The sequence below is a fragment of the Nicotiana tabacum genome, chromosome 17 (genome assembly GCF_000715075.1).
Source record: "Nicotiana tabacum cultivar K326 chromosome 17, ASM71507v2, whole genome shotgun sequence".
Classification (NCBI taxonomy): domain Eukaryota; kingdom Viridiplantae; phylum Streptophyta; class Magnoliopsida; order Solanales; family Solanaceae; genus Nicotiana; species Nicotiana tabacum.
In genome coordinates, this window is record NC_134096.1 from 48,334,490 (window position 1) to 48,406,578 (window position 72,089).

Here is a 72,089-nt window from a genome sequence, read left to right on the forward strand (position 1 = left end):
AGTAAAGTAATCCTGAAGAAATCAAAATAGAACCATCAAAAAAGCAGCACAAAGTATTTGTCCAGAAACCTATCACCTCATGAATTGGTTAATGTTAGTAACTATTTTCTTTTCCTGTTATTGACATGAAACATTGAATAGCACTTGCTTCTTGTTGAGTCCCACATTGCTGGGATTTGAGTTTCTTGGTATCCTTATATGGTCTTGGGTAATCCAACTAGCTTTTGGGGTTGAGTTAGGCCAAAAGTCTATTTTTCATGATATCAAAGCCACGCCCATCCCAATTTATTGTTACCAATGTTGGCCCCCATCTATATTGTCCATGCTCCAGTTTGCAGGTCTGATGTGAGGGGCGTGTTGAGTCCCACATCAGGGGGACTTGGGTTTCTTGGTCTTCTTATATGACCTAGGCAATACTCACCTCATGAGCTAGTTTTTGGGGTTGAGTTAGGCCCAAGATTCAATTGTCACTACTGTCTAAATTTTTGTTGTTGAAACTTCATCAGCTTTCAATCAAATTCTTAGTAGGAGGACGTAAAGATAAAGCTATGTCCTTTCTTCGGTAGGTCTCTCACTAAATAAAAGCAATCCTCACCGGCTCATTTCTTTCTTTCTTCACTGTAGTATCCCGCATTTTAATGTATGTCTTACAGACTCCCTCTTGCGAAGTATCCCGAGTATGTTTGAGCTTTGCTTGTTATTGGCCAGACACTCTTGCAATATGGTTCTTTACCAGAAGCTACTGAATACTTGGAATGTGCTATTGCTTAGGTCCGAGTCTGAAGTCCTGCATTTCAATTTGAATTTACTGATCTTTTTGAGCGAAGAAATATCAGTTTGCTTTTTGTGGACTAAGAATTTTTTGAAAATCTTATTTTTAGTCCCTAAAATGATGTCTAAATTCTGGTAAAAGTCAAAATATGGTTTTCTATATATTGTAACCTTCTAAAGGTTATGTAGTATGCAGTATACTCTACAATAGACCTTGATCTGGCTGCTAGAATCCAGCAAACTTGATTTGTTGCTAACCATAGTCTATTTCTGCAAGTTCAGCTTCAACTAAAGGAGAATCTAATGGACATTGAGGATGTTGATCTCCTGATTCTATCATCCCAATGGGCAGGTGTTGCCTGTATACGGTAGGTAATTTTTTTTAAAATAAATAAATTGGCTTGATGATTGACCTAAAATACTTGACACGACACTAAGAATTCTAGTACAGGTAATTGAGTATCTTGCACTATTAACATGATTCCGTGTGACGTGGCAGAATGGTGGCATTAGAGAAACCATGTATGTAGGGGATTTTTTCTTGTTTCTACTTGTAGTGGATTGGATTAGTGAAACTCTATTCTGAGATAATTTTCAAATGTATTTTCAGCTTAGAGAAGGCTCCTATACAAAATTTTCCTTTTCTTTTTTTTCCTGGCACTGTAGATGCTAGAGTTTTCATCTTAGTACTCTTTTTCTATTCAATTGTATGTTAAAACCAACTTGTGTTCTATTCTGGTGTTTTGAGCTTGACTTGCCATATTTTTGGGCTAAGTCAAAGTCAGATCTGTCTCACAACTTCTCTTTCTTGAGTGAAGCCTGAGCTGTTGGATAATGTGACCAGTACAACTTGTTTGTGAAGACATGTCTAAGTTATATACCATGGCAGTAGGTTTCTCACTTGTTTGTGAAGACATGTCTAAGTTCTATTCTAAGTTATATACCATGGCAGTAGTTATATACCATGGGGCAGGGACTTGTACACCTGGAACGAATAGCTGCTTTGAATGAGCCAGAGGACCCAAAGAGCAAGGCTCATTACTATGACAGATTAGTACTCTGATGTCAAGGTAAAGGTTTTCTTTTAATTCTTGATACGTGATTTATGATCTCCAATTAGTTCCACCTAGAAAAGCAAGTTCTAAAAGAGCTTTATGTTTATTTCAACTCTTGAATTAATTAAACTGGTACATGATTTTATAGTGGGCTAGTCCATGTTGGTCGCAAGAATGATGCAATTAAGCATCTGCAAATGGCTACTGCTTATGATGAGTCTTACATGGAACTTCTGCAGCAATGCGAAAATGAAGAGGATGATATCACTGGTGATCCTATAACTAGTAGGAGAGGAGATTATTGTTGAGTTTTGTGAACGCATTTTGTGCCTTTCCCCCCTTTGTGTTTCCTATTGACGTGTTTGGAGATTCAAAGCTTGACTAGACTATTAGCTAAATTGTTGAGTCGACAAATCACATGCGGTTCATCTTTTAATGCTAATATTGGGCGAGATTGATCCCTATAAATTCAAGATCCATAACTCAGTCACCAAAATCTAAAATTCACACAAAGTTAGCATGATGAAAACTAAGCCAAGCATATGGCTGATCCAAAAGAGATCCTACCCTATAGACTAACTCAGTTATCTAGGCTCAATTTTTGTTAGATCTCAACATTTTCTATCTCGAACTTGTGTGTAATTTCGATCTACTGTTTTGAGTGCCAAAGTGTATTGCATTTTCATGCTTTACACTAGAACGCTAAGGGTTTCTTTAAAAGACGTAAGACATGAGCAAGTAATTAAACATTAAAACAGAAAGTAAGCAACAATTTAGTAAACTTGTAACTCATCAACTCAAGGACCAATTCAAAAAATTATTACATTCTCAATAAATTAAGTAGTACTACATACCTTCCCAACTTCCCAAGTTCAAAATGCTGGTAACATGAAATGCAAGTTTGAAGAATATAACTCTAGTAACATCAAGAAAAGGAACTTTCAGGTGTTAACGTCTATAAACATTTCCAATAAGTTCGAGGAAACAAAAGCTTTACATTATTTTTGAAAAATAATTTAAAGATATACTCATAATTAATTTTTGCAAAAACCTATGTTGGTTATTTTAATACGTATGTAAAAACTACTTAATTATTTTATAAGATTCAATGAGGGTTTTTATGACTGCGCCAAGCATGGTCGAGTTTCACTGGTTTGAGGTAAAAGAAAGGGGAGGAAAAAATATAGAAACCCTTTGGTCAAACTTTTAAAATCAGTTTATTTTGAGAAGTATTTTTCAAAAAGATACTTTTGACGTGATGCAATTTGTGTTTGGTTAATTAATTTGAAAATCACTTTTGAACAGTAATTAATGTTTGACCAAACTTTTAAAAATTACTTCTAATTATATTTTTCTCAAAAGTAATTATCAGAAAAGTACTTTTAAAAAAAAAATATTTTTTTATGCTTCTGAAAAAAAATACCGTAAAAGCCAAACAACTTAACCAAAAGCACTTAAAAAAAAAAACGTTTTGGCCCAAAATAATGCTAGCCAAACGGCCTATAAAAAAAGAAAAGAGGCGCAGTAGTTGGCAAAAAGCAAAAAAAAAAAAAAAAAAAGCGCAGCTATCTCCTTCTTCTCCGAACAAAAATGCAGTAGCTTTCTCCACCATTGTTTCATCCGTAAAAGCTCCACCAAACCACCAAAATAAGCAAATGTAAAAGACCACCTTCTTCCCCTGTTAAACCAGCCCCAACACTATCCCCCCTCCACCCTCCCAAAAACGGCCTCAAATCACCCCCCCAAAACCAGCTCCCTTCCACCTTAAAAGAACCCCCAAAACGCAGCAAAACCAGCTGCGAAATCAGACCAAAATCGAGCTGAAAAGGGGACCAAAATCCAACCCAAAGAGCAGCAAAACCAGCTGCGAAACTGCTGAAAAACAGCCCCAAAACTCAGCAAAATCAGCCACAAAAATCAACCAAAAACCAGCTATAAACCAACCCGAAAATACCACAAGAAAGAACCACAAACGGGCATAATCTATTTTTCTGTTCTTCGCTAGCTCGATCGTTCGCGATTCCTTTTGGGTTTGGCGTGTTAGCTTTCGTTTGAGGTCGCCGTCATTGGTTTTCAGGCGTGGTCCTTATCCTCGGCTCGATTATTGAGTTATAGAAGTTTAAAGTTTGGATTCAGCCAATGTAAAGGTTCGTTTTCTAATCCTAGCATTTTAATCTTATTTTGTGCATTGCTCAAATGAATTCATGTTATTCTTCGTGAGATGATTCTGTTGAATATATTTTTGGATGTTCTTTGTTTTGTTTAGTACATGTTAACGAATTAATGCGTTGCTGTAAAATTCTAAGTCTTTTCTCTTTTCTTTGTAGAAATTTTATTTGAGGAGATTTACACTTTTGATTGTTGCTTGACTATTGATTTCTTTGTAGAAATTTTATTTGAGGAGATTTACTCTTTTGATTGTTGCTCGGGTACTGTTGAGTTGAAATCATGTTGCAATAAGTTTACTGGTTAGACTAGATCTTTGATATCCTGCAGTAGGCTTCATTGAGGTGAATGCTTATGCTTTAAGAGTAATATTATAGTGCTCAATGGATTTTGGGCGTAAGTTAGTATAGTAATGGGGGCTGCTTGAAATAATTTTCAACAGAAGATAAAGAAAATTTGGCCCACTTCCTTAAATAGAATAAGCACAAGCAGGCTCACTTCTTTCATATTGAATGATGCCAGTCACCTCCATATCTTGGCCCATTAGCTTAATAATTAAGTCACATCATTTCTCCACAACAACTTCCATGATTTATGACCTTACAACAATCTCAAATTAGTTTAGAAAAATAACTCATAATCACTAGCATGCTTTTAGGCACGTAAAATAATCAATCATCATGGTTATGGGTACGGTTCTCGTAGCATAACTGCGATACTTAATTCCAAAATTCAAGTGCGCATTTATGCGACTTGATCTTTCAATTTCAAATAACAATAAACAGGTCATTAAATCATGGGTATGTACGCGTGGCATGATTTTCGACGCGTACAAACAACAAGTGCGCGACAACGTGACTTGATCAAAAGAAATTCCATAATTCATTAAAATATGTAATTAAAGGCGGTATAAGGTGGAAATGAAAATGCAATTCCATAAAAACATGTAATAATCTGGATGAACTATGCCACGTATAATTGTTAAACGGTCGTGCTAAAATCACGGAATCCGAGAGTGCCTTAGACCTTCTCCCGGGTTAATAGAATTCCTTACCCGATCTTCACTTGGAACACCGGAAATAAATAATTTCAAGTGGCGACCCCTTAAAATCAATAAATCAATCCCTTTTTAAATAATGTCACAATGGTAATCCCTTCCTCCCTCAACCAATTTCAACAAGAAACTGCTCAAAATAATTCAACAACCCCACCTACTACCACCTAATGTCACATGCATGGCCTATCTCCAGCTCCATAACCTAATTAAACCTATAACAGTTGTACAAAGGTTTTAGGACAAGGTCTTATCCGGGTAGATGATGGTCTAGTGAATGATTCCCTTGAATCTTCAAGACTGGGGCAGGGATTAATGATCAATGCACTTGGGCTCCTTCCTCTCTCTCTCTAAAGTACTCCTCTCTCTCTAAAATATGTGTTTAACCCGGCCAAAATAACCCCAAAGTAGGGGTGGGCATAATACCGGCCGAACCGAAAAAATCGGTCGAACCGTGAATTTCGATTTTTCGGTTTAAACGGTTATTCGGTCGGTGTGCGGTTTTTAAATTATTAAATTCCGGTTTTCGGTGCGGTTTACGATTTTGGTGTTTTGATTTTCGGTTAAACCGAAAAACTGAAATTTTGGACTCATACCCAAACAGGCTAGTGAAGTTCGAACCTCATACCTCAAGGATTGATGTGTGGTAACAACTCTAGTGAGAAACTACAGTTAACATAATTTAATATAGCAACCATTTTTTAATTTAGTCTGTTTACTGGTGACAGTTTACTTGGACGATCAAAAGGATCTCGGTTTGCACGGGTATTTTGTACTTTGTCATATAATATAAGTCAATTGGGCATATATAGTTCTGCTCTCTGCGTAAATGCACTACAATTTGCTGCTATTCAGATGTTTTCTTATATATCATGCTTTCTATTATGAATTTGAACCCGTCAGTTCTGCTATTAATCCAATTTCGCCTGAATAAACATTGTAACGATTCCTCGTATATCGTATGTGCTATCATTATCATGATAGTACATTTTCATAAAGTTGTTCCATTGAGTGGTAACAACCCCAATTTCTGGTTTTAACCTGTACTGAAAACTCCATCAGAAAAGCAACCAACATGTTTCAGCAACTTGCTGTATTAATCAAAATCTTGAACCATTAATAACCGAAAAACTAAATCGGAAATAACCGAGCCGAACCTTGAAAAAACTGCACTGAACCGTAAATACTTTGGTTTGATTTGGTTATTAATATTACAAAACCGAAAACCGATAAACCGAACCGTACTTTCATAATAACCGACCAAACCGACCGACGCCCATCCCTACCCCAAAGTCGTTTTATAAGAAATGGGTCGGGTTATAAAAATAGAAAATGGACCCTCCGAACTCAACTCTGCGATCGCACAATGGATCGCAGAACAAGTATGTGGCCCGCAAAAACAATCCCAAAAACTAGGTTGGTCTGGACAGGTCTGTGGTCCGAGACCAGTTATGCGGCCGCGAAATGGACCGTAGAATCACTCTTCGAAATTCTTCATGCTAAATTTGCGACGGAAGTGCGAACTGCGAAACGGATTTGCGATCGCATAATGGACCACAAAATGACCTTCAAAATTCAACAAATGTTTTGCTCAACTCCGCGATAAATATGCAGTCGCGAAACAGACCGCATAATTGCCTTATTCTGCCAAAATTTTCACAAACTCCTCAATGCATTCTTCAACCCAAAAAGCTTGTGTCGTAGTCTACCTTGGCACCACAAAACCTTAAATTCCTTGGCGAAATTTTACGGGGCCTTACAAAAATCGAAGAAGAAACAAACTTTACTTGATTTGGTTTGATTGTATATGCACACAAATAATGTAATAGTTGGTTTACTTTCATTCTAAGAAAAAACCAAAGCAAATATACTATGAATGACCTTGAACTATTTATTTATTTATCTATTTGAAACACCCGTATGGCATGACTTAGTTTTGGATATATTCCTATATTTTAAAATCAAACACTTATCCCCTATATTATGAAATTCTTACATATGCACCCCTTATGAGGTACATCTATACCTAAGTATACAACAACAATAATAATATACCCAATATATACTTACAAATGGGGTCAGGGAAGGTTAGTGTGTACGCACACCTTACTACTATCTTGTACAGATAGAGAATCTGTTTCCTATAGACCCTTAGCTTAGGTAAGCACAATATCAGCAGTTAAGAAATGCACTATAAAAAATGAACAAGTCATGGAAAGGAAACATAAGTAATAGCAGGATATTAACAACCGAAACAAAAGCAATATCATGTAATTATATGAATCCAAGAATAAGCCACAACTAGAGTAATACTAAAGCTACCAGTATATAAGGGAAATATGCTTTACTACCTACTAACCTTCTACCCTAATCTTCGACCTCCACAACCTCCTATTAAGGGTCATGTCATCAGTAATCTAAAAATGTATCATATCATGCCTAATCACCTCTCATTAATACTTCTTAGGCCTTTCTCTTCCCCTCGATGGACTCACCATGTGCAACCTCACGCACCTCCTTACTAGGGCATCCGGGCATCTCTTCCTCACATGCCCCTACCATCTCAGCCTCACTTCTCGCAGCTTATCCTCCACGAGAGCTACCCTACCTTGTCCCGAATATTTTTATTCATGATCCTGTCTCCCCTAGTATGCCCACACATCCACCTCAATATTCTCATTTGCACTACTTTCAACTTCTAGACATGATAGTTCTTAATTGGCCAACACTCCATCGCATACAACATAAGCAGTCTAAATATCACTCTGAAGAATTTACTTTAAGTCTTGGTGGCACCTTTTCCATATTATGTGTTTGCTGAAAAGAATGACATCTTTTATATCTAGAAATAATTAATGTAAAATTATTTTACCTTAACAAGAAGCTTTTATAGACACCCAAGTATTTTGGCATATTTAAAACTACAAGTGGCAAAAATTTTCCTTTCTTAAATTTCGTGTCAAGCAAACTATGCCATACATTGATAAAAGTGTCAACAGAGGGAGTACTAAAGGTAATAGTCTTAACTTGGCTCTTTAAGTTGAATTCATTTCGGGTAGCATATTTATGTTGACAGAGGAGGATTTTAAAATCTTCTTATTATAAGACTATAGTTGAATTACAATATACTAATAAAATTAAGGATGTAATTTCCATCTCCTAAAGACAGTGCAGATACTGAGATACATATAAATGCTGGAAATATAAAAGAAACAGAGCAGAAAAAGAAAATTTAGCTACACTAATACATCCACTTCCCCTACCCACACCACCATTCCCCCAACCCCACAACCCATTTACACCTACCTACCCGTTTCAGTCACATGACAGCTCCTCAAGAAAGGGATTACCAAAGTCCACAAGAGGAGAGAATCAAGGGAAGAAGAAGCGCAAGTGCAACTGACCTTGAACCCAACGAACAAATGTCGTTACGTCGCAGCTATACAAGAAGGAGAAGAACTAGCACGCTTATAGTTACAGTTAGCCGACTCAATAGAAGAATGAAATAGGTGGGATCTCTGAAGTGACATCCAACTTGGGAAGCTCGGTACCACTAGTAAGAGGAGTGGCCAAAGGACGAGAATCAAGCATGTCTGCACGAGGCAATAGATCTAGGGCATATTTCTGTGCTATCTTTCACTTTGGCCAGATCAAGTATCCGTCTGTTAGAGACGGGACAGCCCGAAAAGCATTACATAAATAAATAGAGTTTTAATTACACTAAATACTTCTGTAGTTTCAGACACACTCCCTGTATTTCAAAATCAGACACTTCCCCTATACTATGAAAATCCTATACAATATACCAAATGAAATAATTCCCACATTACAATATAATTATTATAAATATGAAGTATATCCCATATTAAAATATAATTATTATAAGATAAATTAAAACTATAAATGAAAAGTTATTATGTATTTGTTTTTATGAATTTTAAAAAAGAGTATAATTATTTTTGTTGAAATCTATATTCAAACCTTTGATTAAAAAAGAGAATAAATATCTTTGAAGTATATATCTTATGAAACTCTTAAATAGGAAATGAACACTAATTATTTAGTGAGATGACTAAAAATTTTACGTATTTGACACAATATTTTTATTTTTCGAAACTCACAAATATAATAGTGCTATCCCTATTTTTTCTAAAAATATTTACCCCTCTTAAGACGCTGGAAGTAGTACAAGCAGACAACTATATGGTTTTCCTAGTAGGTCATATCCAGTTTGCACCCTCTCAGCACAGTATAGTTCTCACTAACGCAGTAAAGCCAAGATGCCTGAGAAAAATTGCTAGTGACATTAATTAGCATTGATATTAACAAGAAAATGACATTTGGTTGGTTTCTTTCAATTTGGTGGAATTCTATTAGTTTAATCTGCTTCTATTCTTCTTCTTTTTATTAAGCATAATTAATATTTGACTAAGTGCTCCTTGTTTTGTCTTCACTTCAGATTGACTTTTGGAGGGAAAAAAAAGGCTATAGAACAAAATCTTTTCTTTCACTTGGGAAGTTCCAGCCTTTCAGGTTATTTCGCGGTTGAGTGGTCAGTCATCTGATTGTACTACTTCCAGCGTCTGGCAACTCCATATCCAGAATTTGTCTAAGCACTCCAAAGAAAGGTGAGGAGGAGCAATCGGACTTGAAAATAAGCCTTAGATCTTTTCCATATTGATGAGAGCTCTTTAAGGGCCTTTGTTTCATTCTGGATTTTGGACCTTAGTTTCTTTAATCTGTTTTTCAGATGGTAGAATCTTCTACATTTATATACAAGATTTAAGCGTAACTTGAGTGGACAAGAGAAAGATAGCCTTTACTGAAATGCTGAGGAGGGTAGAAGAAGGTTGCATTGTCTCGATATTGAATTACCATCAGAAGCGTACTCTTGTGAATGTAAAGCTAAAATGGGTTAAAGATAGTGTCTTGGACAGTGTAGTAGCTGGAGGCAGAGAACTAAAGGCGGGATCTACGCTAGTTTCCATCATTGCCTCACAATCCAGTTCTGGTCTTCCTATTTACCATCTCACAACCAAGCGTGGGCAGCTTGGGCTCCCTCATGAATTGAAAATCTCCACTTTCCTTAGGCGATACCCAAATATTTTTGAGGAATTTTCTTGTCGTGATAGTGCTGGCACTCCTGTTCCGTGGTTCAAATTAACTCCTGAGACCCTAGAGTTTCATCATGAAGAAGTTAATGTTCTCCGCGAGTGCAGCACGGATATTGTTAGTAGGCTGAGAAAGCTTTTGATGATGACCAAGAAGAGGATGCTTCCTCTTCAGACAGTTGATCAACTAAAATGGGATTTAGGCTTGCCACATGATTGTGGTAGTTCATTGGTTATAAAACATCCTGAGCTGTTTAATTTGGTGGACCTTCCCGATGGTCGTGTTGGTCTGAAGCTTTTAGCATGGGATCACAAATTAGCTGTTTCCCATTTGGAGGCAAATTCTACAAGGGGAAATGGGACCTTGATGTTTCCTATTCGATTCACCCGGGGTTTCGGGTTAAAGAGAAAATGCATGGAATGGTTGGAGGAATGGCAAAAGCTGCCTTATACTTCTCCTTATATGGATGCCTCTCATTTGGACCCAAGGACAGATGTGTCAGAGAAGAGGATTGTTGGAGTGTTTCACGAGCTTCTGCACCTCATCTTACAAAAGAAAACAGAGAGGAGAAACGTCAGCAATCTCCGCAAGCCATTTGAATTGCCTCAGAAGTTCACAAAGGTCTTTGAGCGGCATCCTGGGATTTTTTACATTTCTATGAAGGGTGACACTCAGACTGTCGTCCTTAGAGAGGCTTATAATCGCGATCAACTGATTGAGAAGCATCCCCTTGTTCACATAAGGGAGAAATTTGCGAACATGATGAAGCAAGGTTTTCTAGATCGTAGTAGGGGGTTATATAGAGATACTAACCAAGGCGTAGAAGAGGAGTCACTGACAAGTAGTTTTGTTGGTGAAACCTGTGGAACTAGATATAACTCTGGTATAGTCTCAGATTCTGATATGCTTTTAGAACATGAAGCAAAGTAGATTAAGGTCCTTCAAGAATTTAATGTTATAAGCTGAGATGTGATTGGCACACTATTTGAAGTTCTCAGAAACCTGTGGAACTGTATTGGATATGCTTTCAGAATACGAATAGATCAGATAGAGGTCTTTTAAGTTCTGTAATTACAAGCTGAGAGGTGATTACGTGTAACTTTGCGATTCTCATTTTCTGATCTGAATTTGCGAAGAAGTTCTTTATAATGTTGAGGAAGTTCTCCCTAGTCTTGCTTATGATATGGTCCTCATCTTAGTTACTCAGAACAGGTCAAAGAAGAGACAGCCATTTTTAGATCAAGATGAAAGAAAATTAACAAATGCAATTGAAAGTTGAGGTGAGAGTGTGGATTACTCCCTTCATGAGCATCGTTTCAGAGAACCACCTGTGGAGTGCCCTTGGGTGTGTCTCAAAGATATGTTTGACAGTCTTTTGTTCTCTAAGAAGAATTCAGCTGGAACTCTTGCAGCGACTGACTCGGCGGTGTCATAATATAATGGTAAGGATTGTTTATCTTTAACAAGTAGATTTATCAGATTTTAGTTTCTAAAGGCTGGATGAAGGCTTTGAGATTCTGTTAGATACTATGCTCATGTTGTTCTTTGAGAATGCTATGAGACAGTATATGTGATAGTTTATGTCAATGTTGTCATCAAGTTCTCTCCATGATAATCATTTATTCTTTTCTGTGTTGTCATCAAGTTATCTCCAAGATATATCATTTATCTGTCTCATTAATTTTGACTTTCAGGTCTCATGAATGAATCTGGACACATGTGGAAAAAGAACTTTTAAGATGTCCCTGAAATGGACACAATAAAATTTAGAATGTTTGAGACACAAAATTATTTTGGAAACCAAAATGAAATACCGCCTGTCTCAATTTATGTGATGCACTATCGTTTTTAGTTTGTTACAAAAGGAATGATACATTTTTATATTTAGACAAAAGTTTCTAAAGTCTTTCCTTCTTAGACAATTGAAGTGCTCTACAAATAGTGTACCCTACACTTATTAAAGTGTAATAGCAGTGTTGGAAAAACTACTTATCTAAAAGTTACTGCACTCCCATACAAGGCCTTAAACTGATGTAAGAACTTTCAGTGATTTTGTTGATTTCAAAGTCTTAAATAACTGCGCAAATGTTGCTCTGAAACTATGCATGCTTCTTACTTTACAATTCTGATTTTGGAGATTGTCATAATTCTGCAATCTGGTTGTATCATTTCTGATTACCTCAAGGGAGTAGAGGAGCACATTTCAAGAGAAACCATTTCCTTTTGGCACTCGTTTTAAAAATGAGTAACTAGAGAACATGGATTGAGTTTTGATGCTTAAAAAGCAGTATTGTTTCACTTGTATGTATGAGTTATTGTCTCTGGCTTTTACGTGTTAGCTTTTCCAGCTGCTTAAAGACTAGATAGGTTAGATAATGTATCATCTCTGGATTACCATCTGTAATCAGAAATGAGTGGGACTAGATTACCATCAATATGGCATTCGTATCCACCCATATTTTTTGTATTTATGCCAAGGACATTTCTGGATACCATTTAAAACACAGAGAGCTGTATTCAGTAAATCTTGAATCTTGAGTTTTCATGTGTCGGAACCTACAATCTGGCTGTTCGTTTTCACTTTCTGGCAGCTTTCTCAATTCCTATTCCATTTTCCTAGCACTCAACATTTCCATTGCGTTAGGTGTGTGCCTTTTCTTTTCAAGTGAGCTACATTTTCTCTGATAAGCCTATATGCTACTGAAGTAAAATTGTCGCACCAGGTTTTACCTACTCTCAATTATGGGTCTATTTTCTACAGGTTATAACTTCAATTATTAGGCTTGAAAATGTACATTTGCAAAAGGCATCAACTTTGCAGTTTGAATTGTTTTATTTCCTTGGTGAAATGAACAGTATCTCTTTAAAGAATCTGTTGATTTGTGAATAATTCCCCTGGGTGCCAATTGACTTCACATTACTTGTGCAAGACTGACTGTTAAAGATCTTATACTTCTTTTTTAGCAGAATTGACTTTGAGGCTATAATAATGGATGATTCAACAGCGCAATCATTAAAAAAAGAATCAATTTTCAGTAACCAATTAAAATGCTCAGCCCCATTAAAAGATTTATCTTTTCTCTCCCTTTTTTGTTTTTCCAGAAAGAGGCAGATTATGAGAAAGGAAGATGGAGGAGAATAGTTTGGCTCAATGCAGAGTTCGACATAATATGAGGCCAATTGGCTCAATGAATGAACTGTCCCTCCAATAATAAGATTGGGAAGAGTAATTGAAGGACAATCAATGAAATTAAAAGCAAGGATAGCACTATTGCTTACCCAAACCTTTTAAAATTATGTCCGTTTGAACCAAAAAACAAGAAGTAAACATGGAATAAAAAATAGTACAACATTTCAGTTTGAAATGAAGATACTAAATACTAGAGGAAAGGGATGACCAAAGACGAGGTAAATCTAGTATACCATAAAAGCTGCTATCATTGTAAAGTTTCTCATAGTGCCTGAGAATTGCTAGTACTTGTGCAAGCACGAAAACCTGTCACAGGAAACAGAAACTAAGAAAATGGAGAGGGCTTCAATTGCTAAATAGATGTAAGGATACTTAATTGCACATAAAACTGGTGAGCTCAATCTTAAGAAAGTAACTAGAATGAGTTAATACCATAAAACATGCCTAAAACTATACAATATTTGTCAGTTACCTAAACTATCATTTGTCTTCGAAAACACCTTGAACTATATCCCCTTCATAATAAAACCCTCATCGTCGCTTATGTGGCAGAATGTGTGTATTAAATCGTCAAAGATCGTGTGAAGGCCGAAAAAACTCATTAAAATGGCCCATCTGACAGTATTTAATGGCTAATTAGCCCTTCTTTTTTAAAATTTATATTTCTTTTTATTTTCTCCTCTTTTTCTTTATATTTCACCTTCCTTCCTCATCTTTTTACTTTTCTCCCTTTTTTCATCTGAATCCATCTGATTCTCTGAAATTCTCTCTTGCCAAAACCCTAATCTTCTATACCGATTCAGGAGCATAACCCTAATTTTTATCACAATTTTCTAACATTAATAGAGAAAATCGCTACTGAGAGAAGGGTGTAGCCATCCCCTTTTTCTTATTTTTACTGTATAATTTTTTACAATGATATAATAAAGAGTATTAAAATCTTAATTAAGTCTGTTTTTTAGATTAAGCTAAACAAATATCCATGGCAGATTTTTAAAAAAATAAAAATTGGAGATTGTATTATAAGCACTAGTAAGAATGCGCGAAGGGGTTTTATTGTGAAGGGGGACATAGTTCAGGGGGTTTTCAGGGACAAGCGATAGTTTAGGTAGGCAACTGACAAAGGTTATATAGTTTAGGCGGGTTTTAGGGTATTAATTCAACTAGAATTAAGGAAATACATGTAATATCCTTGAGCTCAGTGAATCTGTAATAGGCTCAACTCCTTCAAGAAGAGCTCAAGATCAACAGAAGATGGATAGTGAAGCTAAAGTACAGTGATGCTATCCCTACCTTGCCAGCAAATTGGGAGATTGTCTTTCAGGGAACAGGAGTCATCACGGAAAATTGTTACATATATCAATGGCTCGACACCTTCCATCAGCTCAAAGACACAAGTATCATGCACTTTTAAACCGTTGTCTAGTGCAAATTCTCTCCAACCTGGTGAGTGGATCCTCGCACAATTTGATTGGAAAGAGCACCTTGCACGCCAAGTTCTCCCATCAGAAGCTCGCAGAATGACAATGGTTTCCTTCTCTTTGAAATATCTCCCGAATAAGTTACCAGGTATATCCTGGAAAAACAGAAATTGTTGTAAGAGATACTCTTTTTAGAGATTCTGAGTTCTTTTACCCACTTCCCCTTCAACAGACTAAAAACAAAGGACACTTGACCCCTAAGGACAGCAGGACTCGACATCTATCCAAAGGCAATGAACTGACCATCTCTTGACTGACAGCTTACCAAGCGGAAATTTCTTGAGACATAAGTCGGCTGCATAGAAACAATGAAGTATGGATTCCCCAACTTGGAACATTGTGCATCTATGAGGGTATAGCCTTTTTCTTGCCAAGTACTTGTCATCTCAGAAGCTGTAAAATCAGAGAGACAGAAGAAAGACCAAAGAATGTCATGTTTAACAATATAATTCAACAAAATGGCCACCACAAAGGAAGATCCTCATGTTACCAAACAAGCAGTATCCGTGAGAGTAGCCATAAAAAGTAGAATGACATACCTTTTACTTTATAAGCTGCACTATTCAAATTACCTTCCACGTCTCCTATTTCAAGCTTCACATTATTAGTCACCTTCATTTTTGCTTTTTGAGCTACACAAAACAAATCCTCTTCCACGTCTGGCTTTTCAAGCTTCACCCTGATAGGCTCCTTTCTTTCTGGGTGAAAACTTGAAGAGGATGCTGGAAGGCCAGAATTTTGCCTTCTACAATATGGAGAATCTGCGACTACTTTATTTTTTGGCTTCAGATTATGCATATTCTTCTCTCCTCCCCATTGTTCAAGCTTCACCTCTTTCAGTTGCTTACTTCGCAGTGGATACCTACAATGTGACACATCCAAACTGGTAGCAGTTTTCTTTTCACTATGTTGATTGGTGGTTGTCATCTTAGATGCTGAGGGATCCATTACTAGTACTTTGTTGCAGTGCTCTGCCAAAAAAATGACATGGGAGAAGGGAAGAGAGGGAGGAAAAGAAGAATGTCATCCATAATAAAATAATTCAACGTAATGAATCTCACAAAGGAAAATTGTCTTGTTACTGAACAAAATACATTCCACGTCTCTTTTCTTAATCTTCACATCTTTCAGTTGCTTACTTCGCAGTGGATACCTACACCATGACGCATCCAAACTGGTAGCAGTTTTCTTTTCAGTATATCGATTAGTGGTTGTCATCTTAGATGCTGAGAGATCCACCACTGATACTTCATTGCAGTGCTCTGCCAAAAAGATGACGCAGCAAGGGGGAGGGAAGGGAGGAGAAAAAGAATGTCATCCGTCATAACATAATTCAACGTAATGAGACTCACAAGGAACATTGTCTTGTTACCGAACCAAATACCTTTCAAATATCTTTTTTCAATCTTCACATCTTTCAGTTGCTTACTTCGCAGTGGATACCTACACCATGACGCATCCAAACTGGTAGCAGTTTTCTTTTCAGTATATCGATTAGTGGTTGTCATCTTAGATGTTGAGAGATCCACCACTGATACTTCATTGCAGTGCTCTGCCAAAAAGATGACGCAAGAGGGGGGGAGGAAGGGAGGAGAAAAAGAATGGCATCCGTCATAACATAATTCAATGTAATGAGACTCACAAGGAACATTGTCTTGGTACTGAACCAAATACCTTTCAAATCTCTTTTTTCAATCTTCACATCTTTCAGTTGCATACTTCGCAGTGGATATCTACAATGCGAAGCATCCAAACTGGTAGCAGTTTTCTTTTCAGTATGTTGATTAGTGGTTGTCATCTTAGGTGCTGAGGGATCCACCACTGGTACTTCATTGCAGTGCTCTGCCAAAAAGATGATGTGGGGAGGGGGTTAAGAGGAAGGGAGGAGAAAGGAAGAAGAATGTCATCTGTCAGAACACAATTCCACGTAATGAGTCTCACAGAGTAAAAATTGTCTCGTCACTGAACCAGCAGCATTAATGAGAGTAGGCACAAATATTAGAACCAAATACCTTCAGCATCTCCTTTGTCAAGCTCCACTCTGTTAGTCTCTTTCCTTTTTGCTTTTTGTGCTGCACAAAACAAGTCCTCTTCCGTGTCTCGTTTTTCAAGCTTTACATCTTTCAGTTGCTTACTTCGTAGTGGATACCTACAACATGACGCATCCAAATTGGTAGTAGTTTTCTTTTCACTTTGTTGATTAGTGGTTGTCATCTTAGATGCTGAGGGATCCACTACTGGTACTTCATCGCAGTGCTCTGCCAAAAAGATTTTTTTTGGGGGGGGGACGAAGAAGAATGTCATGCCTCGTAACATAATTCAACGTAATGAGACTCACAAAGGAAAATTTTCTTGTTACTGACCAGCAGCATCAATGAGAGTAGCCACAAATATTAAAACCAAATACCTTTAAATTTATATGCTTCAGCATACAAATTCTGTTGCACATCTTGCTTTTCAAGTTTCTCCATGTTAGTCTCCCCCCTCCTTGCTTTTGGTGCTGCACAATGGAAATCCTCTTCCGAGTTCACTTTTTCAAGCTTCACCTTCTTAGGCTCTTTTGTTTCTGGACAGGATATTGGAGCGGCAGTTTTTTGTCTTCCAGAATGTGAAGAATCTGCAACTACTGTGTTCTTTGGTTTTACACAGTGCATAGTCGCCTCTGTTTTTGATTGGTCAAGCTTCACCACTTCCACCGGTTTACTTTTACTTCGTAGAGGATGCCTACAATGTGGTTCCTCCAAACGCGTAGAATATTTCCTTTTATTGCATCTGCAAGTATTTGTCATCTTAGAGGCTGGGGGATCTAGTACTTCTTTGCAGTGCTCTGCTAAAAAAAGGAGAGGGGAAGGGGGAGCAGGAGGACACAAAGAGAGAGAAAGGAGAATGTTATTGGCACCAGCATAATTCAACCAGAATGTGTACCACAAGGGAAGATTCTCATGTTATTGAACAAGAAGAATCCATGAAAATAGGTACAAACATTTAATCAATATACCTTTTCCTTTATCTGCTGCATGGTACAAATTCTTCTCCATGTTTTGTTTTTCAAGTTTCTCCTTAATCTCCTTGCTTTTTTCTTTTTCTGTTGCACAATACAAATCCTCCTCCACGTGTGGTTTCTCAAGGTTCACCCTGATACAATCCTGCCATTCTGGAACGCTAGACTTTTGTCTTCTTGAATATGAATGATCTGCTACTTTTGTAACTTTTGCAGTCTTCTTTCTCAGAAAATCGTCCACGATGTCATCACATGCATTATTGTTTGTCTCAGGCCCACCTTCCTTCTTTCTATGACTAGCATCACCCACTATCTTTACAAAATTCTCTGGTGTCATATCTTCACTTGGGCCAGAAGGATATTCAATCTCGGAAGCACTTAAATCAAATATGGAGACAGAGAAATGAGAGATTCCATTATATTGAAAGAGTAAAAAGTAACCACAACCAATTGAATAGTACTCCTTGAACTGGTCCCAACCCTCCTTCAGCCATGCCATGCCATTAGAGTTTTGCAATTTTATTTTCCATATTGCGCCACTTGGGACCTCAAGGGCCACAAGATCTCGCATGTTGGCCCCATACTTCATTACAAATTCATCTGGGATGCGCTGTATTATACCAAAATCGGAAAGAAATGAACAAAAAGAAAAGAGAAGAAACCAAAAGGAAAGAGAATAGAACTTTAAGACCAATATCTGGTGTCAGGTAGCTGAAGAGACTGTAGTCAAGTTTTCAATCACATATTGCCACGGGAAAAAAGAGAAAGAAAAAGTGATAGCTAGATACTACGTAGGAAAATCATGTACAGACAAACAACAAATACTGAAGTGATTAGTTAAGCTCAGGTCTTAGATCTGTCAATCAAGCTCCACAAGACAGAAGATTTCACTCATTTGTTTCTTTTAAGATTAAGACATCTAAATCGGAATAAATATCTGAATATTAACATGTATTAAGATTAAAACGCTTGAATCTTGGATACACATCTGAATATTAAGATATTGTATTAAGATCTGAATACTGAATAATTAAGACTGTTTGTTTTCTCTACTGCTAAATGTATAAAACTTATTTTTATTTAAAAATTAATTAGTATAAATTCAAATCAAATAGTACTAATTACTCTAATACTATATCAATAAAATGCTATTAAAAATTTATATGGTGGTTGGTGGTGGTGATGGCTACCAGTAATGGTTGTGGGTGCCGACTGGGTAATGTCTGGTAATGGTATTGGTTGATGGTGGTGATTATTGGTAGTAGAAGGTGGATGACAATAGTAGTTAACTGTGGTGGTTGATGGTAGTGGTGACTGAACGGTGATGAGTGATATATAGTGGTGGTTGATAGTGGTGAATGGGTGATTGTTGTAGTAATGGTGGTTGGTGGTGATGGTTGTAAATGATGGCTAATGGTAGCAACAACTAATATTCGTGCTTGATAGCGGTGGTAGTTATGGTTGAGGATGGTGGTAATGAATAGTGGGTGGTGGATAGTAGGTGGTGGTATAGTCTACGATGTGGAGGACGGCGATAGCAATGGAGGTGGTGATTAATGGTGAAAGTGTAGGAATAATAGTGAAATATTTTTTTTACTAACATCTTAATGATATTAAGACTCTGTTATAGATGGGTAGTAGTTATGGCTGAGGATGGTGAAAGTGTAGGAATAATAGTGAAATATTTTTAAAGAAAAATAGATCTTAATCATTAAGATCTATTCAGACCCATTAAGTGGTTGTAAAATTAAAGAAACAAACAGACTTAATGGTTAAGATCTGAATAATTAAGATTAAGATCTAAACAACAAACGTACTTAACGACCGAAATCTGAATAATTAAGAAGCAGACCTCCATTAAGTGCAAACAAATGAGACCTTAGTCTCATGAAGCTGAATATTTCTTCACATTTTAGGCTCTTAATTTTGGTGTTGGCTTCTGATCACATATATTGATTGGTGATAAGTGTATATTAGCAATTTTCTATCCACAAACTTAAGCAAATACTTGACTTTCCTCAGCGAATAACTGTTTGCAACACTATTGCATTGCCTAATGTTAATTCAACTTCTCTACATGCATGAGAATGTAAATATTTTTAAACAGTTATGCATAACTACGAAAAAGCTTGGAAAAGCTTAAGCTCTAACGTCTCTCTCTGATCTCTCTAACGTACCATTCACCGGACCTCCGGCAACTACCGGACCAAGTATAACCCCCACCCCACCCCACCACCACTCACCTCACCCCTGTCTTCTTTTCCTCTCTCTCTCCTGCTTTCTTCTTCTTCCCCGTTACCCCCCCCCCCTTGCTTTCCAGATCTACCCCCATCTTTTTATATTTCCCTTTTCTTCTTCTCTTTTCTTTCTCTCCCCTATACCTCGTCTCTTCCACCCCCCGTCCCCCTATTTTCTAGCGCACTGATCTAGCCTACCGACGGTGGCGATGGCGGCTGAGACAATTTTCCGGCGAGCCTCGGGCGAAACGGGCGGGAACTTCCAAAACATAACTGTTGTGGACAACACCTTTCTCGGCACTTGTTGTGACTTCAGGTTCTATTGTTCTTGCTTCGAATTTACTATTCTACTCGCGGGAGTTGGTACATCCCGTTTTCCAATTTTCCTTTGTTGTATGCAGTGTTTTTGAGAGCGAGAAGCGCAAAAAAGCGACAGGGGCTCGCCTCGCTTCAAAAGCGAAGCGCACGCTTCATTGAAGTGAAGCGCAATTCTTAAAAAATATAATGTAAACCTTACAAAGACACAATATAAGCAATCAAAGAGTTCAATTTAAAAACTTAAAAGTAGGTAATACACATTAAAAAATCAAATAAACTGAAAATATAACACACATGTATAATAATAATTAATTTTATAAACTGAAATACATATAAAATTAATCAAATAAACTGAAAATATAACATATATATAATAATTAATTTTATAAACTGAAATACACATTAAAAAAATCAAATAAACTGAAAATATAACATATATATAATAATTAATTTTATAAACTGAAATACACATTAAAAAAATCAAATAAACTAAAATATAACATATATATATAATAATTAATTTTATAAATTAAAATACATATTAAAATTAATAAATTAATAAATAAGAAGAATAAAAGGGGGGGGGGGGGGGAAATCAGTGCCTGCCCTAGCTGTGCGCTGGAGGAGAAAAAACTGAAAAAGAGAAGAGAGGAGGAGGAGAAGAAAGAAGAGAAGAATAAAAGAAGAAAAATTACCTGGAGGTTGAAACCCTAGCTAGCTGCTGCTGCTAACGTTGGGAAGGAGAAAGAATGGTCTTTTCACTTTGGGTCTGTTTTGTATAATAAAAACAATGACCCAAACTTTTTTTTTTTTAAAATGACCCCTCTGAACAAAAGTGAGCGGTTCTGCTGGTCGGGTCACCTCAGTTAGGAAAAAGCGACGGCTTCTCGCTTCGCCTCGCTTCTCGCTTAAAGCGACGAAGCGCTCGCTTTTCAAAACACTGGTTGTGTGAGTTAAATTGTTGTCATCTTACTTCGTATTAGTTTATTCACCGTATTAGTGTGCCTGTTGTTGCAACTTGTCTTCTTCTGGTTTGGTATGTTGCCTTGTGTGTGATAGTGATTCCCCTTACTCTGTCGTAGGTATAGTGGTTGTGGTCTGGGATGGTCGAGTGAGGTCATGTCCTCGGGGGAACGGGGGTGGGTCGGGGGGAACGGGGGGTGGGGCGGGAGGCAAGGGAGGTAAAGGGAACAAGGGTATCTGTAGGTTGAGAATTGGGTCATGGAACGTAGGTACATTAACGGGTAAATCTATAGAGTTGGCGAAGATCCTCCAGAAGAGGAGGGTCAATATAGCGTGTGTCCAGGAGACAAGGTGGGTAGGGTCGAGGGCGAGGGATGCAGACGGGTATAAACTTTGGTACTCGGGAGTCCAGAAAGGTAAGAATGGAGTGGGCTTCTTGGTGGATAGGGAACTTAGAGAGTCTGTGGTTGAGGTTAGACGATTGAATGATAGATTGATGATTATTAAGTTGGTGGTTGGAGAGTGCACCCTAAACGTCGTTAGCACCTATGCGCTGCATGTGGGCCTAGATGAGGAGGTTAAACGGCGCTTCTGGGAAGGGTTAGATGATATTGTGCGCCAGGTTCCGCCTGCTGAGATATTATTCATAGGAGGGGATTTCAATGGGCATATTGGGTCGACCGCAGGTGGTTATGACGAGGTGCACGGAGGCTTCGGTTTTGGGGAGAGGAATGGAGTAGGTACATCGTTGTTGGACTTTGCTAAGGCTTTTGGGTTGGTGATTGCGAACTCTAGCTTTCGGAAGAAGGAGGGGCATTTGGTTACTTTTCAAAATGCGGTGGCGAAGACTCAGATTGACTATCTCCTCCTTGGGAGGTGTGACAGAGGGTTGTGCAAGGATTGCAAGGTCATTTCGGGTGAGATACCCGCGACGCAGCATAGGCTCTTGGTGATGGACGTTGGTATTATGTTAAAGAGGAGGAAAAGGTCTACTCGAGGAAGACCGAGAATCAAGTAGGGAGCCTTAACTAAGGATAAAGCCCAAGCGTTGGAGGGGCGGTTGTCGGCTATGGGAGCTTGGAGGATCAGTGGTGACACGAGTATTATGTGGTCAGCGACAGCAAACTATATTAGGGAGGCTGCGAGAGAGGTGTTAGGGGTCTCGACGGATGTCTCTGGTGGGCACAAAAGAGACTGGTGATGGAATGAAGTGGTCCAAGGTAAAGTGGAAGCAAAGAAGGCAGCGTACCTGAAGTTAGTGGGGAGCATAGGTGAGGAGGAGAGGCGAGCGTGCATGGAGAGGTATAAGGCAGTTAAGAAGGAGGCTAAGCTGGCGGTCACGGAGGCTAAGACTGCGGCTTATGGTCGTACGTACGAGGAATTGGGAAAAAAAGGTGGGGAGAAGTTATTCCGGTTGGCCAAGTTGAGAGAGAGGAAGGCTCGGGATTTGGACCAAGTGAGATGCATTAAGGACGAAGATGGTAGAGTATTGATGGAGGATGACCAGATTAAGAGGTGATGGTAGACTTACTTTCATAAACTTCTGAATGAAGAAGGGGATCGGAATATTATGTTAGGCGAATTGGAGCATTCCGAGAGTCACCGTGACTTTGGGTACTGCAAGCGTATCGAGGTTGAGGAGGTCGTGGGAGCTATGCGTAAGATGAGTAGGGGCAAAGCGACCCGGGCCAGACGAGATTCTAGTGGAATTTTGGAAGTGTGTGGGGAGAGCAGCTTTGGAGTGGTTGACTAGGTTGTTTAATGTTATTTTTAAGGCGAAGAGGATGCCGGATGAGTGGAGGTGGAGTACGGTGGTTCCATTGTTTAAGAACAAAGGTGATATCCAAAGTTGTAACAATTATAGGAGTATCAAATTACTGAGTCATACCATGAAAGTGTGGGAGAGGGTGGTTGAAGCGAGGGTGAGGATGACAGTGTCTGTATCCGACAACCAGTTTGGGTTCATGCCGGGTCGTTCGACTACAGAAGCTATACACCTTGTTAGAAAGTTGGTGGAACTGTACAGAGAGAGGAAAAAGGATCTGCACATGGTGTTTATTGACCTAGAGAAAGCATATGACAAAGTTCCTAGAGAAGTTCTCTGGAGATACATGGAGGCAAAAGGTGTGTCGGTTCCCTACATTATGGCGATTAAGGACATGTATGATGGGGCTAAGACAGGCGACTTTGAGCATTTTCCGGTTGTAATGAGGTTACACCAAGATTCTGCGCTCAGTCCGTTCTTATTCGCCCTGGTGATGGACGTGTTAACACACCATATTCAAGGGGATGTGCTATGGTGCATGCTATTCGCCGATGACATAGTTCTGATTGATTAGTCGCGAGCCGGTGTTAACAAGAGACTGGAGGTTTTGAGACATGCTCTTGAGTCTAAGGGTTTCAAGCTGAGCAGGACGAAGACGGAATACCTGGAGTGTAAGTTCAGCATTGAGCCAGGGGAAGTGGGCGTGGATGTGAGGCTTGATTCACAGGTCATCCTGAGTAAAGGCAGCTTCAAGTACCTTGATTCGGTTATCCAAGGGGAGGGGAGATCGACGAGGATGACACACACCGTATTGGGGTAGGATGAATGAAGTGGAGGTTAGCATCTGGAGTCCTGTATGACAAGAGAGTGCCACTGATACTCAAAGGTAAGTTCTATAAAGCGGTGGTTAGACTAGCCATGATGTATGGGGCTGAGTGTTGGCCCGTTAAGAACTCACATATCCAGAAGATGAAAGTAGCAGAAATGAGGATGTTGTGGTGGATGTGCGGGCACACTAGGATAGATAAGATTAGAAATGATGATATTCGGGAGAAGGTGCACGTGGCTCCCATTGATGACAAGATGCGGGAAGCGAGGCTTAGATGGTTCGGACATGTTCAAAGGAGAAGCCCAGATGCTCCGGTACGGAGGTGTGAGCGGCTGGTTGTGGAGGGCACGAGAAGAGGTAGAGGGCGGCCTAAGAAGTATTGAGGAGAGGTGATCAGGCAGGATATGGCGAGGCTCCAGATTTTCGAGAACATGACACTTGATAGGAAGATGTGGAGGTCGAGTATTAGGGTTGTAGGTTAGGAGGTAGTTGAGCCGTGCCTTACTTCGTACCATTGTGGGACTAGCCGATTTTTGTCTAAGATAGCTAGTGGCAATATTATGTCTTACTATTTCGCTTTTCAGAGCATGTCATATTTACTAGCTATCGCTTTTACTTTGAATCTTTCTTCTAGATTTCATGATGTTCCTATTTTTCTTATGATTGTTGTGGTGATACTAATATTGTCTCCCTTTGCTTTGCATCTTTCTTCTGGATTTCATGGTGTTCCTATTTTTTCTATGATTGTTGTTATGATACTAATATTGTCTCCTTTTTGTCCTTTTTGTCTTTTTGTTTTTTTGAGCCAAGGGTCTTTCGGAAACAGCCTCTCTACTCCTTTGGGGTAGGGGTAAGGTCTGCGTACACACTACCCTCCCCAGACCCCATTAGTGGGATTTTACTGGGTTGTTGTTGTTGTTGTTGTTGTTGTTGTTGTTGTTAATCTGAAATATTTGGCTTCTCTATATATTTCTGTTTTTTTCTTTTTTTTTCTTTAATCAGAGCTGATTGCACATGAAAGCCAAAACTAGTTTTGGTCAAGCAAAAGAGATAAAAAAAAAATTAAAAAAAATGAAAGCAATAAAGGTTTCTCTATTGTCAATAAGCCTCCCTTTTTTATCCATATCCCTTGGTACAACTGATCAAGTCTTACGTAAATCAAATGCTAAGAAGAACAGACACCTTATTAATTCCTAATTGCTTCAATTCAAAGTATTCATGTTATTCATTCTTGTTACTGCTCAAAAACAGGGAACTTAGTTGAGACTGGTTTATATTTACATTAAGGTTTGGCAAAAACCTTGTGATCCTCAAGCTTTCCATTCCCTCAAGAACCTTCTTGTATCTAACCCCATTTAATTGCACACATAGAGAACATAACTCTTTTATGGATTATGCAAAAAAAATTGGCATGCCGTAAACCCACTCGTGCACATTTAAAGACCTAGTTGAAAGACCAAAGATACATCGCATGACTTCCTTTTAAGCGTTGCAGCATCAAAGTGACTGATTAGATTGGTCTTTCAGATGGGGTACAGTTTAAGGTTGAATTTTGGATTTTTGTCATCAGGACACTTCCTCAGTTCAATCTCATTTGTATCTTGAAAATCCTGGAAACAAGCTCTCTCAAAACTTATTATACTATTAGTAAATAGTACAATAATTTTCGCACAGTTACATTACTTAAAAGCAAAGATGAGTAATATTTACTGTAGTAAATTCTGTGCTGCAAAGTGTCAGATTAACTCTACAAGTAGGAATATTTCAAATTTGTGTTTTTGACAGTTGATCATTTAAGTCTAACAAAACTTTGCTTCTAATGGGGTGCCTACTATTTTTGGATTGCATTTATAAAATGTAGAGACACTCCAAAATCAGCTAAATTTAAAAACTATACTAGTTTGAGAGGAATTGTTCTAATATCAAAAGTTGGCTAATTATTTAGCTGTACCATTCGAAACAAGAAATGGGCTTGGCTCAACCTCCCTAGTTTGACATAACAAACTCATAATATACTCAAAGAGAGCTCCCTACTACATCTCCCTCTTATCACTTATGTCATTTGAAAATACAATTTTTAGTATTGGTGTCATTTATAGAGACATTCCAGTAATGCAATGTGTTGGTCCAAATTTAGTATTGGAACTTAAATGGAAATGGAATCCTCAAAAATAGCATCATCCATCCACACACAAAATGTTGACTAGGACTAAGCGCAAATCATCAACATTGATAACAACGTCATACTCAAACTGGATGCTCCTATTTGTGACAAGAAACGATTTTTACAAACCAAAAGGGAAAATTTAAAAACTAAAAAAAAAAAAAAAAAAAAAATCTTCACAAAGTTATAAAGAGAAAGCATTACTAAATCAAAAAGTGAAGGGAACAGAAACCAAACAAATAGAAACAGAAAAAGGAAATCATAAACCCAATTGCAGAAAGAACATACTAATTTAGAGGCATGAGGAGAGAGAATAATCTTGAAGAACTGAGGGGTTATCTCCACCTCATTCACCGCTTGCCGCCGTCTCTTTACCATCTCCGCCACCAACTCTTCGTCTTGTTGGGTAAAGCAACGCCAAGCTTTAAAAAATAATTGGAACTGAAAATTCCCTCTTCTGCCCACTGCATTTTTAACATTAGTAATCAGTTCCGTCACTAGCTCCTATGGTGTGACTATTCAATTGTCTAACATTGGAGTATTAACTAATGAGATTAGAGCTCAGTCCTAAAGTGGAGTTAGTGCGTGTACCTCATCAATACGTATAAAACTTTAAAAATTATAAAACTATTATTAAACTATACGTATTTGACATGCAATTGTTAATAATTATTTTAGAAAAAAAATTAGAATTTTATATTGAGTAAAATATTTTAATAATTATGAATATTAAAATAATTTATGCATAATCATAGCGTTAATTAAAACGTGTAAATTTTGGTACATAGTTTTAATAAAAGGAGTGTTTGACTAAATGGTAATGGACATATTTATTACATATACCTAGAGGATTAAAAACATATTTTTTTCATAAAAAAGTCATTTTCTATTTTAATGGATTTTAATTTTATGATCGATTATAAATAAATAATTAAAATAAAGAAGATAGAAGAAGTGTTGGTCAATATTATCGACATTAGTTATAATTTTATACTTATTCTTTCTCTATTTTTATTTTTTATTTTTACTAAGATATTTAAAATTATATAGAATTAAGATATTAGCTCAACGAAAATTTAGAAAATCAATTGTAATATCTAACATATAAAATATTGTTGGCAATTATCACTATATCTAACATGGAATGTATATTTATGCTGATGTTTTATTTCTCATAATTCTATAAATATTTACCACTAATAAATTTATTTTAATCTAATTTAAATTACTAATTATATTTAAGAAAAAATAAAAGAAATAGACAAACCTGATGTGTAAATATGGAGAAAACTTGAAAAGAAGTTTTTATCACTATTCCTAACGTGTATCATAAATTGATATAGTAACATTACTCTTTTTTTAATTGAAAAGGTCATAAAATTTAGGAAAGGTTTAGGACTTCTCGCCTAATTCAAATTGGGAACCATGTAGTAAATAAAATTTAACTTAATTAAAAGTCCTAAATATTAGAAAAATAAATTAAATTATAATTTTATACAATGTAAAATCAATTTAAAAGGTAAAAAAAGTGAAAGACATTTCATTAAGGTGTGTGTGTGTATATACATACACTCTCTTCCTCTTCATTAGTTCGAGCCGTATAAATAGTTTCTTATAGAAATGCAGGGTAAGGCACTAAGGCTGCGTACAATAGACCCTTGTGGTCCGACCCTTCCCGGGACCCCGCGTATAACGGAAGTTTAGTGCATTGGGATGCCCTTTTTTGCTCTTCTTCTTGAATATCTAATTCGCTCTTTGCGCAGGTAATTGTGTGGTTTGGATCATTAACTAATTTATCTAAATATACTTTATTCGATTTCATTTATGACATTTTTTTTCTTTAGTAACCTGACTCGATTATAGTTAATGGCTACAAAAGACGTATGAATATTTGTATAACGATCTAACCGGTCTTTTTGATTATTTGAACCCCGTTCTTCTATTTGATGCTTTCCGTATATGTATTTGATGTTTTAAGACTTGCAAGGATAGGTGGTTTGATTTTCATGGGATTCAAAAATGATTTGAAATACTTAGGTTCATTTTGGAAGCCATAAGTTGGATGAGTTGACCGAGATTTGACTTTCGTGTAAACGACATCAGATTGGCGATCTGATAGTTCCAATAGGTTTTAATGGTGATTTTGAACTTATGCATATATTCAAATTTAGTTTTGGATGTTCCTAGAGGATTTTGAGCCCATTTGCCGAAAGTTGGTAGTTTGAAGAATTGAGGAGTTCTTAAATTTGGCCGATAGTTGACTTTAATGATTCATGCTCCAAATGTTGTTTTGAAACTTGGAATAGGTTTACTTTGTGGTATGGAACTTGTGTACAAAGTTTGATTATGATCTGAAATACTTAGGCATAGATCAGAAGCTTGGTTGGATGTTTAGAAGTTCATGAACTTAAGAGAAGTTCAACTTGTGGTTTGATCCTTGATTCGTAGATATGATGATATCGTATGTGTTTGGAAGCATTGGATAGGTCCTAATAGTATTTGTGGACTTATTGATATGATTGGACAGGGTCCCGTGTGGCTTGGGTGAGTTACGGACCACCCGAGCATGTTTGAAGTTGGCAAATTTTGTTGATGTCTAGTGTGCTTCGCGGTCGCGGAGTAGGTATTACAATTGAGGAGTGTTATTTGAAGTTGAGGAAGATTTCCTCTTCGCGTTTATGCTGAGGCGTCATGTTCGTAAAGAAGGAGTTGGAGCTAGGAGTTTGGCCTTCGCGTTCTTGAAGGCTGTATCGCATTCGTGGAGGAGGCTGGGCTGAAGGCATCGCGTTAACATGGGTTATATCGCGTTTGCGTAGGTGTGGCAGGCAATGCATCGCGATCGTTCTGATACCAACTTGTCACGACCCAAAATCTAACCATGGTCGTGATGGCGCCTATCATGTTACAAGGCAAGCCTATTTCCTAAAAAATATTTCTATTAAATCGATTATAAGAATTTAATAAAACATTTCAACATTTAAAATTTTCAAAAACTAAATCAACTCTAAATATAATATAGAAAAATACGTAAACGAGCCCCAAACATCGGGGTGTCACTAAGTCATGAGCGTCTAAAACTATAAACTAAGATATATAAACTGTCTAACTGTCCAAAAGAAAAAATGCCAAAAGGAGTAACAAGGTCATGCGGACGCTAGCAGCTACCTTGCAATCTCCACAGATAGCCGACCTGAACTCAACGATCGTCGCGCTCTAAATCACCTGGATCTGCACATAAAGTGCAGGGTGTAGTATGAGTACAACCACCTCACCAAGTAACAGAAATAACTAAGGAACTGAGTAGTAGTGACGAGCTAAGCAGAATAATCCAATTATTATTTCCACAATTAAGTACAAACAGGAGTAGACAGGTAATTTTATAAATCAGTAAGACTACAAAAAAAATTAACAGGTAAATGCACCAACAGCAAAAGTAAATGCAACCTCACAACAATGTCACTCCATCACTCAGCACTCACACTCAACACTCAACACTCAACGCTCAACACTCTGCGCTCACTAAGGGTGTGTACAGACTACAATGTCCATATTCGATGATTCTTTTTACTACGGGTCCATAATTACGATACGGATCTAATGTTTTAATGAAAAAAGAAATCAGAGCTCATTTTTCAATATGATATCATTTATGCTTGAAGAAACGGCGTTGAAACATAAGAAAAACGAGCGCAACACAACACAAACATATCTGAAACTCACCCGATGCCCTCGGGACCTCAACCAATAATTCCAACAAGTCATATATCACTACCGGAACTTATTCAAACCTTCGGAACACCCAAAACAACACTAAAATACCAAATCAACCTCGAATTCAAGCCTAAGAACTTCTAAACTTCCAAAATTCGCCAACGACGCCGAAACAGCGAAACCTATCAAACCACATCCAAATGACCTCAAATTTTGCACACACGTCACAAATGACACTACGGACCTACTCTAACTTCCGGAATTCCATTCCGACCCCGATACCTAAATTTTTCACCGCCAACCAAAATCCTCAAATTTTTAACTTTCGCCAATTCAAGCCTAATTTTACCACGGACCTCCAAATTATATTCCGGACACACTCCTAAGTCTAAAATCACCCAATGAGTTCGGTTATTCATAAGTCAATTTCCGGTTGACTTTTATAACTTAGCCTTCTAACTAAGGGACTAAGTGTCTCATTTCACTCTAAACTACTACTCCGGACCCAAACCTGCCAACTCGATACAACTCAACACCACTGAACAACACATAAAGAAGCAGAAATGGGGGAAACAAGGCTATAACTCTCGGAACGACTGGACGGGTCGTTACACTTCCTGTTTGTAAAGGAGGAATTTCTAACATAAGCATTTTTTGCTTCGCGAAGAGTATCTCCGGACAGAGTATTTTAAGTTGTCATTTCGGGATTTTAGATCATTCTCTTATATTTTGGACCCTAAACTTGGAGGTGTGCTATTTTTCGAGGAGCTTTTCATACAAGACTAAGGGGTAAGTGATATTTACTCATTTATGATATTATATCATGAATATATATATATATGGATTATTAACACCTAAAACATGGATTTGAGATGAAATTTGAGGTTTTTGTCTACAACTAAAAATCGTAAAAATTTAGGTTTTGAGCTATGATTTGGACTTGGATTTGAAAATTAAACACATATTTGGACTTGTGGGGTTATGGCCAGATAGGATCTACTTTTGGACTCGAGTTTTGACCATATGAGGCATGATTGACTTTTTATTACCTTTTGGGAATTGATTAAAGATTGAAGCTTTATTTTTTGGAATTGATTCCTATGATGTTGTTTAATATCATTGAGTATTATTTGGCTCAATTCAAGCCGGTTGGAGGTGATTTCTAAAAGAAAGATAATTTTGTAATGATGAACTTTCCTTTTCTTGATTGCTTATTGTGTGGTGATTATTGTCTAAAATCTAAATCTTTCTCTTCTACTCTCTCACATATGGTGAGAACTCATATTTTAGCATCAGCATCGGGTGACAGAGAGGCAGTACCACTGGCTGTAGCCGGGAGAGGCAAACATCGGGGTAGGGCCAAGGCTCCCACCTGGGATGCATAGTTGCGACAAGAGGTAGTGCACCTACCGTAGTTGTAGGCACGCCAGGGCAGTATCGGTGGACCCACATGCAAATCAGGAGGAGGATTATATTATTGATGATCATGTTGGGTCCCTAGTGCCAGCTCAGCATCTAGAGAGTTTTATTGTCGCACTAGTGTTTCAGGAGGCTATGGACAAGATGGTCATTTTATCGATGCTTTGGATCAAGATGAAGTGGTTCCATTAGGCCCTACCATATCTCAAGCCGGAGGGGGAGCTCAGACCCCGCTCACTTGTACTGTAAAGCAGGCTGCAGTGATGTTTTCAGACGCTGAATATATTGCCAGCTAGTGGAAGGTAGCCTTTAGTAGTAGTTATACATGTGGTTGAGCCTACTATGTTTACTGAGGAGTAGATGAGGCTTGAAAGATTCTAGAAGTTACATCCTCCTCACTTTGATGGTAAAACTTCTAAGGATGCCCAGGATTTTCTAGACCAATGTCGTCAGATGCTTCACAATTTGAGCTTGGTGGGGTCTAATGGTGTAGACTTCACTACATTCTAGTTGAGAAGGGATGGTACGAGTTGGTAAGCGAGCAGGTTATTCTCTCCTTACTTGGACTCAGTTCTCGCACTTGTTTTCGTAGAGATACACATGACACACCAGGAGGGATGAGTTGAGGGGTCATTTTGAGCACCTTCAACAGGATATCATGACTATGATTGAGTATGAAGGGATATTCACAGAGTTGTCTCGTCATGCTACTTTCTTGATCCCCACCGAGGCAGAGAAGGTGAAGGTTGCATTATGGTACCAGGATTTCTATAGCCCGAGAGTAAGAGTATGGGACTATTTTTCATCAAGTTATGAAGATAGATCGGAGAATCGAGTGTATCCGTTGTCAGGGTAGAGAGGTGAATGATAAGAGGCCTCGTTGTTCTAGTAGTTGTAGTACCTCCTGGAAGTAGATGTCAGTTTGGTAGAGGCCATCAAGGTAAGAATACTTATTCCACGTAGTATATGGACAAGGGTATAGTGTCTCAATCGTCCTTTAGCACTCCAGTTCCATCATGTTTCAGTTCCATCCCAGTGAGTTCGTACCATGCTCCGTCCGTTCATGGTTATTCTAGTGACTTTGCGGGACATCAAGGACAGATTCAGGTTCAACAACCTCCATCATCTAGGGGTTGTTTTGAGTGCGGACAGTTTGTTTGTGATGAGACATTGCCCCAGACTTGCTTGAACCACAGCTCTGCATATTTCTCGAGCACTAGTTCCCACACAAATTGTTGCATCCCCTGCCTAGTCATCTAGAGGGGGAGGTCATGCAGTCAGAGGTCATCCTAGAGGAGGATTATGCCTCGTGGTTCTCTTGATATTCCAATTCATGTATCTATACTTGTTGGTGATTCGATTATAGTGGATATTTCGGTCTTGTGCGGTTACCATTGAGGGTTATGAGACTAGCGTTGATCTCTTTTTGCTTAGTATGGTGAATTTTGATGTGATTTTGGGTATGGATTAGCTATCTCTGTGTCATGCTATTATTGATTATCACGTTAAGATCACGGCGTTGGCTATTCTAGGGTTACCAAGGTTGGAATGGAGAGGTTCTTTTGGTCACACTCCTAGTATAGTGATTTCATTTTTAAAGGCTCAATGGATGATTAAGAAGGGGTGTGTTGTTACTCTTACAATTGATTTGGTCCTAGTAGTGAGAGTGTTTCCAAATGTTTTTCCTGCAGATCTACCTGGCATGCCACCCGATAGGAATATTGTCTTTGGTATTGATTTGGTGTAGGGCACTTAACCCATATCTATTCCACTGTATCGCATGGCTTCAGTTGAATTGATGGAACAATTCTAAAAGTTATTGGATAAGGGGTTCATTAGGACTAGTGCTTCTCCTTAGGGTGCGCCGGTGTTGTTTGTAAAGAAGAAGGATGGTTCAGATGTGTATTGATTACATGCAGATAAATATGGTCACTATCAAGAACAAGTATTTGTTGCCTCGCATTGATGATTTATGTGATCAGTTTCAGGGTTCCAGGGTGTTCTCGAAGATTGATTTGAGGTCGAGTTATCACCAGTTGAAGATTAGGGCTTCTGACATTCCTAACACGGCTTTCAAGACTCGTTATGGGCATTAAGAGTTTTTGGTGATGTCTTTCGGCTTGACTAATGCCCAACATCTTTCATGTATTTGATGAATAGTCTGTTCCATACTTATTTGGATTCTCCTGTCATTATATTTTTTGATGATATCTTGGTATATTCTCGTAGTTCTAAGGAGCACGAACAACATTTAAGGATTGTGTTTTAGATTTTAAGGGAAAAGAAGTTGTATGTGAAGTTCTCCAAGTGTGAGTTTTGGCTTGATTTAGTGGCATTCTTGAGTCATGTGGTGTCTAGTGACGGGATTAAGGTTGATCTGAAGAAGATTGAGATAGTTCAGAGTTGACACAAACCTTTAACTGCCACACATATTAGAAGTTTTTTGTGTTTGGCTGTTTGTTATAGTCACTTTGTAGAGGGGTTCTTATCTATTGCATCTCCATTGACCAAGTTGACTCAGAAGGGCTCCCCAGACAAATGATCTGACGAGTGTGAGGAGAGCTTTCAGAAGCTCAAGACTGCTTTAACTATAGCTCCAATTTTGGTATTGCTTCAGGATCGAGAATTTATATTGTCTATTATGATGCTTTGTGCCTTGGCCTTGGGTGTATATTGATGCAGGACGGTAGGGTGATTGCATATGCATCGCTCCCGTTAAATCCCCATGAGAAGAACTATATGGTATATGATTTGAAGTTAGCAACTATTGTGCACGCGTTCAAGATTTGGAAGCATTACTTGTCTGGCATGTCTTGTGAAGTGTAAACTGATCATCGAAGTCTTCAACATCTGTTTAGAAGGTTTGAATTTAAGGCAACGGAGATGGTTAAATTCGTTGAAGGATTATGATATCACTATCTTGTATCACCCGGGGAAGGCTAATGTGGTAGCAGATGCCTTGAGTAGGAAGGCGGAGAGTATGGGGATTTTGGCACTTATACCACCTGTAGAGAGGCCTTTGGCGATGAATGTTTAAGCTTTGACTAGCAGATTCGTGAGATTGGATATTTTTATGCCTAGAAGAGTTCTTGCTTGGGTTGTTGTGAAGTTGTTATTATTTGAGTGCATCAAGGCGTGATGATATTTGGGAAGAAGGACAAGTTGAGACCTTGGTATATTGGTCCATTTGAGATCTTGGAGAGAGTTTGTGAGGTAGCTTAAATGCTTGCTTTGTCACCCAGCTTGTCAGAAATTCATCTAGTATTTCATGTTTCTATACTTCAGAAGTACTATGAAGATCAGTCTTATATGTTGGATTTCAGTTCAATGCAATTGGATAAGATTTTGGCTTATAAAAAAGAGTTAGTGGCCATTTTAGATAGGAAGGTTCGATAATTAAGGTCGAAACAGATTGCATCAGTGAAGAGGTCAATCGGTCTAGGAAGCGACTTGAGAGATCGAGCATAATATGTGGAGCAGATATCCTCATTTTTTTGTCATTCCAAGCATGATTATAAAAACCGTTAGAGGATGAATATTTATTTAAGAGGACAAGAATGTAACGACCTTGCCGGTTGTTTTGTGTATTTGAGTTCCGTTTTCCTATTTGATGCTTCTGTATGTTTGTTTGTTTGTTATTTTATGACTTATGGGGATGGTTGGTTGGTTTTCAGGAAAATTTAAGAGTGAATTGAGATACTTTGTCTCCTTTTGGAAGCTTAACTTTTAAGAATTGACCAAGGATTGACTTTTGAGTGAACACTCTCGGATTGGTATTTTTATTGTTCCAATAGGTTCGTAAGGTTATTTTGGACTTGGGCGCAAATTCATATTTAGATACGGAGGTTTCTAGAAGGTATTGGTTGTATTTGATGAAAGTCAACAATTTGAATATTTGGAGAGTTTGTAGGTCATTTTGATGTTATCGAAGTCCTGTTGGTATTTTAGAACTTATGATAGGTCCATTTAGTTGATTGAAATTTGTGTGCAAAGTTTGATTATGATCCAGAATGTCTAAGTGTGATTTGGACGCGTTCGGCGAAGTTGGAACATTTGAAACTTATGAGAATGATTTTGATCGCCGATTCTTAGTTTTGATGTTAGTTGTGGTGTTTCGAGCCCTTGAATTAGGCATATGAACTTGTCGGTATAATTGAACGGGTTTCCGGGTGTGATTGGTGGTATTTTTTACAATTTCCTCATGGTTTGGAGTTGTTGGTTTTTTTATGCATGGTAATGATTTACGATCGTAGAGAAGGGGAGTTGGAAGGTGAACTTTTTCTCTTCGCCTTCACTTGAGTGGTGTTGAATTTAGTCATTTATGGAGGACTGAAGGCAGGAAAACCGTGTTCATGTGCAAGGGGCCGCATTCGCGATGACGTGGTGTCAGGCAGAGAAATCACATTCACATTCACATTCGCGTAGGCTAGGCAGACTTGGTCATTGCTTTCACGGGAAGGATTTTGTGTTCGTGAAGTGGAGCAGCAACTAAAGATATTTTTGGCCTACATGATCATGAAGTGGATGTTGCGATCGCGCTTCATATAGCTGGGCAGACTATTTTAAGTTAAAATTTTGAAGTTTTACTCATTCTCTTATATTTTGAATCTTAGACTTCGAGATGTGGATATCTTGAAGAGAAAATTTATTACTACATTGGAGGTAAGGATTTTTTCTTGAATTTGACTTTATATCTTGTTTTCCCATTGAATGCTACACCTAAAACATGAAATTTAAAAGAGAAATTTTGGGATTTTTATCTACACTTTAAGAGAACGTATTTTGGGGATTTGAGTACCGATTGAAACTCGATTTTGGAATCTAATCATATATTTGTACTTGTGGGGTTATGGGTAGTCGTGTAGCCATAGATTGACTTTTGTTGACTTTTGGAGATTTGATTAAAGATTGAAGCTTTACTATTTAGAATTATTTCTTATTAATTTTTGTTTTTGCATTATTGAGTTGTATTTGTATATATTCAAGCCGTTTGGAGTTGTTTTTTTTATGGTTAGGCGATTGTTGATTGATTTAGCCATATCGAGTGGAGGTAAGTCTCTTGTCTATTTGTCACGACCCTATTTTTTTACCATAGAATGTCGTGATGGCACTTAGTCTCTAAGACTAGGTAAGCCAATATGTATAGAGAAATAGCGAAAATAAAAATAAAACCTCAAATTTAAACTATTAAATTATCATAATAAATCTCAACAACACAACTGACAAATAACTCCAAAATTCTGGTGGAACTGAGTTATAAGCTCTATAGAATATTCTAAAATATCTACTGAAACACTGTTTGATAAAGGAAATAACAGATATGAGAAGATAACAGAAGGTGACTTCGAGTCCTGCGTGTACGGTCGAGTTTGATTTTCGGAAGATTCAGAATTTAATTGAAAGAACAACTCTCATTTTTGAAGCTTAAATGAAAAGAGTTGACTGGAGTTTGACTTTTGAGCAAACGACTCTGGAATGTAATTTTGATGATTCCAATAGCTTCGTATGATGATTTTGGACTTGGGCGTATGCTCGGATTTGGATTTGGAACTCCGTAGGACAATTCCACGCATTTTTGGCGAAAGTTGAAAAATAGAAGTTTTTTGAAAAGTTTGACCGGGGAATTGACTTTTTGATATCGGGATTGAAATTCGATTCTAGAAATTAAAACAACTCCGTTATGTGATTTATGATTTGTGTGCAAAATTTGAGGTCAATCGGAATTGATTTGATAGGTTTCAGCATCGAATGTAGAATTTAGAATTTGTTAGTTTTGAATAGGCTTGAATTGGTGTGTGATTCGTGTTTTAATGTTTTTCAATATAATTTGAGGCATCGACTAAGTTCGTGTCATATCATGCGACTTGTTAGTACACTTGGTTGGGGGCCCATAGGGCTCAGATGAGTTTTGGAAGAAGTTTTGGAAAAGTTTAGTGTTTTGAGCATAAGCATGGAATGATCCAAATGTCCATTTCTAATTCTAGAGATCGGAATTCTATTTCGAGACTTCTGGGAGTTTGATAATGAATTATAGGAATGATATGGAAAGTTTGATCTAATTTCATCAAGTCGCGATTGGTTTTTAGCGCGAAATTGATAGTGCATTGAGCAAATGAGCTCCGAATTGAGTTCCGATTGAAGGACTAGGTACGTATTATTATTTGTGACTCATAGGAACAATAATCGTCGAATTACGAGTTCATATGGTAGAATTAGAGACTTCTTAGTGAAAATAAATATTGTCGGTGCAACAGGATCTGGTGCGCACCTTTAGCGACCAAATTTGGTACTTGTAGCGACGTGAATTGGGCTTTTAGCGACCATAATCGTGTTTTTATTGAGCAGGCTTTTTTTTTTTTAGCTCATTTCAACATTTTTGGACGAAAAGAACGCGGCTTGGGTTGATTTTTGAGCGAGAAATCATGGAAAATCTTGAGGTAAGTCACTTGTGATCATTTCTACTCCATAATATTGAATTATCATCGAATAATCTAACTAGATTATATGTTTGTGAGGTATAAATCGCGGATTTGGACCTAAGGATTTGAAAATAAGATTTGAGGATTTGGAGGCCAAATTATTATCGAAATTTAGTAATTTTGGTATGGTTGGACTCGTGGTTAAATGAGCATTCATATTTCGCAACTTTCGTCGGATTTCGAAACGTGGGCTCTACTGGCAATTTTTGAGTTAATTTCGAATTTTATTAAAAAATTTAGTATTTTCGTATGGGGTTGATTCCTATAATTTGTGTTGACTGTATTGAATTATTTTTGGCTAGATTCGAACCATTCGGAGTTAGATAAACGAGGAAAAGGTCTACTATTGGATTAAGATAGCGTGATTTGAGGTAAGTATCTTGCCTAGCCTTGTGTGGGGGAATTTTCCCTTAGGCATTGAGTCTTATGTGAAAATTGTATGATTAAAAATCATGTACGCGAGGTGACGAGTACGTACTTGGTTTATATGTGCAAATTATATCGGTTAAAATTCGTAGACACCCTTATGTATTAAATTGGAAAATTATTGGAACTTATTAAATCCCTTATTTGTCATGCCTCATTCCTTGTTTGTCGAGGTTGTTTTTATATGATAATTTGATATGATTGCCACTTGACCTTTATGTGAAATCTGTGTTTGTTTGAGATGCCATTTTTATGGAAAATACTTTCTTTATTGATTTTATCTACAGATAATTTAAATGGGAGATTTAGTTAATAAGATGAATAAATCTATTTATTTTCTGAAATTGTGATTTAAAAGAGGTGTTGTTCCTTGATGAATTACCTTTCAGTTCATCTTGCTGAAAACTTGGTATTGAATTATAAAGATCGTGAATCATATTGAGGCAAAGTGCTAAATTGTGAAATATTATTCGGTTGAGTTGTTCACTCCCGAATATTTTGTTAAGATGTTGTGCACATTATGGTCGAATCGTGGGCTCCTTATTGTGGAAAATAATATTATTGTTGATTTCTGTGGCAAGTTATAATATTTGTGCACTTGAGGTGTAAATTGTGATATATTGTGATATTTGAGCACTTGAGGTGTATCTTGTGAAATGTTGTGATATTTGAGCAGTTGTAGTACCCCTCTTGATGCATATTTACTTTTAGGGACTGCGAGGCGGTACCTAGGGAGATCCACATGTCTTGCATATTTACTTTTGGGACTACGAGACGGTATCTCGGGAGCTCCCATTGTCTTGCATATTTACTTTTGGGAGTACGAGGCGGTACCTTGGGAGATCCCTCTCTCTTGCATATTTACTTTTGGGACTAAGAGACGGTACCTCGGGAGATCCTCTGTTGAGTATTTACTTTTGGGACTATGAGACGGTACCTCGGGAGATCTCCTGTTGAGTATTTACTTTTGGGACTACAAGACGGTACCTCGGGAGATCCCCTGTTGAGCATTTACTTTTGGGACTACGTGACGGTATTTCGGGAGTGCCCTTTGTTGATATTTTTTTCTATGGATGCACTTGCCTTTGGTTATTTATTTTTTCCCCGTGATATGTAAATTTTTGTCTTCTTCCGTGATGTACTAGTTGACTTTATTGCTATGTGTTTTGTGCTCATTGTTGTATTGTGTTGGCTTTGGTTGTTTAGTACGAGACTCTGAAGATTTATATTTCTGATTTTTACTGATTTTCGATGACTGGGTTGTTTTAAATAAAAGAAGTTACTATTATGTTTTAAATTAATAAGTTTTATATCCAAATCAGTAGATTATCTGATACTTTAATTTAAGTGCAATGTCATTTTTCTTCACTCAAACTATTTCTAAAGTAAATTGATCGTGCAGATTTTTATATATTGATATTTTTGGCACATGAGTAGTTGTGATAGAAATATGGGCACGAGGTACCGTGGAAATATGAAAGTGGCTGATATCCGTATTTTTATAATTATGAAATGAGGTGTCACAAGGTGACTTTTATTTCAAAGAATAATATTTGAAATATATTTATTTGAAGGGAGTATATTCGAAATATATATTTATTTGAAAGGATTATATTCTAAGGATTTTTATTAAAAAACTTATATTTGAAAGATTTATACTTGAAGTACTTACATTTGAAAGACGTATATTTTGAGGAACTTGATTGATTGGTTGTATTTGTGATCCTTATTCGTTTGAGCAATATTTATGGTGTTCTTGTTGCCTTGTCGTTTATATCATTGCTATTTGTTTCTATTATCATTATACAACTACTACACTACACATGATAATTGATTAGTGGGTGTCTTGACTATATAACGTCACTACTCCACCGAGGTTAGTCTTGATACTTACTGGGTATCGAATGTGATGTACTCATACTATACTTCTGCATATTTTTGTGCAAAGATAGGTATTGGAGATATCGAACTCAGACAGAGTTAGAGTGTGATCGCGAGAATTCATGGTAGAGCTGCTTGGTCATCGCAGTCCCTTGGAGTCTTTCCATTTTATCGTACTGTCAATTATTATTCGAACAATATTGAATATTCGATTTCCTTGAGATCATTTCATGTATTCAGTTAGAATTCGTGACTTAGTATTACCGGTCTTGGGAGGTTGTATCATTATTTCCGTTGTTGATTTCGATTATAAAAAAATGGCTTGAATTGTTATTATAAGGCTGGTAAGACAAGGAAGAATAAAAGCAACAAGAACTGTTCAACCAATAATTCTTTTCAACATAAAATGCACAACAAGAATCACAACTGAGGTACCGCCACGTATTCACATTTCACAATTTCAAATCACAATCTTTCCTTATACCACCACGTGAGCTTGAAAATTATTTTTTCCGAAATAGCTACATGCTTTTTATCCCACCTTATCTCACTGCGTGACTTCAAGTAATTCGCCTACTAGCAACACGTGTATCAATCCCTAGCCTTATACCAGCGCATGTGTATCAATATCACAACATCACAACTCGCACTACAAGTACCCATATGCCACATCTTGTCAAAAGAAACAACAATACCAATATTTCCATAACAAATAGCCCATGGCTCAACCACATGTGTACAAGAATATCAATAATAACAAAATGAATGTGAATTGCTCAACAAGAAAGATATCTAAAAAATTTAACAACTTCACCTCAATGTGATAACGACTTTTACAACTTCAACACCAATAACACAACAAGAAGGTATTTCACGAAATAACAACTTCAAGTAAAAGTAATTTAATAATTTAAGAGGTAACAAGACAATAAGGAAGGCAATAACTTCAACTAAAACATATAAGAGCGAGATAACAAGTAAGAGGTAGAACAAGTGTTAACAATATCAAATAAAACATGTAAGGGTAGATTAACACATGTAAGAGTAGATTAACAATGAGGGATGTAACATGTTATGACAATTCAATTAAAGGCATAAAAGAGTCTAAATAATCTAAACCGATCAAATACCATATATAGCCCGTGTACGCACTCGTCACCTCGCGTATACATCTTCACACAACACAAATAGCATAATCAACTCAAATCCTAAGGGGTAGTTTTCCCACACAAAGTTAGGCAAGATACTTACCTCAAACAAGCTAAATCAATCCACTAGTAAGACTTTCCCGCGAATATCCAATTCCGAACGGCTCAAATCTAGCCAAAATAACTTAATACCATAAATACAAACCATAGGAAATGATTCTACATAATAAAGTTGCAATCTTTAAAGAAAATCAAAAGGCATACTCAAAAGGTCAACCCCTAGCTCGTATTTCGAAACTCGACAAAATTTATAAAATCCGAAAACTCATTTCGATACGAGTCCAAACACACTAAAGTTATCCAATTCCGACCTCAAATCGACATTCAAACCCTCAATGTATAATTTATGAAGTTTTCACAAAATCCTCCAATTTCTCCAACTCAAAGCACTAGTTAAATTATAAAAAGCAATGACGGGGTCATGAATAATAAGCAAATCTAAGTCAAAAATACTTACCCCGATCTAATCCTTGAAAATCCCATCCAAAATCACCCAAAATGTGAAAAATGAAACAAAACCCTCGATCTCCACTATTTTTGCCCAGTTACTCTGCTACTGCGGACATTTAGTCGCATCAGCGTCTCCGCATCTACGGAAGAAATATTGCAAATACGGCTTTGAATCAAGCCCAACAGATTTTGCTTCTCCGGTCCACTAAAGCGCACATGCAATTCCGCTTTTGCAGAATCTACGCGCATCTGCGGCCTCCGACCGCACCTGCGGTCCCTCACTGTTCACTCTTCTGCGGACAGGTCGCCACACCCTTGCCTAGGTGTTTGCACCTGCGACTTCCCCCTGGCCAGCCTTCCTTTGCTTCTGCGATCCACCAGCCGCACCTGCAGGCAAGCCCACTGCATGTGTGATGACACCATAAATCAGTTGTTCTTTAGCAATCTCCTCAAGTCCAAAATGGACCAGAAATCAATCTGAATCACACCCCGGGCTTTCGGGACCCCATCCAAACATACCATCAAGTTACAAAACACATAACGAACCTACTCAAGGCCAAAAATCATATCAAACAACATCGAATCTACGAATAGTACCCCAATTCAAACTAATTGAATCCATGAACATTCAACTTCTAAAACTAACGCCGAATCATATCAAACCAACTCCGAATGAGTTCAATTTTGTACACAAGTTATAAAAGATACAACAGACCTATTCCAACTCCCGGAACCAAAATTCGTACCCGATATCAATAAAGTCAACTCTCGATCAAACATCTCAACCTTCCAAACCTTCAACTTTTCAATTTTCGCCAATTCAAGCCATAACGATCTACAAACCTCCAAATCAATATACAGACATATTTCTAAGTCCGAAATCAGCATACGAAGCTATTAGAACCATCAAAACTCTATTATGGAGTCGCCTACACAAAAGTCAAACGCTGGTCAACTCTTTTAACTTAAGCTTCCAACCTTGGGATTAAGTGTCCTAATTTAATCTGATACTTACCCGAAACCAAACTAACCACCCTGTCAAGTCACATAACCACAATTGAACATAAAGAAGGTAATAAATAGGAAAACGAGACTAAAATATTCAAAATGACCGACCGGGTCATTACATTATCCCTGCAAGAGGAAATTCTCCTCATAAGTAATTTATTTGCTACTTACTACTTGATTTAGGTGCTTCATATATACGAGGTGACGAGCATATATTCGTGGCTAGGTTATGACCATAGCCAAATAGAGCTTAGTCTTATATTATGCCTTGTTGAGGCTATATGATTTGTTATTAATGTTTTATTGATTCTATGACTATGTGATGGACCTTAATCATGCTTAGAGACTGTGGTAGAGTTATGAAATAATGATTTGAACATAACGAATTTCGTTTACCATGTTGGAATTTCTACTTTAGCCATACCCATGCAATTGTCGTAATTGATTTATAATTTTGTGATTATTGACTCTTGTTGCTCATGTTTGATATCATGACCGAACTTTAAAATAATAAATAAATATATTAAACTGCTATAGAAAGTTGAATTATATGGTTAGCCATAGCTATATCTTATTCATGTTAATATTCATCTGCATTCTGTAATTTTGTCCTGGTGCGCCTTTACTACATCATCTCATATGCATATATATGAGCAGGAGAGTTGGATATCGAGGAAAGTTTGAGAATGTCACACAAATGACAGTATGAGCGGATATTGATTATGGATATGAATCTGTCCCTCGGAAGTCAAGTGATTAACCATGTTTCTTGGGGCCTTGTGAACGTAGGTACTCAGATTGATATTAGTTTGGACACTTGGTCACTGTCAGGCATGTTGATTTTGGTTTTGTAAGGTGTTGAGATTTGATCATGGATATGGATATGCATTCTAGATTCATGCAGTAGCTCTAATATATACATTTTGATTAGTTTATTTCGTGATTTTAGAAGTAATTGAGATATTGACTTGTATTGTGCTTCCTTTACCTGAAAAGCATGTTTAAATAGCAAATATTACTGTGTATGCGCCTTTATATCTATTTGATGATATCATGCCTTATCTATTGTTTTATTTTATTTTTCCTTTAGTTTTTTGCTTATCAAATTGATAGTGAGTGTCAATGTCGACCCCTCGTCATTACTTTTTCGAGGCCAGACTTGATACTTATTGAGTATCATAGTTTTGTACTCATACTATACTTTTGTATATTTTGTGCAGATTCTGAGACCGGTACCAGTCATACCCGTCCAGATACATAGAGATTTACATCGGAGACTTCGTGGTAAGTTGCCTTCTTTTTCGATCCGCAGCACATGGAGTCCCCCTCCCTTGATTATCTATTTATGTCCTTTTATTTCTTCCAAATAGATATTGTTATATTGAAAGATACAATTCACTCTTTTAGATGCTCGTGATATTGTGATACTAGATTTTGGACATTGCTACAAAGTTGTGGTTGTGTTTAGACCCTGTCTCAGATATTCGTATCTTCATATCGATTTTGAGACTGTTTTTGCTTTTATGTTTTATCACCACTCTATTATTAACTTAATAAATCGGCTTATGTTATTGTTATTGTGTGTTAGCTTGGCTAGCAAACAAGTTAGGCGCCATCGCGATCTTTGGTGGGATTTTGGATTGTAATCCAGGTATGTAATTACTTTTATTCCATTCTATCTATCGTTTCTACTTGGATCGTTATAGTTCATTAGAAGCATAAATTTAAGAATCAAATCTTATATATCAAAATACTTTTGAGTTGACGTGATTACTTTTTATGCCCACTAGAAAGGGATCGACGAATTTGAACAAAACAGAATTGTAATTCCTTCTCAAGCAAGAGAGTAGTGAATAAATATGTTAATATATAGAGAGTAAAAGATGAGAAAAGAGCAGAAAAATGTCAGAAGTGGGATTTGAACCCACGCCCTCTCACGAGGACCAGAACTTGAGTCTGGCGCCTTAGACCACTCGGCCATCCTGACATTGCATGACAATAATTTGAATTTTCCAATTTACTACACAATTGTATTGAAGGTAAAAAGTGGAGATAATTCAAGCTATTGTGCTTATGAAACTCAATATTGTAGTATATGATTTTGGAAATAAAGAATGTCACATTGTAGGCTGGGTTCTTAAAACCTGCCTCCATTCAAAATGATTCTTAAGTAATATCTTAACTTATTATCCATTCCGTGGAAAACAAAAAGGCACACGTCCACATTATCACAATTCACAATGCTCCTTAGTTTCTTTTTGGGGGTGGGGGTGGGGGGTCTTGACTGGATTAAACGTGTATTATCTAGTTAGAAGGAAATTATACCCTTTTAACGTAGTCAGAATCAAGGAAAGTATATAACTAGTCCTAAGAATCAGAGACAGAGATTGCTAGGTGAAGCATGCAAAAAAGCATAGATATATTAAATGGTTCACATAGACCTGTGTCCAAAATGGTGCACTAGCAGATAAACGAAAAATATAATCACCAAGCTGATGAACTCACTGCATTGTGCAAGTGACTAGTGGCGGGTCTAATCATGTGTTTTCGGGTTCTGCAGACAATGATTCAGGGTCGAACCTTATGTATGTGTGTGAAAAACAAGTATATTGAATTAATTAGATATATATTTCAAACTCACTCTATCAACTCAGATTGCACAATATCTAGATCTTGGATACATCAGCGCACGTGTCGAATTATTATATAGTTGTATATACCATCCCTATTTAGGTTTTCTTGAACCAGAAGTTGAATGCTGAGCAGGTCAAACAGAAACATTCATCTCTGTAAAGGGATTAACTCCGATTGTCCTTACACAATCATGTAGTAAAGGTCATCAAATTGGTCAAATAATAACGTGTCAACAAATATGGCTAGGAACCAATAGGTGTACAAATTTAATATCCACAAAATCTCATTTTTCCATCTTTTATGAAATCATCTTCTTTTATTTGTTTACACTCAATTTTTCTTGTTATTAGTGTGAAATATTGGCCCTCCAAATGAGACAGCATTAATGGATCCACGCTGTTAGCATCTTAATTGATATTGTAGTAACAACACAATCACATAATGCTTGATACGAAGGAAAAAAATGACTTGTACCTCTATGACTCTGGATTAAAGTAATTTATATCTATATATCTATTAAAGGAATAAAGTTTGCATTGTAGTTAAGCCAAGTGGCAAACTATTATAAAGTCACTTGAAAATTTAGGACAATATGTGTAATAACATTTAATTAAAATTGAATGGTAAGATATTTTTTGAAATTTAAATGGGAGGATAGTAAATAAGATTTTACTAAAGATACAGCCTACTTTCCCTATCTTAACTAATAAATTTTTTAAATAAAAATTGAGTTTAAAGATAAAAATAATACCCCTATTTTAATTAACTTTAAAGATAAAGATGTAAGTATTATCAACACATATAATTGTTGCTCCTAATAATAATAATCTATATATCTATTAAAGAAATAAAGTTTGCATTGTAGTTAACTCAAGTGGCAAGCTATTATAAAGTCACTTGAAAATTTAGGACAATATGTATAATAACATTTAATTAAAATTGAAAGGTAAGATTTTTTTTTTTGAAATTTAAATGAGAAGATAGTAAATAAGATTTTTCTAAAGATACAGCCTACTTGCCCTATCTTAACTAATAAATTTTTTAATAAAAATTGAGTTTAAAGATAAAAATAATACCCCTATTTTAATTAACTTTAAAGATAAAGATGTAAGTATTATCAACACATATTATTGTTGCTCCTAATAATATCTTATATTATTTTCTTAAACCAAATCAACTCAATTCTTTTCCAAGATTTTGAATTGAAAATCAAACAAATCAAATTTTATCCAAGCTTTTGAATAGGAAAGGAAAACTCCAAGGACGAAAAAAATTACCTCGAGATTTTGGTGAAGTATAAGAAAATATGAGCGGATGCTCTTTTTTGGTCTATTATTGGATTAAACACTAAATAAAATATATAAAATCTAATAGTAAGAAAATTAATAAAAAAGGACAGGGCATAGATAGGGTGAGAGAATAAAATTTGACATAAATTTAAAATAAAATAAAGATAATAAATAAATAATATTGAATATTATTATTAATAAATTTAAATATTAATCTAAGCAGTAAAATGAAAGTACATAAAAAATTATTATTATTAAAATAAAATTCAAATTTATCTATAATATAATAATAGGAGTAGCGGACAAGGATATAAAGTATTGTAAATTATGAGTAGCACAATAACATGGACAAAAAATTAAAAAGGAGAAGTATTAATGGAGCAATACTAACCTTTGAGTGGGTTGAGTGGAAAACTCACTTTTCGGGACAAGTACAAGGAGCAACTTATGTATTTTCCCTATTAAGTATGAAGCTGCTCAAGCATCACCTGAATTAAATGTCAATTATGTTATCTTACGGTGAAACTAATTATCCAAAATTTTATAGTTTTTCTTATATGTAAGTTGTTTTAAAGCTATATGTAGATTTTTTAGTTTTTTCTATCAATTCTAGCAGTTGCTATAGATAAGAATGGGGAGTATGCATTTTTCTCTGATAGCTCAGGTATAGACTGTGACTTTTTAGTCCGTTATTGATATTTATGTTCTTATAAATTATTTCAACCAATTGATTGAGCAGTTATTCGGGTCGGTATGTATGTGTAAATTAGAATGAAATACATTTGATCAGAGTGAACATATAGAGGATAAGTTAAGTTAATTAAGAATTACCAGTCAAGCGGTAGGAAATCATCTTCTTATAGGATATATGCATGGTAGAATAGACAAATCGAAAGTAAGTTAAAAGTTTATTTAATTGAAAAAATACTGATTCTTACAAAATGAATTGCTAAATAATATTAAGATCCATACGGTTGAAGAGTTTTATCGAATATTCTTACTTACAAAATAATGATGTGAACAGTTCTATGTTCCAAAGGTGTCATTTAAATTATTAAAAGCAATCTAACATTAATTGTGTGGTTAAAATTGAAGTAGAATCAAAATTGTTGAGCAAATTCTGATCTAATTGTTCTATATGTTGATAAATCCCAAAAGTGAAAATATGTCGGTTATCAATAAATCGTCAAGTATGTACATGTTTGTTTTTCAACATTAAAATAGTAAATATAATAAATTTTATTAGTTTAGATTGATATAAGTTGATGTTGTAAGAGATAATTATGTTGAGATAATAATATAATATATTTTTATAATTTAATTTAGATATTATTAAATTTATATTTATTAATTATTATTTTATGCAATATTATTTGTTTTTGAATCATATTCAATTTTTGTTTATTGTATCATCGGCTATATGTGGAGTTCTAATATTTGAATTTCTACCAATAATTCATATGATTTTTTAAGTATGAAGTTTAGTAGGATCACAATATTATCCGCAAATCGTGCTGTACAAATACTAGTTCTAAATAATTAGAGCCTTTGTTCCCCAAATCTGATAATCACATTCGTTCAATCAGTTCGTCATCAAGTTCACATTCAAGCACTCAAAGAGTGGAAGAGGAGCTCAACAAGCTCAAAACATAGGAAACAGCAGTTGCACCAACTGCTGAGACAATTTGCAATAGCCTACTTGGTTTGGAGGAATTATACAAGTACATAAATGATCTCAACTTGCCTCTAACCTTTCAAGCCCTTTCTCACTGTAAACATGAGAAATTGGTCAAAGATTTATTGGACAAGTCGGTGAGAATACTAGATGTTTGTTACACCACAAAGGAACTTGTCTCCCAGTGTAAAAAAAACTGTAAGAGATCTACAATCCTATCTCAGAATGAGAAAAGGAGATTTGAGTACAGAATCCGGCATTGCAGATTCACTTCTTTCAGCAAGAAGATGAAGAAGCATGTCAAAACATTAGTCTCTGCTTTGAAGTAAAAGAATCAGGAGATTGCAATATCAGTTGTTCTGGATGAAAATCAGGACACCATAGCTGGGATCAGAGCCATAACGGAAGCCAATGCAGTGTGCAGTTTGATTTTTCAAATGCTTTTGCAGTTCTGGTCTTTGCCACTTTTGAAGCCCAAGCCATCTAAATGGTCATTGGTTTCAAGATTGGTGTCTAAGGGAAAAATAGCATGTGTCACGTGAAGGCCAAGAAGAAAGCACAAACATAGAAACCAGGCTGGAAATTTTTGAGGCTCAACTTGACAGCTTCAAAAACAGACTGGGAGGGACATTTAGGTGCAGGATTAGATCAAGGAGCTCTCTCTTAAATATTCTCTCCTGCTAATTTGGAGTTCTACTCCATAAAAACAATATAGTTTACCTCATATTGTACATACACAATATTGTAGCTTTTGTAGGAAATACAAGAATTATACTCAAAATTATCATCTCTTACTCTCTTTCTATCCATCGAACTATCTGTCCATATGGTGCTCTATGAGTTCTTCCTTCTATGTCAAATCTTGCTATGGAGATGGCTAATTTGCTTTCGGAAAGCTAAGTTGCTCGGACTCGGTGCGGGTATCCGATCAAGGTGCAGATCCAGAGTTCGGATCCTTTATAATCTAAATTTTAAGATTCGGGAATAAGGGATCCAGGTACGGATACATGTGTCGGGATTTCGGCAAAAAGTAATTCAAAATTCTAAAAATAGATATATAAAAATATATTCAAGAGGAAAAGCTGAAAAGGAGACAAAAGGAGTAGAATTTGCTACCTCGCAGCAGTAGAATATTGAAGGCATGCCATTTCTCATGGCTTCAAACCTGTACTGGCTTTTATCTTGAGAAATCAAAATTCAGTTTTTCCTCAAATTTGTCGATGGATTGTGGTCAAAGTAGCCGATTTCGATTGACCACACCCGGTACAAATCCCACACCCTTAAACGTACTAGTGTTGTGCCGACACGGGTGCGGCGCCTAAAATGAAGAGTCCGCACAACATAGTCGGAAAGTCAAACCACAGGAAACAATGTGAAAAATACTAAGGAAATAATGTTAAAAGCTATATGTAGGAAACATTAACAACAACAACCCAGTAAAATCCCACTAATGGGGTTTGGGGAAGGTAGTGCGTACGCAGACCTTACCCATACCCCGAAGGAGTAGAGAGGCTGTTTCCGAAAGACCCTCGGCTCAAAAAAATAAAAGACAAAAGGGGCAAAAAGGGAGACAATATTAGTATCACAACAACAATCAGAGGATAAATAGAAACACCATGAAATCCAAAAGAAAGATGCAAAGTAAAGGGAGACAATATTAGTAAATATTAGTATCACCACAACAGCCATAAGAAAAATAGAAACATCATGAAATCTAGAAGAAAGATGTAAAGCAAAAGCGATAGCTAGTAAATAGGACCTGCACTAAAAAGTGAAATAGTAAGCCACAACATTCCCACAAGTTATCTTAGACAAAAACCCTACATGGCTAGTCCCACCATGTTACGAAGTAAGGCACGACTCAACTACCTCCTAACCTACAACCCTAATACTCGACCTCCACATCTTCCTATCAAGTGTCATGTCATCGGAAATCTGGAGCCTCGCCATATCCTGCCTGATCACCTCTCCCCAATACTTCTTAGGCCTCCTTCTCGTTCCCTCCGTAACCAGCTGCTCACACCTCCGTACCGGAGCATCTGGGCTTCTCCTCTGAACATGTCCGAACCATCTAAGTCTCGCTTCCCGCATCTTGTCATCAATGGGAGCCACATGCACCTTCTCCCGAATATCATCATTCCTAATCTTATCTATCTTAGTGTGCCCGCACATCCAACGCAACATCCTCATTTCTGCTACTTTCATCTTCTAGATATGTGAGTTCTTAACGGGCCAACACTCAGCCCCATACATCATGGCGGGTCTAACCACCGCTTTATAAAACTTACCTTTGAGTATCGGTGGCACTCTCTTGTCACACAGGACTCCAGATGCTAACCTCCACTTCATCCATCCTACCCCAATACGGTGTGTGACATCCTCGTCGATCTCCCCTCCCCCTGGATAACCGAACCAAGGTACTTGAAGCTGCCTCTACTCGGGATGACCTGCGAATCAAGCCTCACATCCACGCCCACTTCCCCTGGCTCAGCACTGAACTTACACTCCAGGTATTCCGTCTTCGTCCTGCTCAGCTTGAAACCCTTAGACTCAAAAGCCTGTCTCCAAACCTCCAACCTCTCGTTAACACCGGCTCGCGACTCATCAATCAGAACTATGTCATCGGCGAATAGCATGCACCATGGCACATCCCCTTGAATATGGTGTGTTAACGCGTCCATCACCAGGGCGAATAAGAACGGACTGAGCGCAGAACCTTGGTGTAACCCCATTACAACCGGAAAATGCTCAGAGTCGCCTCCTACTGTCCTAACCCGAGTCTTAGCCCCATCATACATGTCCTTAATCGCCATAATGTAGGGAACCGACACACCTTTTGCCTCCAGGCATCTCCAGAGAATTTCTCTAGGAACCTTGTCATACGCTTTCTCTAGGTCAATAAACACCATGTGCAGATCCTTCTTCCTCTCTCTGTATAGTTCCACCAACCTTCTAACAAGGTGTATAGCATCAAAGAAGGAACAAAAAGAATGTTTACTGATCCACTAGAGCTTCTAAATGTTTTGTGTTTATCCAGGATTTAGTGAAACTCTACATTCTCTAGTTTCACAATTCACCCAGTATCTACCTTTATAAGTGTCACCTTTGAGAAAAAGCTTCAATGGACATCCACAAGCATGCTAAAACTTATGGTGAGCTGCTAGATAAACAAGGGTAGTTAATCATTACTTTATACCATGCCAAATGAAACTGCAATAAAAAGACGGTAGAGTAAACATAAACACAATATTGAAATACATCGTGTGATAGGAAGAGTTGAAACTAAAAAGCTCAAAATATGATTAGCATAAAGAAAGAAACCGCAACAACACCTGCAATATCAGACCTCAAATCTCTAGAGTCCACTTAACTACCCTCCACAGATTCTAGGCTTTCGACATAATTTATGACTTTAAACCCACCCACTGAACTTCTCCTTTGAAAGCTCCGAGCTCTTTTAGTAAAAGGATTGTATGATAACAGTTCATGTGACAACCCATTTGGGTAGCCAAAAAGAATTTCGATATCCCTCCATGATCCAACAGGTCGTGCTAGCTTAGAGAAGAGTGAAAAATCAACTCGCTTAGTCCAAGATACACCTTGTTGTACATTCATCATCCATACCTCGTAATGGTCAACATTTAAACCATTCTCAGAATAGATTATCATAGAAAGACAACCATTCAGTACCACAAGCTTCTTGACAGTAAAGTCAGTAAAAGAATCTGAATTGGGGACCATAATTTGTCCAAAGACTTGTTTATACAAATCAAAAGAAGTAACAATATCCCGTCCATTATCACTATTATTATATGACATCCAATACAAGCACCCATTAAGGTTAACTGCAGACCCACCCTTGGGCAGCAGATTAACAGCTCCCATCTCTTCCCAAGAATCTGAACTCAGGGTGTAAACCCAAACCTTAGCATCAATATTGTGTTTCCTACTGGATGATGGAATCTTGACAACCTTAAAATCGTCAGTCTCGGGGACAAAACCAAGCACTATATAAGGGAAGAAAGGATCACAATAAAAGGATACAGAATTATCGGGGGATTCAAGGAATCTATACTTTCTAGTAGCAGGGTTCCACAAGATAATGTTGGAAGTCCTATTAAAATGAACACACAACAAGCCATTGCAAGAATCCACAATCCGAACCTCATCATCTGGACTAGACGGAAACGGCAAATCAACAACAGAAGATGGATACAGATCATTATTATTTTTATAAACATCAACTCCGTCGTCAATATCATCATCAGTATTAACAGTAACAGTAGGATCAACGGAGAAGAAGGAAATAGTAGGGGTGTCTCTAGGACCCCGATCGCTCACTCTGAGGAGCTTTTCATGGAGGGGTTGTTGACCGTGACGGAGATGCATTTGAATAAAATCAGGACTACTTAGTAAACCATACCATGATTTGGAAACCGCTCGGAATCGCAGCAATGACTTGACGGGAAGCCGCAACAGGATTTCCACCATTGCATCTCCCGGCAGAGTACAGCTGCCTAAGCTTGCCGTTTCATCACACATCGAAAGTCGGGCGGAATCGAGATCGATAGCAGAGACAGGATACTTCACAGGAAAACCCTACCCGTTTTGATTTTTCCTTAAATGATACTTACAAAATGTGCTATAGAAAATTTCATCTTTCCCGTAAGGTAAAAGATGGAACCCGTGGTATGGGACCCACATATAATCCATCCAAAGCAAAAATGCACAAAATTGGTTTTAGAGCCGCTTTTTAATATTTAGCTGCAATTTGAAATGACATTAAAAAATACTAGTTAATTTTTTAATGCAAAAATACATTAAATAAAAATATTTAAGATAACACAAATATGCCGATATAGTTTGTGGTAATTTGAAACTTTAAACTAGCATGGTGTTCAGGGGCGCATATATGTAGGGGATTAGGGGTGGCACGCCACCCGGATGTTTCGTTGAGTTTAGTGAATGTACTAATGTGGTCTAGTTAGTGTACTTAGTGTATTTGGGCTTGGCTCACATTTTATTTATTTCAGCATTAGTGGACTGAGTCGGGTCATATAAATAGTGGCCCACGTTTTATTTGGTATAAATAAAACATTACATTTTACAGAGATGAAATAAGAAATCTGCTCGTTTCTCTCTCTCTCTCTCTGAAACTTCAAACCCTAGTTAGTTTCTTCTCAAATTCATATCGATTCCAACTTGTAACATGGTATCAGAGCTTGGATTATGGTAGAACTCGTGCTTGGCTATCATCCGATATTACCTCTGTAACTTCTCGTAGGAGTTTTTGTTTGAGTTCTCTCATTAGAGTCTTCTTCCGATTTCTAGAGTTTCGTTATTTGCTGCTTTAAAAATTTTCATCTTTTCGCCATTATCTTGTCTTATCCTTCTGATTACTAGAAGGGATCGGGACAGTAAGGACATACCAGCTGGATTCTCATCGGGTTCTAGGGTTTTAGCTTCCGCTTGGTATTTGTTTCATTTTTGTGTTAAAGTTGTGTCTTTCCGGTTGCGAAAGAATTGGTAACATCGTTTCATCTCTATTCATTTTTTATTTTCAGATTTTGTGATCTGACTTGTATGTCTAGCTAGTTGATATTGTTTGAGTAAAATCACGATTGGTACTGTTACTCATGTTGCAAACAAAAGTATTTCTATGTCCTCCTCTGTTCCAATTAACTCCTTTGCTCGCCACACTGCCTTTCATCTGGATGATTTTACTCATCTCTGTCACCCTCTCTATATGCATACCTCAAATATCTTAGGAGCTTCTCTAGTCTCTATTCCTATCGACGGTACTTGTTATGGTAGTTGGCGAAGGAATATTCTGGTTGCCTTGTATGTGTGCGATAAACTAGACTTTATAAATGACATCACTGAGAGACCTCCTGTTTTCTCTCCTCTTGCCAGACAATGGCAACGTTGTAATGACTTGGTGGTACCCTAGCTAACCAATTCCCTCACTAAGAAAATCTCTCATAGTGTTGAATACTTAGAACTTGCCAAAAGATATCTGGAATGAGCTAGAAGAGAGGTATTGCAAAGCTGATGGTACTAGGATTTTTTAATTAAAGAAATAGCTAGCACACATTTCCTAAGGATCCTTAAATATTACCTCACACTTTAACAAAATCAAATAACTATGGGATGAAATATCCTCTATCTCCGTCAATCATCTGATTGTTTGTACCTGTGGGAAAAATAAAAAAGCTATAAAGGAGCAAAAGGTGTATCAATTCCCGATGGGACTCAATGAAACTTATCTTCAAGTCAGGAGCAACATCATTGTGCTAAAGCCTCTTCCTTCCATGAACAATGTATACAACATATTGCTAAGTGATGAAAAGCAGAGACAAGTTTCTTATGCCTCTCATTTTTCTTCAAGTTCTGCCTCACTTAATGTTGGTGTCTCCAAGAAGAACTTCCATTCAAAAGTCAGTTTTGATTCTCCCAAACTTTCTATTATCTGCAAGTACTGTAAAAAGTCAAGCCATACTATTGAAAAATGCTACAAATTGCATGGTTTTCCTTCAAACTTTAAATTTTTCAAAACTACTGGTCCAAGAAAAATGGCTGCCAATGCTAAAGAGGACAGATTTGGGTTTTTTTGGTACTCCTGGGGGTTCTGATGACCAGCCCCAATCTCAATCTTAACATCTGTCTGCACTGTTTGATTTGACTAAAAAGCAGTATTCCTAATTAATGCTGCTGCTACAGCAGTCTCACCTGTCTAGTTCAAGCTCCACTATAAATCTCTTGGCTTCAGCCAACTTTGCTGGTGAGTTAATACATGAAAATAGTTTGTTCAGAACCTGCTTGCTTACTAAAATAGAGAACATAGTATGGATTATAGATTTTGGAGCTACTGATCAAATGACCTCTGAAAAATCTCTTCTTTTCAATATTCAAAATCTTTTTATTCCTTATCTTGTTTCACATCCCAATGGGTATAAAGTTAAAGTCACTAATATTGGTTCTTTGACTTTTTTCCATGAATTAATACTCCACAATGTCCTATATGTTCCCTCATTCTATTATAATATAATTTTTATTTACAAATTAGTTGCTAGATCTGGTCACATTGTTGTTTACCAACACTGGCTGCATTTTTCAGGGCCCTACACTAAAGAAGTCAGTGGTACTTGGTAGACCGGAGAATGGACTTTACAAGCTCTTTTAACTTCCTGCAACATCCTTGTCTTGTGATTCTTCTACTTCCAGTTTCATTCCTTGTTCCATTCCTTGTAATGTTTCTCCTGTTGAATGTTCCGGTATTTTTAGTGTTGATGCAAATATGTTTTCTGATGCACATGTATATATGTCCTCAGTTGAGGTTGAGTATAGGTCCTTGAGTAAAGCTGTGCTGAGGTTAACTAGCTCTCTAAACTCTTATATGATTTTGGGCTCACTAATCTCTCTTCTATTCATGTTCACTGTGATAACCAAGTTGCCATCTACATAAAAAAGAATCTTGTTTTCTATGAGCAGACCAAGCATATAGAGTTGGATTGTCACTTTGTGCGCACCAATCTGGGTGATGGCATGATCTCTCTACTGCATACTTCCAGCTCTACTCAAATGGATGATGTTCTCACCAAACCCCTACCCGGGGTAGTCCATCATCTACATATTAATAAGTTGGATGTGTTACCACCCTCCAACTTGAAAGGGGTGTTGATTTTAATGAATGTACTGATATGAGCTAGTTAGTGTACTTAGTGTATTTGGGTTTGGCCCATATTTTATTTATTTCGGCATTAGTGGACTGAGTCGGGTCATATAAATAGTGGCCCATATTTTATTTTGTATAGATGAAATATTACATTTTACGGAGATGAAATAAGAAAATTTGCTCGTTTCTCTCTCTATGAAACTTTAAACCCTAGTTAGTTTCTTCTCAAATTCATGTCGACTCCAGCTTGTAACATGCTCTGGCAAAATTTTATAAATATATTTATATTTAATACAATATAAGGGTGGTTTTGTATCTAGAGTCACAAATTCACTCAAGGTATCATGAAATGTTTTATGATGTGCCTCACACAACTGATATTACTTGTGTGAGGCCTATTTTTGTCTCACATATTTGTGGACCCATATCTTACACTTTTGGGTCCATAAAATTGTGAGACAAAAAAGAGGTTTCACACAATTTGTGTTAGTTATGTGAGGCACAAAATAAATTTTTCAGATACCATGGTCAAAATGCCAACTTCTCATCTGGAACATAGGATCAATATTCACCACCAGTGTTCCCAAGATAGTTTCTCCTTTTTCCTTTTTCTTTCTTCTCTTTCTGTTCCTTTTCTTTATTTCTTATAACTCTTCATCTTTGTATTTTATCTCTCTTTGTAGCTATTTTTATTATATATTTGTTTCCTTTTTGTTTTTCTAGATTTTTGTTTGAACATGATTTAAATTATTTTGAATGTGATTTATTTTTATTTATATTTTCTAATCACATTATTCAATGGAATTTGAATAGAGAAAATTAGCTCGAGTTAGACAAAATTTATTCAGTTTGGTGATCACCTATTTATTTATGCCCTAAAAATCTTGTATATCAAACTACATTATTTCTAAAATGAATTAAAGTGACCCAAACCAAATTAATTCAAAATGGATCGAACCGACTAAATAAATAAAGGGCAGCCTGATGCACGAAGCATCACACATTCATGCAGAGTTCGGGGAAGGGTCGCACCTCAAGGGGTGTGATGTAGGCATCCTACCCTAATGCAAGTATCAGTGGCCGATTTCACAGGTCGAACTCGTGACCTATAGGACACATGGAAACAACTTTACTGCTGCTTCAAGGCTCCCCTCCAATCCTACCCTATTCAATCTCCTTTACTAGTGGTAGTTTTGCATTAACAATAGTGGCACCCATAGTCATCCAATCCTAGATCCGCCTATGATTGTGTTTGAGTTTCAAGCTTATATAAATGAAACTCCAATACAGTGATGGAGTTCGAACTGTGTTGTTGTACTTGTGACTGCTCCTACCATTATACTACCTTGTTTCACAATCTTACTTCATTTCATTCATAGACAAGGGCAGATCTACATAGGGAGGTGAGGGTGTAAGTGCAGATCTACCTTAATAGGTAGGGGTGCCACGCCACCCTGCTCGTTTCGCTAATTTTTTTACTAGTTATGTGAGATATCTGTGAAAAATGATATATAAATGTAGTGGCACCCGGACTACACAAAGTAGACGCGGGTGCCACTGGTTGAGCGTCCCTTCTAAAAACTATTGTTGACTTCGCAAACGGGAGTTCGATTCCCTGCAGGAGCATCATCTTTGATTTTTTACCTTTTTCCCGAGTTTTCTCAGTTGGGCCCTAGGATCTCACCCCTTTTCCTTCTTTTTTTCCCCTTTGTTCTCTTTTCCTTGTTTCTTCCTTTTATTTGCTAATTTCTCTCTTCTTTATTTTTTAAACTTTTGTATATCCGTCCTCATTTTGTTTCTACTTTCTATCATTTTACCACACCTTATGAGCAACTTTTTTCGATAGGTAATTTGAGTTGATTTAGATAGCATATAATGACTCTTTTTTTATGACACTATATTAATTTATATGTTGGAATATATTTTTTATTGGCTTTTGAAAAAAGAAATAACTTGATTAATAGTTGTTTTGAGTTGATTATCATAGGTTGAATGTTGAGAGTTTTGCTTTAAAAATAATTGTCATATAACTCGACAATTAACACGAAAAATTAAATCAAGAATAATAAAGATTACTTAATCTAGTCAAACAAAGAATATATAAAATTAAGTTACTCTTTAAGCAAATTTTTTACTTGGCACTCTTTCATGATTTTAGTTTGGCAATTTCTTTAAAACATATATATATAAATTAAGCATAAAAATACTGAACCTAAATCGAACTTATTTTCTTTGTGAATGAAAGACCTATTCGAGTTTACATAACCTAACTAAACCGGCCCATCCTTCCTTTCGATCTTTTATAGCTAGTTTTAGGTACACTTAATATGCATAAATTTTCATAAGTGGTGTCAACATTTGAAGAAGTGAACAAAATAAATTATTATAGTGACAAACAATGTTAATTTTTGAATGTATACCCAATATTTTTATTTTATTAATTAATTATATATACATATCTAGTAAAAAAAAAATTTGGCGAAGCGGTGTCCCGTGACACAACTTGGGGTTATATATATCCGCCCCCGGATATACTGTATGCATATATTAGTGACACCCCTAACCTCCGAATTGTTGATCCGTCTCTGATTAAACTTTTAGATAAGATGGTCACATGATTTAATCGAATTACATAATATGCCATATTAACACTTCATACTTCTTCAAAACAATTCTAGCTCGTTGTTGAGTGTTCTTCAGATGAAGTGCCAAAACACATATACTCCTTACGTTTCAATTTATGTGAACCTAGAAAATTAGTACGTGCCAAAAAGAATAATCTCTTTCCCTATTTGAAAATAATTTACCTTTATGCAATGATTTATAGTCACACAAAATAGATGTGCTTCATTTTACACTACAAAGTTCAAAAGTTCTTCTCTCTTTTCTTAAATTTCGTGCTCAGTCAAATGAGTTCACATAAATTGAAACGAAAGAAGTATATGGTAAGCAATAACTAATAAAAACATGATAATACATTGTAGCATGTGAAGCGATGAACCTCAAACGACTCGAGAGAATGAAGTCTAACTTGGAAAAATTAGAGAAACAAGGAGAGTCTTAAGTTATTCTCGTCATTGAATTATTGTGTATATGTGCGCCGGGGCGATTGCTCTTCTCCTCGTTGATTCTTGAGCTCGAATTTTGAACATCTGAAACCCAAGAACACCATTGCTTAGAAAGACACTTGTACTGTAAGAGGGATGTCAACTGGTAAAATTTGAGAGTAGAGACAGTGATTTAGGGCGGCACTGTAAAATCACTTTTGCAGTTCAAATATGTTTCCTTTTTCTTCGTCGGAAGGCTGCGCTAATTAGGCTTTCTGTTATGCGCGGAAGAAAACATTACAGTTTGACGAATAAAAATAAATGAGAGTAAATTACACAACAATCTAGCCTTTCCAAATGAGTCTTGACACTGTTTAGCAAAGATCACACACTAAAGTTACATTTTCAGCTAAGAAACAAAACAATTTAAATAGAAAAAAATGATACCCCTATCAATGTATAATGCAAACTCACAAGTCATTGCGGTGGTAGGATTCAAGATATAATACTAACATATTACTAGTTGTTTTCATTAGTAAAATAAATTTCAATCATCTGCAGGGGAAAAACAAAAGAACAGGGCATTCGTGCACCCAATTAATGTAGAAAGTGCATTATATCTTTCATAATTTATCTTAACCACCATATCCAACTGTATATTACAACCATTTATATACAATTATAATAGCCTGTTTGACCAAGTTTCTTCAATCCTAAAAACACTTTTTTTTTCAAAGTTGAAGTGTTCGACTAAGCTTTTGGAAGAAAAAAAAAATATTTTTGAGGAGAAATAGAAACAATTTTGGAGAAACAGAAAAAAGTAGATTCTCTCCAAAAGTACTTTTGAGAAAAATACACTTAGACACAGTTTTAAAAAGCTTGATCAAACACTAATTGCTGCTCAGAATTGCTTTTCAAAGTAATTAGCTAAACACAAAGTATTTTTCACTAAAAACACTTATTAAAATAAATTGATTTTTTGAGCTGGGCCAAACGGCTATAATACAGTTCTTGATCTTATACAATTGTATCTTGTAAGCAATATTCTTGCTGGTCCGGCCCAATAGTCACTTTGGCAATCTGAATCTGCTTAAGATATTTGAAAACCAAGAATCATCTATCACTTTATTTCTTCTAAATCCAGTCTTAAAACCAGGAATCATTTATTACTTTATTTCTTTTAAATTCAATCTTAACGCTCCAATTGGTAATGTGTTAATTAAGTGAGATATTTAATAAAAGTAAGACTATTATTAAGAAGTGTGCAAAAATCAAATAATATGTGTAAGCACGTAATTTTTTACTCCCCGGATATTTATTTAGGTTTACTATTGATATTTTAACTTTTATTTCATTTTTTCCCTTTATTTTATCTCAAAATTGAAAACTACAAAAAATATTTTCCTTAACTTTATCTAGTTGGTATTTTGTTTAGCACTTTTATTTTTATTTTTTATTTTTTATCGATAAAAATGAAAATCACAAAAAATATTCACGTTTAGAATTGATATAGTTTTAGAGGGGAGACTGCACTTTCCTTCTTCAATTTTCTTTTCCCAGAAAATAATCTTCTTCCCCACAAGCACGAACGAATTACCATGGCTTGAACCGAAAAGTTTAAGTCATTTTCCTCTTAAAACCATCTCCCTTTTTATTTTTCAGGAGCAAAACCTTCATCTATTTTCTTCACCTTTACACCACCATGAAAGATCCATAAACACCCATCTCCTCAACCATTCACAATCACATAAATCTTGAGCCCAAAAACAAGATCAAACCCCTTTCAATTTCAAGCAATGTGCAGTTGTTGGGGTTCCGGTCGGCAACGGTATCACGTTTTGAGTTCCGGTCTAGTGGTTCAAGTTCCGTGTTAATTGCTGTTCACCCTGCTATTTGTTCGATTTTGCTTAAGGATCCTGTACAATTTTCAAGTATTTAAGGAAATCCGATGTCTCCTTTTTTAGGTCCATTTCTATTCTCATCTCATATGTGCTTTGCTCTTTTCATTATTTTTATTTTTGATTTTGAGTGTTTCATGCCTTGTTTCGTTGTCTTAATTTGCTTTATATTGGTTTACTCTCTTCTTTTGGTATTATAGTTAATTTTGTGTTACATCAATTTAAACTAATTGGGGTTGAGTTTGAAGTGAATCTGAAATATTAAGGCAAATGGGTCACAATTTGCTAAATGATACAAAAATTGAATTCGACCACGGGGGGTTGATTTAATACCGACTTGAACTTCACAAGGCAAATTGGTCACGTAGAGAAGGAAACTATAGTAATTTGAGCTTTGAATGATTTTTGTTAGTTCTTTATTTTCCTTTATTGCTTTTAATCGCTAGGAGTATGTTTAGGCCGACTACACTTGGGTATGCAAGCTCTAGAACTTTTATTTCAGTCGAGGTTAGAGGTTGTCCCATAGTTCCATCAAGTAAATTCCTCTAATCTGTTAGGTATTAGTCTTGTTTTTCTTACCATATTTGATTTCCTATCTCTTGAAGAAAAGAGCAACATATTTATCATAATTAAGTTTTTTTTAGAAGGAAATTATAAATCTCCTAAATTTGGCTAGTCCTTTTTTTTTGGAGGAAAAAGTTTTATACTTCTATAAATTGAGGATTCTTCTTTCTTATTTAGTAGCATCCACAATGTAGCCATAAGGGGTTTGAGCATCTTGTTTAGGGAGAATTTTTTTTGGGACAAGTGTTAGTGTGTCACTTGTGTTTGCCTCTTCGTGAGGTTGTTCTCTCGATATTTAGTACTCTATTTTATATAGTGGATTGCTCATCTCCATATGTGGACATAGATCAATTGACCGAACTACGTTAAATATTTCTCTCTTTTGGTATATTTCTCTTTTGTTGTCTGATTTATCGTTGTTTGAGGTTTGCGTTACTAGCTTCCGCATGACACCTGATTATTTCGGTCCTAACAAATTGGTATCAGAGCTTGTGGTTATATTTGATTGTGTCGATTGTCTATTTGAATGATGGAGGCAAATATGAGAAAGATGGTTTGTTTGAATGGCAGTAATTATCACATTTGGAAAGATAAGATGAAAGATCTTCTATTTGTCAAGAAAATGCATTTACCTGTGTTTGCTTCCAACAAACCTGAAACTCTATATGACGAGGATTGAGAATTTGAGAACTTACAGGTTTGCGGTTATATCAGACAATGGGTTGAAGACAATAATCATAATCATATTGTTAATGAGACACATGCTAGAACTTTGTGAGAAAAGCTCGAGACACATTATGCTTCAAAGACTGGCAATAATAAGTTATTCCTACTTCAACAATTGATGAATATTCGATACAAATAGGGCAGTCCTATTTCTGATTATATAAATAATTTTCAGGGTGTCCTATACTAGCTGTCTGGAATGTGTGTAAGATTTGATGAAGAAATACAGGGACTCTGGTTGTTGAATACTTTGCCTGACTCTTGGGAAACTCTTCGAGTTTCTTTGACTAGTTCTGCTCCCAGTGGTGTTGTAACTATGGAATATGCTAAGAGTGGTTCCTTAAATGAAGAGATGAGGCGGAGATCTCAAGCTTCATCTTCTTCAGCTTCACACTCCGATATTTTAATAACTGAATACAGGGAAAGAAGTAACTTCAGAGGTCAAAATGATAGAGGTAAAAGTAGAAGCAATTCGAGGTCTACGTACAGGAATGTTACATGTGATCATTGTAACAAGAAGGGACACATCAACAAGTTCTGTTTCAAGCTTAAGAGAGAAATGAGACAACAAAAGAAAGATGGCGACAATGAAAATCGTGTTGCTATTGTTGTTGAAATCATCTTCATTTTGCCCACGATAAACATACCATTAATTTTGTTTATGATGAGGTTAGCTGGTTTGTGGATTCAGATGCCACTTCTCATGTCATGCCAAAGAAGGAATACTTTTCTTCTTATACTCTAGGTAACTTTGGAAAGTTCAAAATGGGAAGTGAAAACGAGGTTGATGTATTTGGCATTGGTACTATTTGTTTGAAAACTAACAATGGCTCCAGGTTAGTTCTTAATAATGTCAAGCATGCTTCAGATGTCTGCCTGAATCTAATCTCTGTAGGAAAGCTTAATAATGATGGTTATTATAACATCCTTGGTGGTGGCCAATGGAAGCTTACTAGAGGCTCAATGGTTGTGGCTTGAGGTATCAAGGTATCTCACTTGTACAAAATGCATGGTTCCATTTTTATTAACTTAGTTAATTTGGTGGAGAATGATTCATTAGAGTTATAGCTTAGAAGGTTGAGTCATATGAGGGAGAAGGGGATTGATAGTTTGGCAAAAAAGAATTTGCTTTTGGAGTAAAGTAAGTAAAATTACAGAGATGTGTTCATTGCTTCACCGGGAAATAGAAAAGAGTTTATTTACAGAGTCATCCGCCTTCGAGAAAGCATGATTTGCTGGAATTGATTGTAACGACCCAACCGGTTGTTTTGATAGTATTATCCCAGAATCCTTATTTATTCCTCACTCTATTTTATTTTGTGATTTTGTGACTTGTCGGGATGCTTGGCGTCGGGTTTGGGAGAGTTTCAGAGTGGAATGAGATCCATAGTTCCTAAATTGGAAGTTTAAGTTTTAGGAATTTACGGTAGTTTGAATTGTACAAAGACGACTCCAAAATGAAGTTTTGACGGTTCCAGTAGCTCCGTATGGTGATTTTGGTCTTAGGAGTGTGTCCGGATATTGATTTGGAGGTTCGTATGTCATTTCAGCATTAATTGGCGAAAGTTAAAAAATTGGATGATTTTTAAAAAGTTTGTCCGGAAGTGGACTTTTGATATCGGGGTCAGATTCTGATTCCGAAAGTTGAAGTAGGTCCGTAATGTCAATTGTGACTTGTGTGCAAAATTTTAGGTCAATCGAATTGATTTTATAGGTTTCAGCATCGAATGTAGAAGTTAGAAGTTCAAAAGTTCATTACAAATGAATCGATGTGCAATTCGTGTTTTTAGCGTTGTTTGATGTGATTTGAAGGCTCGACTAAGTTCGTATGATGTTTTGAGACTTATTGGTATATTTGGTTAAGGTCCTGGTGGCCTCGGGTGGATTCCGGATGATTAAAGGAACGGAAATTGGACTTAGAACAAATCTGGAATATTTTGCCTTCTGGTGCAATCGCACCTGCGGAGTTTTGCTCGCAGGAGCGAGCATGGCAGCGCAGAAGAGGAAAGGGGCTGAGTGTGGCAGTGGTCGCAGGTGCGCATGAATGACCGCAAAAGCGAAGTCGCATTTGCGGCAAGCCAACCGCAAATGCGAAAATAGGAGAGGAGGAGCTGCTTCGCAAAAGCGGACTTCTATCTACAGAAGCGTGACGAGCTGCAAAACCGTAAGCAGGCCTCGCATCTGCGAGACCGCAGATGCAGCCAACTTTATCACAGATGCGGAAGTCCCGGGCAGAAAAGGCCTAATTTCGAGGGTTTGATCTCACTTTGATTTTTGGACCTAGAGAGCTCGGTTTGTGGCGATTTTTCAAGAGATTTTTAGAGGAAATATTTGGATAAGGATTCTTGACTAATTATTTATTAATCTCCATTAATCTATCAGTAATTTCTTCATTCAATTAAGGATTTGGGTTGAAAAATTTGGGGAAAAATGGTGAAAGTTTTTAGACCTAATTTTTGGGTTTTGAAAGGCCAAATGAGGTCGGATTTGAGTAATTCTAGTATGGCTAAACTCGTTATCCAATGAGTGTTCGAATTTTGTGATTTTGGTCGGGTTCCGAGATGTGGGCCCGAGTTGACTTTTTGGAGTGAATTTTTAATTCTTTGCTAAAGTCTTAATTTCATTATTTAAATTAGTTTCTTATAGTTATATTTATAGTATGTAATTGTTTTGACTAGATTCGAGCCGATCAGAGTTGGAAGATCAAGGGAAAAGCCTTCTTATTGATTGATTGAGCGAGGTTTGAGGTAAACAACTTATCTAACCTTGTGTGAGAGAAACTCCCCTTAGAATTTGGTAATGTTATGATATTTGCAATACGTGAAGGCCGTGTACGCGAGGTGACGAGTGCGTACTCGGGTTAAATGTTAAAAATCTTATTTTTGCTAAGTAGTTTCTTTTTCAATTCCTTAATTGAGTTACTCTAGCATGTGTAGTCATTATGTTTAGCCTAATGTCACATGTCTACGTGTCTTAACTCTTACTTGCAATTTCTGCAACATGCTTAGTTGAATTACCTGCTTTCTTTGATTTCGTATTCATTCCTTAACTGTAGGATTCCTTGTTGTAATTTTATTGTTCTATTTGTTATGTGTTGTTTTCGTGACTTTTGTTGAGATAACTGTTTGGTTGTGGCACGAGGTTTCTGCCGTGCAGAGTGTTATAGTGGCACGAGATTTCTACCATGCAGAGTGTTATTGTGGCACGAGGTTTATGCCGTGCGGAGTGTTATTGTGGCACAAGGTTTCTGCCGTGCGGAGTATTATTGTGGCACGAGGTTTCTGCCGTGCGGTTATCATTGTTTGTACGAGATTTTTGCTATGCCGTTGTGAGATATTTACTTTTGGGACTACGAGGCGGTACCTCGAGAGTGCCCCTATTGTGTGAGATATTTACTTTTGGGACTACGAGGCGGTATCTCGGGAACGCCCCTGTTGTTTTCCTCTATTTGCTGTATTGTTGTTGTTGTTGTTGTTGTTGTTGTCCTTTCTTAACTTGTAAGAATATGTTTCCCTCATGTGTTGTAGTTATCTTCTTGAATCTCGTGTCGTTATCTCCTGTAAATTCTCATTGTCCACTTCTCAGTCATTTCATTATATTATTATATCTTCTGCCTTGTTTCCTATTATTTTTAGTAGGGCCCTGATATGACCTCGTTACTACTCTATTGAGGTTATGCTTGGCATTTACTGGGTATCGTTGTGGTGTACTCATACTACTCTTCTTCACATCTTATTGTGCAGATCCAGGTACTTCCTACTAGACCAGGTATCAGTGAGCTAGCCCGTACGTGGAGACTTCAAGGTATATCTGCCAACGTCCGCAAACCTTGGAGTCCCCCTCTATCTTTATTATGTTGCTTTCTTTATTTTTATTAGACTATGATGTATAGAGATACTTAGCATATCTCTTTAGAGCTTGTGACTTATTTCTACCCGGTTTTGGGAGTTGTTACTATTTTGAATTTTAGTTTTTATTTATTTCAGACGATTATGTTTGAGTTTCAGCTTTATATTCAGTTACTCCGCAAAATTGTTAGGCTTACCTAGTCTTAGAGACTAGGTGCCGTCACGACATCCTCCAGAGGAAAATTGGGGTCGTGACAAGTTGATATCAGAGTACTAGGTTCATAGCTATTATAAATCACAAGTAGGTTTAGTAGAGTCTTGTGGATCGGTACAGAGACGTCTGTACATATCTTCGAGAGGCAATGAAACTGTTAGGAAAAGCTTCACTTCATTGATTCCTTATCGTGCAAGATTTTGACTTCGAACTCTAAATTTCTATCTTTCTATTCTCTCACAGATGGTGAGTACACGTACAGTTGGATCGGATGACCAGACACCCGCACCCCTTGCTAGAGCCACGAGAAGCCGAGGCCGGGGCCGGGTAGAGGCCAAGGACGTCCGCGTGGTGCAACCAGAGCACCCACACGAGCTTCTACAAAGGATCCACCAGCAGCTCCAGTTGGAGGGCAGGCACATGAGACGCTTGTTACTGCTCCAGCCCTCTAGGAAACTCTCGCCCAGTTTCTGAACATGTTCAACACGTTGGCTCAGGCAGGGTTGATACCACTTGCTCCTGCCACATCTCAGGCCAGGGGAGGATCACAAACTCCTGCCGCCCGTACCCCAGAGCAGCGGGTCTAGGTCGATCAAGTTTCGGAGGTCTTACCAATGCAGTCAGTAGCCCTAGTTCAGCCCGAGGTTAGGGCATCAGTTTCTGAGGAGGAGCAGCTCAGGCTCGAGAGGTACAAGAAGTACCACCCTCATACTTTCAGTGGCTTGGCTTTAGAGGATGCCCAGGGCTCTCTTGAGGAGTGCCACTGTATCCTCCATAGTATGGGTATTGCGGAGTCTAGGGGGTTTCTTTCACTACGTTCCAGCTTAGAGGAACGGCCTATCAGTGGTGGCGAGCATACGAGTTGGGTAGTCCGACCGATGCAGCTTCACTCACTTGGACTCAGTTCTCAGATATGCTCTTGAGGGAGTATGTTCCCCAGACTCTCAGATGCATGGCGCGCAGAGTTTGAGCAGTTGTGCCAGGGTTTTATGACTGCGTCAGAGTATGCGGTCCAGTTTAGTGATTTGGCTAGGCATGAACCAACTTTGGTTATACTGTTCGGGAGCGGGTTCGTCGATTTATTGAGGGGCTCAACCAGTATCAGATTTGGCATGGCCCGAGAGTTAGAGATGGACATCACATACCAGCAGGTGGTGGGGATTGCTAGGAGATTGAAGGGTATGTTGACTCGGGAGAGAGAGAGGAGAGGGAGGCCAAGAGGTCTCGAGAGTTTGGTGCATATAGTGGTACTCGTGCCCCAGCTGCAGCCCGTTAGGGTAGGGGCTATGCGGGTCGCCCTATTCATTTAGCACTTCCAGCCGCCAGCGATACTTCGACCACTCCTAGGCCCAAGCTCCCTATTATGCACCGCCATTGTCTAGTGTACCTCCTGCATGGGGTGCTTTCAGCGGTCAGTCCAGCCCAGGCCCGAGTCAGCCACAACCGTCATGTCCTCCAAGAGCTTGTTTTGAGTATGGTGACATTTGTCATATGGTGAGGGATTGCCCCAGACTTAGGAGGGGTGCACCTCCACAGACCACTCAGGCACATCGTGCTCCACCGGGTTCTCAGGCTATGGTTACATCACCAGCTACCGCTCCACCTGCACAGCCAGCTCGAGGCGAAGGTCGGACAGGTAGAGGTCGCCCTCGAGGGGGAGGTTAGGCTAGATATTATGCCCTTACTGCTAGAACAAATGTAGTTGTATCTGATTCTGTTATCATATGTATTGTTCCGGTCTGTTATAGAGATGCATCGATCTTATTTGATTCTGATCTACTTATTTCTATGTGTCTTCTTCTTTTGCTCTGTATTTGGGGGTATCCCGTGATTCATTGAGTTCTCCTGTCTATTTGTCTACACCCATGGGTGATTCTATTGTTGTTGACCGTGTGTATCTGTCGTATTTGGTTGTTTTTAGTGGTTTTGAGACCAGAGCTGATTTATTGTTGCTCAGTATAGTGGATTTCGATATTATTTTGGGCATGGACTGGTTGTCGCCCTATCACGTTATCCTTGATTGTCACCCCAAGATGGTGACGTTGGCTATGCCAGGTCTACTGTAGCTAGAGTGGAGAGGTACCTTAGACTATGTTCCTAGTAGGGTTATCTCATTTCTAAAGGCTCAGTAGATGGTTGAGAAGGGGTGTGATGCATATCTGGCATAAGAAATGGATGTTTGTGCTGACACTCCTACCGTCGAGTTAGTTCCGGTAGTGAGGGATTATCCATGCATATTTTCGGCGGATCTTCTGGGCATGCTGCCCGATAGAGATATCGACTTTGGTATTGATTTGTTATCGGGCACAAAAATCATTTCTATTCCACCATATCATATAGCCCCAGTATAGTTGAAGGAGTTAAAGGAACAGTTGCAAGAGTTGCTCGATAAGGGCTTCATATGGCCTAGTGTGTCGCCTTGGGGTGGTCCTATCTTGTTTGTAAATAAGAAGGATGGCTCTATGCGAATGTGTATTGATTGTCGCTAGTTGAACAAGGTTACAATGAAGAACAAGTATCCATTGCCACGTATTGATGACCTATTTGATCAGCTTCATAGTGCCAGAGTATTTTCTAAGACCGATTTGCGTTCAAGCTATAATTAGTTGAAGATTCGGGAGCCAGATATCCCGAAGACTGCTTTCAGGACTCGGTATGGTCATTACGAGTTCCTTGTGATGCCTTTTGGACTGACCAATGCCCCGACTTCATTCATGCACTTGATGAACAATGTATTTTATCTCTATATTGACTCGTTCATCATTGTCTTTATTGATGACATTCTGGTGTACTCCCGAAGCCGGGATGATCATGAGCAGCACCTGAGGATTGTGCTTCAGACCTTGAGAGAAAAGAAGTTGTATGCAAATTTTCAAAGTGTAAATTCTGGCTAGATTCAGTGACATTTTTGGGTTATATAGTATCGAGTGAGGGGATCAAGGTAGATCCGAAGAAGATTGAAGCAGTGCAGAGTTGGCCTAGACCATCCTCAGCTACGGAGATCTAGAGTTTTCTTGGCTTGGCGGGGTATTACCGCCGATTCGTAGAAGGTTTCTCGTCTATTGCAACACCTATTACCAAATTGACCTAGAAGGGTGCTCCGTTCAGGTGGACCGAGGAGTGTGAGGAGAGCTTTCAAAAGCTTAAGACTGCTTTGACTACAACCCCAGTGTTGGTGTTGCCTACGGGCTTGGGGTCTTATATTGTATATTGTGATGCATCACGGATTGGTCTCGGCGCGGTGTTGATGCAGTACAGTAGGGTGATTGCCTACGCGTCTAGACAGCTGAAGGTGCATGAGAAGAACTATCATGTCCACGACCTCGAGTTAGAAGCTATTGTTCATGCCTTGAAGATCTGGCGACACTATTTGTATGGTGTCCCTTATAAGGTCTGCACTGATCACCGAAGCCTACAACATCTGTTTAAACAGAAGGATCTTACTTGCGTCAACAGGGATGGTTGGAGCTCCTAAAGGATTATGACATCACCATTCTCTATCATCCCGGAAAGGCCAATGTGGTGGCTGATGCCTTGAGTTGCAAGGTGGAGAGTTGGGCAGTTTAGCATACCTACCAGTATCAGAGAGGCCTTTAGCCTTGGATGTTTAGGCCTTGCCTAACCAGTTTGTCAGATTGTATGTTTCCGAGCCGAACAGAGTTGTGGCTTGTGTGGTTTCTCAATCTTCTCTTTATGATCGTATCAGAGAGCGCCAATATGATGGCCCCCATTTGCTTGTCCTTAAGGACACAATTCAGCACGGCGATGCCAAGGAGGTCACTATTGGAGATGATGGTCTGTTACAGATGTAAGGCAGGCTATATGTGCCCAATGTAGATGGCTTGCGTGAGTTGATTCACCAGGAGGCTCACAATTCACGATACTCTATTCACCCAGGTGCCGCGAAGATGTATCAGGACCTGAGGTAGCATAATTGGTGGAGGAGAACGAAGAGGGACATAGTGGAGTATAGAGCTCGGTGCCTAAATTGTCAGCAGGTGAAGTTTGAGCATCAACGACCAGGTGGACTGCTTCAGAAGCTAAAGATTCTGGAGTGGAAATGGGAGCAGATCACTATGGATTTCATTGTTGGGCTCCCACGGACTCAGAGAAAGTTCGATGCAATTTGGGTGATTGTGGATAGATTGACCAAGTCATCTCATGTGGTTACCACTTATTCTTCATAGCAGCTGGCTCAACTTTACATTTGCGAGATTGTTAGGCTTCATGGCATGCCGGTATCTATCATCTCTGACCGGGGCACACAGTTTATATCGCGGTTCTGGAGAGCCGTGCAGCATGAGTTAGGTACTCGGGTGGAGTTGAGTACAACATTTCACCCTCAAACGGACGGACAGTCCGAGCGCACTATTCAGATATTGGAGGATATTCTTCGTGCGTGTGTTATGGATTTTGGGGGGTTTTGGGATCAGTTCTTTCCACTTGCGAAGTTTTCCTACAACAACACTTATCAGTCGAGCATTCAAATGGCCCTGTATGAGGCTTTGTATGGTAGGCAGTGCTGGTCTCCAGTAGGTTGGTTCGAGCCAGACGAGGCTACACTATTGGGTACAGACTTGGTTCAGGATACTTTGAAAAAGGTTAAATTGATTCAGGATCGACTTCGTACAGCCCAATCTCGGCAGAAGAGTTATGTAGATCGGAAGGTTCGCGACGTTGCATTCATGGTTGGGGAGCAGGTGTTGCTCCGGGTTTCACCCATGAAGGGTGTTATGAGGTTCGGGAGGAAGGGCAAGTTTAGCCCTAGGTATATCAGGCCTTTTGAGATTCTTGATAGGGCTGGAGAGGTGGCTTACAAACTTGCACTACCACCTAATCTCTCTGCAGTTCATCCAGTATTCCATGTTTCCATGCTTCAGAAGTATCACGCGATCCGTCTCATGTGTTAGACTTCAGCTCAGTCTAGTTGGACAAGGATCTATCTTATGACGAGGAGCCGGTGGCCATTTTGGATAGGCAGGTTCAAAAGTTGAGTTCAAAGAACATCGCTTCAGTGAAGGTTCAGTGGAGGGGTCATGTAGTCGAGGAGGCGACTTGGGAGACCGAGCATGATATGCATAATCGTTATCCTCATCTTTTCACAACTTCAGGTATTCCTCTATACTCGTTTGGGGATGAACGTTTGTTTTAAGAGAGGGAGGATGTAACGACCCGACCGGTTGTTTTGAGAGTATTAGCCCCGAATCCCTATTTATTTCTCCCTCTATTTTATTTTATGGTTTTGTGACTTGCCGAGGTGCTTGATGTTGGGTTCGAGAGAGTTTCGGAGTGGAATGGGACCCATAGACCCTAGATTGGAAGTTTAAGTTCTAGAAATTTACCTAGTTTGAATTGTACGAAGACGACTCCGAAATGGAGTTTCGAAGGTTCCAGTAGCTCAGTAGGGTGATTTTGGTCTTAAGAGCGTGTCCGGATATTGATTTGGAGGTCTGTAGGTCATTTCGGCGTTAATTGGAAAAAGGTTGAAAAACTGGATGATTTTTGGAAAGTTTGACATGGAGTAGACTTTTTATATCATGGTCGGATTTTGATTTTGGAAGTTGGCGTAAGTCCGTAATGTCAATTGTGACTTATGTGCAAAATTTGAGGTCAATCGGATTTGATTTTATAGGGTTCGGCGTCGAATGTAGAAGTTAGAAGTTCTAAAGTTCATTAGGCTTGAATCAATGTGCAATTCGTATTTTTAGCATTGTTTGATGTGATTTGAAGGTTCGACTAAGTTCGTATGATGTTTTGGGACTTATTAGTATATTTGGTTGAGGTCCCGGGGGCCTCTGGTGGATTCCGGATAATTAACGGAATGAAAATTG

The 72,089-nt window shown here is 37.6% G+C and overlaps 3 protein-coding genes, 1 long non-coding RNA gene and 1 other non-coding gene across 11 annotated transcripts; 2 read left to right on the forward strand and 3 right to left on the reverse strand.

The window, feature by feature from the left end:
- The first annotated feature begins 3,309 nt into the window (after window positions 1-3,309).
- On the forward strand, window positions 3,310-12,244 carry LOC107801335 (protein WHAT'S THIS FACTOR 9, mitochondrial). Of its 3 annotated transcripts, XR_001651615.2 has the most exons (4): window positions 3,445-3,973; window positions 9,506-9,674; window positions 9,797-11,600; window positions 11,853-12,244. XR_001651615.2 is itself a non-coding variant. In XM_075234257.1 (3 exons), exon 3 carries the CDS (start codon window positions 9,874-9,876, stop codon window positions 11,086-11,088), a length of 1,215 nt encoding a protein of 404 aa, XP_075090358.1. In that variant the 5' UTR covers window positions 3,310-3,973; window positions 9,506-9,674; window positions 9,797-9,873; the 3' UTR covers window positions 11,089-11,802. The 3 variants fall into 3 exon arrangements, 2 of the variants coding, with proteins under 2 accessions (XP_075090358.1, XP_075090359.1); XM_075234257.1 differs by lacking the exon at window positions 11,853-12,244 and having other exon boundaries at window positions 3,310-3,973; window positions 9,797-11,802; XM_075234258.1 differs by lacking the exon at window positions 11,853-12,244 and having other exon boundaries at window positions 3,310-3,967; window positions 9,797-11,802.
- A 1,162-nt stretch (window positions 12,245-13,406) lies between these two features.
- Window positions 13,407-26,634, reverse strand: LOC107801337 (uncharacterized). Of its 3 annotated transcripts, none has more exons than XM_075234255.1 (11): window positions 26,395-26,634; window positions 17,828-18,440; window positions 17,237-17,656; window positions 16,842-17,087; window positions 16,504-16,671; window positions 16,214-16,381; window positions 15,969-16,091; window positions 15,369-15,800; window positions 15,095-15,222; window positions 14,642-14,924; window positions 13,407-13,654 (listed from the first exon to the last, which is right to left on the reverse strand). In XM_075234255.1, exons 1-11 carry the CDS (start codon window positions 26,482-26,484, stop codon window positions 13,611-13,613), a joined length of 2,715 nt encoding a protein of 904 aa, XP_075090356.1. In that variant the 5' UTR covers window positions 26,485-26,634; the 3' UTR covers window positions 13,407-13,610. The 3 variants fall into 3 exon arrangements, with proteins under 3 accessions (XP_075090356.1, XP_075090355.1, XP_075090357.1); XM_075234254.1 differs by having other exon boundaries at window positions 17,237-17,659; XM_075234256.1 differs by lacking the exon at window positions 16,214-16,381 and having other exon boundaries at window positions 17,237-17,659.
- Window positions 26,635-44,591: 17,957 nt separating this feature from the next.
- TRNAL-CAA (transfer RNA leucine (anticodon CAA)) lies at window positions 44,592-44,675 on the reverse strand. Its single transcript has one exon. It is a non-coding gene; the product is annotated as a tRNA-Leu (tRNA).
- A 6,597-nt stretch (window positions 44,676-51,272) lies between these two features.
- LOC107801338 (F-box/kelch-repeat protein At3g06240-like) lies at window positions 51,273-52,936 on the reverse strand. 3 transcript variants are annotated; one of them, XM_016624645.2, is made up of 2 exons: window positions 51,619-52,935; window positions 51,273-51,496 (listed from the first exon to the last, which is right to left on the reverse strand). In XM_016624645.2, exon 1 carries the CDS (start codon window positions 52,826-52,828, stop codon window positions 51,653-51,655), a length of 1,176 nt encoding a protein of 391 aa, XP_016480131.2. In that variant the 5' UTR covers window positions 52,829-52,935; the 3' UTR covers window positions 51,273-51,496; window positions 51,619-51,652. The 3 variants fall into 3 exon arrangements, with proteins under 3 accessions (XP_016480131.2, XP_016480133.2, XP_016480134.2); XM_016624647.2 differs by lacking the exon at window positions 51,273-51,496 and having other exon boundaries at window positions 51,519-52,463; window positions 52,710-52,936; XM_016624648.2 differs by lacking the exon at window positions 51,273-51,496 and having other exon boundaries at window positions 51,519-52,458; window positions 52,710-52,935.
- A 7,590-nt stretch (window positions 52,937-60,526) lies between these two features.
- LOC142171403 (uncharacterized) lies at window positions 60,527-66,198 on the forward strand. Its single transcript, XR_012700963.1, has 3 exons — window positions 60,527-60,972; window positions 64,875-64,943; window positions 65,940-66,198. It is a non-coding gene; the product is annotated as an uncharacterized LOC142171403 (long non-coding RNA).
- Window positions 66,199-72,089: the final 5,891 nt, after the last annotated feature.

Excerpts from the sequence above, each read along its gene's own strand:
- LOC107801335 (XM_075234257.1), top strand. The coding sequence starts at position 9,874 with ATGCTGAGGAGGGTAGAAGAAGGTTGCATTGTCTCGATATTGAATTAC.
- LOC107801337 (XM_075234254.1), bottom strand. The coding sequence starts at position 26,484 with ATGGTAAAGAGACGGCGGCAAGCGGTGAATGAGGTGGAGATAACCCCT. Across the intron at positions 17,088-17,236 it reads TGAAGCATATAAATTTAAAG|AGCACTGCGATGAAGTACCA; the intron begins GTATTTGGTTTT and ends TCTTTTTGGCAG. Across the intron at positions 16,092-16,213 it reads TGAAAAAAGATATTTGAAAG|AGCACTGCAATGAAGTATCA; the intron begins GTATTTGGTTCG and ends TCTTTTTGGCAG.
- LOC107801338 (XM_016624645.2), bottom strand. The coding sequence starts at position 52,828 with ATGTGTGATGAAACGGCAAGCTTAGGCAGCTGTACTCTGCCGGGAGAT.